This window comes from Coffea arabica, chromosome 5c, assembly GCF_036785885.1.
Source record: "Coffea arabica cultivar ET-39 chromosome 5c, Coffea Arabica ET-39 HiFi, whole genome shotgun sequence".
Classification (NCBI taxonomy): domain Eukaryota; kingdom Viridiplantae; phylum Streptophyta; class Magnoliopsida; order Gentianales; family Rubiaceae; genus Coffea; species Coffea arabica.
In genome coordinates, this window is record NC_092319.1 from 2,189,236 (window position 1) to 2,250,320 (window position 61,085).

The window sequence follows — 61,085 nt, forward strand, 5'->3', positions numbered from 1 at the left end:
AGTTCCATTGGAATTCATTAGTAATACCATCTAAAATTGGAAAATGAGAGACAAATGAAAAACAATAAAATAACTCAAACACATAATTTAAACATGAAATCACACCAAAATAACATAAATAGCCAAAACATTGGACTGCCTCCCAATAACCGCTTTTGTTTATAGTCGTTGGCTCGACTTTTTCACGTCATTTCTCAAGGAGCTTTAGTTAACGAATAATCTACCATTTTTGGACGTGGTGGATCATTAAAAGGTGACTCAATCACATGAGTCACGTGTTCTAATGATATAAGAAGTGGAAGTAACTTATCTAACTCAAGTGAATCATAGATATTACCTTGCACATACACCACTTGAATACTCACCAAAGGAACATCTACATAGCTTTCTTGGGCTATAATACCATTAGAACCTATACAATTAACATGTTCCTCAAGAGGGGTGAAAAATGAGTCGTTAAGGCTCGCCTCTTGCGGTTCAATGTTAGCTCCAAATGTACTATCCTGTGAAATGGACATTTCCTCATTGAAACACGAGTTAGATTCATCATTTTGATCAAAATTTAATCCATTGTCACATACAACATTCCCACCATTCATAATAGGACCATTTTGCATATCATTAGAGAAAATAACTTCACATAATGCATACAATTGGTCTTGTATTCTACCAAAGTGAGAAATTAATTCATCTAACATTTCATCAACCCTATCAAAACGGTTGGAGGTTGCATTTGTTAGCTTTTCTATGGCTAAATCAAATTGATTAGAAGAATTTTCTACAGCTAGCTCCCAAGATGCATTAGAATCATTAGCTAATGGTTCACTTTCTAATTCCCAAGGTAGAGGTGCATTAGTTAACTTCTCTATTGCCAACTCCCAAGATGGTTTTGATTCATATTGGACACTTTCACGTTGGTAATCATAAAAATTTGGAGAATCACTATATCCACATTGATTATCCCAACCATACGTAGGAGAATTGTTCCAATTAGCACTGTATTGATCAAAACAAGAATTGTAATGCTCTAATTCATCATAATAATCCATATTTTGTACTTGTCTACATGTATTAGTAGCATGATAACCTCCACACAAGTCACAAATCACATGATAATAATTAAAAGTATTAACATTCTTCCCTTGCTCAATTTCATGCATAATTGTGTCCATTTGAACTTGTAGCATCATAACATCAAATTTAGCTTTTAAGCATCTTAAACCATCTTCAAAAGACATACATTCAGAAAACTCTTGGTTACCTCTATTGAAGGAGTTTTGTACTTGGTAACCATCCATTGCTAATCTTCCACTTCTCAAGCATTGTCCTCCAAATTGACCTACCCTTCTCATCACCTAAAATTGCTTTTAAACTACCTCAAAAGCAAAATTAATAAGAAAAATAGGTAATGAAACACATACACACATAAAACACAAAAATAACAGAAAATAATATTCACACTATAACTAATGAAATGTCTAAACTAATAAAGTTGATCTTCACACCGATATTGCCAAATCTTCCCCGGTAACGGCGCCAAAAACTTGAACATGCGCAGGGTATACATATATAATTAGCTCATTCACAATCAAGTTTTATATTTCTAAACTCCTAAATACCCCACACGCGATTTATCGCAAGTATACGAATCGTGAGTGAGATATGGTATTAAGGGTCGATCCCATCGGGAAGATTGTAATTATCGGTGTTTTTCAAACTCCTTTATTATCTAGACTACCATAAATATAAAAGTGTAATAAAAATTAACACTAGAAAGCTTCTAGAGATATGGAATTCCTTACTACTCTTGCAAATGAAGTTACCGGTTAAATGAATGTTATTATCTTAGCTAGTTATGGCGTAATTTCCTAATGTATGTGAAACCTACTCTCGTAGTAAATCAACTATACTTGTAACTAAACCATACATATTCTCGTGGTTATAAATTAACTATAAGTTTATTTCTTCTATGAAATTACATGAAACAAGTCGGTAAAACCATATAGGTGCACCTCTACTCTCGTGAGTGTACTCCCTAGGTTTATCACTTCCATGGATTAGTGTTAAATTCCAATTCTCATTGCAAATTTAACACCTTTAGATAATCACAATTAATGGCCATTTAATTATGATTAGAATATCAAAAGTGATAAATAACTTGCTCAAAATAATATCACCAAATAACCAAATAAACATCAATAACAAAATATAGAAAGTCCATCCATACTCTAGGCATTAACTTTAAAAATACATAATAAACATAAAATCCAAAACTTGTATATTAACCATACTTAAGAATCCAATACAAAAGATAACGAGTTGGAGAAGAGATAACCCATGTCACTTGAGTTTCAATTCCTCCTTTTTCATCTCCATCTTCATCCCAATCTAGAATGATGAACTAACTAGTTAAACTATCCTACACTAAGGAAATGAAAGAACTACATTTTTGTGGTAATTCTTGCACTCTCCAAGCTCCTGCAAAAATTGCTAGCTCCAGAGAATATGACCAGCCTCAATTTTTATCCTAAAATTCTGATATCCTCCATTCCCCTACCGTATTTTTCTTCTCCCCTTTGATTCTCTAAATCTGGTGTTAACCAAGTCAACAAAACAAAGTTCCAGCCTCTTGATTCTACCGTATATTTTTTACTTGATAATAAGCTATTTTTCTTCCTTTGTGCATCAGAAACATGTGTAGCCTACGTTTTCTCTCCAACTCTAGTTGGAAAGTAGTGTGAAGATGAGAAAAATGGCTGAGCAAATTGCAGAAATTTGGCTGCCATACGCATTTTCACTTTTGACCTCATTTCAACTGCAATTTTCTCTATGATAGCCATCAAACTAGCTATTATACAAAACACAAAAGTTGTAACCCTTTGAAGTAGTGTTCCAATACTTCAAAAATCATCTAATTTGGAGATCGGTGGATGGGGATATGGTCGAAATACCATAGACTGGTCAATTTTGGGCTTCAGCTTTCGACCATCCAGATAAATTTCTGTGTTTCGACTTTTTGACCAAGAAAACGACTGAATTGGGCTTTGATATCTTATACCAAATGTAAATATATCTCTTAGCTTCAAAATGGTACCAAGATCACCTTGATCCGATCATTGTAGCTCAAGATATATCTGAAATACCAAGATATGTCGAAACTATCTTTACTTGAATTCCCTCAATTAAATGTTTTGCACTTCATGCCTTCTTTAAACCACTTCAATTCATCAATTATCATCCAATTTTCTTCTCAATTCACTCCAACTGATGATTGATTCCTTAAACCTACAAAAACATGAAATTCTTTCTATTAAAATCTATATAAATATAATTTTTGGCAATTAAACCGTAACATAGATATCTTGACCAAAATCCTAGTTAATTAACTATAAAACTAGATAAAACACAACAAAATTAACTAATAAAACATACAAAAAATATGTAAAATATCCACTTATCATACACAATAATTTAATGATAAACAAATCACAAGCATGAAAGATAAACGACACACGATATTTAATGTGGTTCGACTCCATCATTGAGCCTACGCCCATGGAGAGAAAACTCGTTCTTTATTATGAGAAGAAAACCCTATACAAAAATACAAATTGAATCTAATCCCAACCCTTGTATATCATCCCTCATCTCTCAAGAACTCTCTCTCATCACCTATGCATAAGGTTACATGAAGCCTCTTGTGTGCCCTTGTGTGTTTCTTTGTAGTGTGCCTAGATTTATAATTCTAATTTCTAGACTTATATAGAATAGGAAATAACTTCTAATCCTAAACAAAATTAAAAATTCCTTGACTACTACTTCAAATAACTAGAACCAATTAGGAAACTAGTTACTTCCACACAAAACAAGAATCCTACCTAAAAGAAATTAAGTCAATTTCCTAACAAATCTCCACCTTGGCAAAAATTTCTTTTAGCAACAATTTGTCTTCAATTACCAAATAATATGATACCGAACTACACACCCAAATCAATACAGTCCTGGTAGCAAATTGATTCAATCGGCAAAATAAACATGTGTAGTTACCCGATGAACATGTGTAGTTATCTTGAATCTAACCTCCAGTTGACTCGTGAGAAGGTACCTCAATTCACCATCTCCTTTTGCAGGATTTCTTCTCACCACCACTTGCAATCCGGAATCTCCTTCTGTGAGCTCTAACCCTAACCATTGAGGCAACCAAGTGGTAAAATCACTATATTTCTTCTCATCCTCAAGACTGTCTCGCCACATGTGATTTCCAAGACTCCACCTAAAACGAAAAACTCGTATTTGTCAGAGTTTTCTAGCGCATGAAAATTAGATCTCTTTGTTCTTTGGGACACGTGCCACACCATCCAAAAACATAACCGAAATCTAAAAGCTACCAGGATAAAATATCAACCGTTGGAGTTGTGAGAAAGTCTCCACCAATTTATGTCCATAATCAACATTGGACTCCACTTTTTTCTTGACTCTTGAATCACCTGCCTAAATACACTATCAAGTATCTCCATGTTTTTCGACTTTCCATCCTTCACCATCAATGCTTCTTGCCAAGCTATTGAAACAAGGATACCACTCATTAAATTATTTAATTGGCAATAACTATCAATCTACTTGATCTCAGTAGTTAACTAGGATCCAACGTTGAACAACCAAACTCTTGATCCAACCATTCAATTTGTTGAGATCCAAGTGCTTGTAAGCAGCCGAGTTTCACAACCAAGCTCTAATACCACTTATTAGGATCTAAGCGCGGAACAAACAACTATTGAGATATCAAGTACACAACAATTTAATAATAAACAAGTCACAAGCATGAAAGATAAACAACATACAATATTTAACGTGGTTCGACTCCATCATTGAGCCTACATCCACGGAGAGAAAACACGTTCTTTATTATGATAGGAAAATCCTATACAAGAATACAATTTGAACTAAATCCCAACCCTTGTATACCATTTCTCATCTTTCAAGAACCCTCTCTTACCACCCATATATAAGGCTACAAGTCGCCTCTTGTGTGCCCTTGTGTGCCTCTTTATAGTATGTCAATCCACCTATTTATAGAGAATATTATTTGAAAAAAACCCAAATAACAATAGGAATCCAATTCTAATTTCTAGACTTATATAGAATAGGAAATAACTTCTAATTCTAAACAAAATAGAAAATTCATTGACTACTATTTCAAGTAACTAAAATCAATTAGAAAACTAGTTACTTCTACACAAAACAAGAATCCTACCTAAAAGAAATTAATCCAATTTCCTAACATATATATATACACATGACACCTTCTCCTTATACATTATGACTTTGTTTTCATAAGAGCCTCTAACTTCTAACCTTGACATTACTTCATAAGGCACAAAAGTCGTACTGGAATACAAAAGTGACGCTTCGAGTTCTATCCACAGGCGGACATTTGTATTGATAATTTGATATGGATCACAAGGAATTTTACATGCCCCAAACTCGAGATATTGCATCCTTATTTATGCATGCCACACACGTAGCAAATGAAGAGCATGGGTTTTGTGGTGGTGTTTATTTGATGCATCTCGATTTTCCACTCATGAATTTGTCATTTTGTCTGCCAAAAACAAGATTCAAGTAACATATATATACATATGCCAAATGAAGATTACAAGTATTATGGTGGTACTTTATTTGATGCATTTCAATTTTTTACTCATACCTACAACCTACCCTATTCCGGAGACCTCTAACAAAACTAGATTTTTGCAGCTCCAATTTCTGTATATGTGAATGAATAACTTAATTGCAAAATTGTTCTGTATTATAAGGATAGGCAAAGTTGTCCCCCCGTAAGAAATAAAAATTTGTTCTGGCAGTTAACATTGGCATATAAATGGCCTTCATTAGTGCTACTGATCCTCCAAATTCATAACATACTCCTCCAGGTTCATGTTTACAGCATGAAGTATTAGCATCACATTTCACTTTTTCTCCACATCCCGAATGCACTTTCCCTTGTCTTTTATACTTGAAGTCATCAAGTTGGAACTTGAAACCCTATCTAGATCATCAACAGTAAATTTTTGTCAAATCAAATGAAGGTATTAGCCAAAGGCAAGAAGATCCCCTTTATAATTTTTCATGGAATTCATGAATGTTTTTAGTCGATGTTTGTTGTTATTCATATGCAGAAATTCTGTCAATTTTCTCTAAACTGTGATTGGGCCAAAATGAGATAGATCTCAAAGCTATATGGTGCAATTTGTCCACAGCTAAAGGTCGTGATGCAAATTGGGAATTGGTAATTAAGTTATGGCATGCAAAGTGGGCTTAATCCAAAATTTAATACTAATGCAAATCCACTAGCTGATGCAAGGTTGGGGAGGCAGCTGCTCCCCCAAGACTTTTAGAAATCCTTTAATAATCCTTAGAAATAATTAAGTGTTTTCATGTATATCCTTGTAGAAATTAGAGTTTGCCCCCAAGATTTTGAAATCCTTCTATATCCCTCTATAATGTTAAAGGTTTCCACTTATATCATTGTAAATATTAGACTTTGCATCCCAAATTTTTATGAAAATGCAAGGGTGCCCCCTAGATATACATCTTCACTAATTTTGCTCTCCCCAAAATATGGACTTCTAGGTTGTCGTTGGTTGAAACTTGTATGCATTGTATTGTCCTATATCAATAAAATTCCAACCTACTTACCAGAAAAATTTTTTTTTTAAAGTGTTAAATTGAGTTTCCCTTTAAAAGGAAAAGAAGAACTGGAGTTTCAGGCTTGTAACCCAACTAATTTCCGTTGCTAATTCGGTAATGTATTTAATTTGGGAAGAAACAAACCAAATCAGTGAGATTAAAGAGATTAGGATTTTATTAGCCTTTAATATTTCTGATTACATGCATGATAAATTTGTATTTTGGAATCAATCTGACATAAAGAAGAATAAAGAAAATAAGAAATACAAGTATCGGAAATTTGGACTCTAGTTTGATTCACAATAAAGAAAAAAACTAAGAGAAGAGTCCAACAACATCAAAGACTAACTCACTCTCTCCCTTTACATCTAGCACAAAATACATACTACAAATATATGGTACTAGCATAATCTTCTGCATTAACACTTAATAGAGAATGTTTATGCACCACATTTCCCCTAGAACTTCTCGTAATTATGCTGCTGGTGCAACATATTTTATTTCCGTTAATGATCACCATTCTTGTTGACTTTTCAACCCCCGCGATGGTTGAATTTGGTGGCAAATTTTTTCCGTCCCACATCGGCAATCAAGAAGGAAAAGCCTCCCCTTGTTTACCTATAAATAGGGGGCTTGTTGAAGTTAATTACACCACTCAAGAGAGCATTATATGGGCTATTAGTTTCTAGAGTCATCTAGCCCATTTAGTCAAATATTTTAGGTTCTCTTGTTTTGACTTTTGGAATATTTCCTAAACCTTTTGTAAGTGTCATTTTGGCCTAGGAACCACTTTCCTACGGCTTTTATATTTTTTCTTCATAATAGAAATATTGCTTCTCCCTCGTCCGTAGACGTAGGTCAATTTGACCGAACCACGTAAATTTTGATGTCTTTTATTTTGCTTTGTTATTTGTCTTTATTAGGTTGCCACAACCCTTTTATATGGTCGATTTTACTACCTAATTATTATATGACTGGTGTCTACCGCCTAACCATTATATGGTCGGTTATACCGCCTATTTTGCTCTAACTTTAGTTTGTTTATTCTTGGGCCAGTCCTAACAAACTGACAGGTTCATCTCGTGGGGCCCATTCATCCTGTGGGATCCGTACATCTGGTGGGGTCCGTACAACCTGTGGGGTCCATTCATTCCGTGAGCCCAGCTCATTCCGTGGGATCCACTCATCCTGTGAGGCCCGCTCACGAGATTTGCATATTTGTTTGGCCAGTTTTTTTAGACAAACTTCAAGTTACAGATTTTGTGGCAACAATGACGACAACAAAGGCGGTTGTCGAGAAATTCAACAGGAATGTCAACTTCGGCATGTGGCAACTCAAGATGGAGGCCATTTTGGTTCAAGACGGAGTTGACTTGGCAATTCAGGGAATTGAGAAAAAGCTAGAAGATGTAAAAGATGCGGATTTCGCCAATATGGATAAGAAGGCCAGATCCGGCATAATCTTAAATCTCTCCAATGAGGTATTGCATGAGGTAGCAATGGAGACTTCGGTCAAGGTTATGTGGGATAAATTAAAAGCCTTGTATATGAAGAAGACAGTCGAGAATCGGCTATATCTGAAGCAAAGTTTGTATATGTTTCAGATGTCTGAAGGTACATTTATACTCTCCCATCTTAATAAATTTGATTCCATTATTATGGATTTAGAGAATATAGATTCAAAAATTGATGATGAAGATCAGACCCTATTACTTTTGTATTCCCTTCCCCAGTCATTTAAGTATTTCTGTGATACTATGATTTATGAAAAGAAAATAATTTCGTATCGAAAAATTAAATCTGCATTAAAATCTAAAGAGCAGATAGATAAGAATATTATTGGGAAAACTAGTGGGAGTCAAGCCGATGGCTTGTTTATTTGGGGTAGATCTGAAAAGAGAAACACAGAAAATAGAAGTAGATTCAAGTCCAAACATAAAAATGTGGTGTGCAACTATTGTAAAAAGAATGGCCATGTTATCTCTGATTGCTTTAATTGAAAAATAAAGAAAAGCAAAAAGAAAAATTTGTTGAGAAAAATACTAAATCTGTTGAAACTAGTATAGCAGCTGATGAGAATGATGGAACAATTTTCTATGCAACAGAAAATATTTTTAGGTCTAACAATGTGTGGATTTTAGATTCGAGTTGTTCATATCATATGTGTCCTAATAGGGACTGGTTTTCAGAATATGAATCAACTGAAGGTGGAGTTGTCTTAATGGGTAACAACGCCGCTTGTAAAGTTGTTGGCAAAGGCACAATCCGGATTAAAATGTACGATGGTATTGTGAGGACACTCACAGATGTTAGACATGTTCCAGATTTGAAGAAAAATCTCATCTCTTGCGCACTCTTGAATCTATTGGGTGCAGGTATTCAGGTGGAGATGGAGTTCTCAAAATCACTCAAGGAGCTCATGTTGTTATGAAGGCACACAGATCTAGTACTTTATATATTTTGCAGGGATCTACTATTACAGGTGCTGCTATTGTTTCAACATCATCTTTGTCAGATACAGACATCACCAAATTATGGCATATGCGTTTGGGGCACATTAGTGAAAAAAGCTTGGGCATACTGAGCAAAAGAGAACTTCTTTGTGAACAAAGTACCGGATCATTGAAATTCTGTGAACATTGTATTTTTGGAAAGCAGAAAAGAGTCAGTTTCAGTTCACCAGTAATTTACAAGACAAAAGGTACTGTTAATTACATTCATTCAGATCTATGGGGTCCTTCTCGTGCTCCTTCTAAAGGTAATGCCAGGTACATGTTGACTTTCATTGATGATTATTCAAGGAAAGTTTAGGTCTATTTTCTTAAGTATAAAAATGATGTTTTCTTAACTTTCAAGCAATGAAAAGTTTTGATTGAGAGACAAACAGGAAAACATATTAAGCGGTTGAGAACAGATAATGGCATGGAATTTTGTGGAGGTGAATTTGATAGATTTTGTAAAAATGAAAGAATTGTTCGGCATCACACCATCAGGATGACGTCTCAACAAAATGGTGTGGCCGAACATATTAACAGAACACTTTTGGAGAGAGCAAGATGTATGATCTCCAATGCAGGATTGACAAATGACTTTTGGGCAGAGGCAATCAATATTGCATGTTATATCGTCAACTGTTCTCGTTCTACATCTCTTAATTTCAAAACTCCTGAGGCAATTTGGTCAGATACTCCTGCTGATTACTCCAATTTAAAAGTTTTTGAGTGTCCAGCATACATGCATGTGAATAATAGAAAATTGGGGCTTAGAGCTAAAAAGTGCATTTTTCTTGGGTATGCTTTTAGGGTGAAAGGATACAGATTATGGTGTCCTGATTCCAAATTTTCAAAATTTGTAATCAGTAGAAATTTTACTTTTGATGAATTGTCTATGTTATCTTTCAAAAAGGCGTTTTCTAGTTCTTGTACTACTAATAGTACACAGAAGCAGGTGGAGCTTGATATTGGCAGTTCTAATCCTTCTCAGTCCAAATCTTCTATTCAGCAAGAGCCAGTAGATGCACCTGAATCTACTGTTGAAGATAATTCAGAAGAAGAGGAGTATTCCATAGCCAGAAATAGAACAAGGAGAGACATTCGACCACCACAAAGATATGCAAATTTAGTTGCATATGCTTTGTCTGTTGCAGAAGAAACTGATGCAGTTGGTGAGCCTTCCACCTATTCAGAAGCAGTTTCTTGTGATGATTCTGTAAAGTGGTTGATTGCGATGAATGAAAAAATTAAATCTCTTCATCAGAATGAAACTTGGGTTCTTGTAAAGTCGCTGTTAAACAAGAAAATAGTTGGTTACAAGTGAGTTTTCAAGAAAAAGAAAGGTATCCAGGGGTTGAAAATGCAAGGTATAAAATACAATTAGTTGCAAAGGACTATAGTCAAGTACAAAGTGTTGATTTTAATGAAATTTTTTCACCTGTTGTTAAACATAACTCTATTCGTGTTTTGCTTGCTTTAGTTGCCATGTATGATTTGGAGTTGAAGCAGCTTGATGTTAAGACAGTTTTCTTACATGGCGAACTTGAAAAATAAATTTATATGAAGCAACCTCAGGGTTTTGAGATTGAAGGTAAAGAAGATCATGTTTGCTTGTTGAAGAAATCTTTATATGGATTGAAACAATCTCCAAGACAATGGTATAAAAGGTTTTATTCCTTTATGTTGGGTCATGGTTATTTGAGGAGCATGTATGATAGTTGTGTTTATTTCCGGAAGTTAGATGATGATTCTTTTATCTATTTGTTGTTATATGTTGATAACATGCTCATTGCTGACAAGAATTTGTCAGAAATGCACACTTTGAAATTACAGTTAAGCAGTGAATTTGAAATGAAAGATTTAGGAGCAGCTAAGAAAATTCTTGGCATGAATATTAAGCGAGATCGAGGAGCAGGAAAGTTGTTCTTGACCCAAGAAAATTACCTAAAGAAAGTCTTGGAGTGTTTTGGCATGAAAAATGCAAAACCTGTAAGTACTCCTCTTGCTAATCATTTTCGGCTATTGGCTACTCAATCACCACAATCAGATGAAGAGGAAAATTATATGGCACGGATTCCTTATTCCAGTGCAGTCGGCAGTATTATGTATGCAATGGTTTGTACTCGTCCAGATATCTCATATGCAGTCAGTGTTGTTAGCAGATATATGTCTTACCCTGGTAAAGCACATTGGCAGGCTGTGAAATGGATTCTCAGATACTTGCGAGGTACTTCAAGTGCATGTTTGGAGTTTAGAAAAAATAATAACACTTTGGTTGGTTTTGTAGACTCAGAGTACGCTGGAGATCTTGACAGGAGAAGATCACTTTCAGGATATGCATTTTGCATTGGCGATTGTGCTGTTAGTTGGAAAGCTACTCTACAACCTGTCGTACCTTTGTCTACTACAGAAGCAGAATATATGGCTGTGACCGAGGCAATCAAAGAAGCCTTGTGGTTGAAGAGTTTATTTAGCGAGTTTAGTCTACATCAAGGTGTTACAATTATTCATTGTGATAGTCAAAGTGCCATACACTTGACTAAAGACCAGATATATCATGAGAGGACGAAACATATTAATGTGAAGTATCACTTTATTCGAAATATCATTGCTGAAGGAAAGATCCTTATTCAAAAAATCAATACCAAGAACAATCCAGCTGACATGTTTACGAAACCTCTTCCAGTTTACAAGTTCAAGCAGTGCTTGGATTTGGTTGGTGTTCGTTGTATGTGATTTGGCCCATTGGGACTTATGTGGAGAAGGTGGAACAGTTTTACTATTGTCGATGGTGAGACTAAAAATTATGCCAAGATGGAAATTTGTTAACTTTTCAACCCCCACGATGGTTGAATTGGGTGACAAAATTTTTCCGTCCCACATCGGCAATCAAGAAAGAAAAGCCTCCCCTTGTTTACCTATAAATAGGGGGCTTGGCGTTGAAGTTAATTGCACCACTCAAGAGAGCATTATATGGGCTATTAGGTTCTTGGGTCATCTAGCCCATTTAGTCAAATATTTTAGGCTCTCTTGTTTTGAGTTTAGGAATATTTTCTAATCCTTTTGTAAGTGCCATTTTGACCTAGGAACCACTTTCCTACGGCTTTTGTATTTCTTTTTCATAGTAGAAATATTGCTCCTCCCTCGTCCGTGGACGTAGGTCAATTTGACCGAAACACATAAATTTTGGTGTCTTTTATTTTGCTTTATTATTTATCTTTATTAGGTTGTCACAACCCTTTTATATGGTCGATTTTACCGCCTAATTATTATATAGCTGGTGTCTATCGCCTAACCATTATATGGTCGGTTATACCGCCTATTTTATTCTAACTTTAGTTTGTTTATTCTTGAGTCAGTCCTAACAATTCTAATTACAGAAAAATCAACTGTTCTTTTGGCTCGTGGGATTAGTCCAAAATGTACAACATTCTATGAAAATCAAGAGGAAGCAGACCAGCATAAGAAAGGAAAGGGGCAAAGATGTAGGTAGGTCAGGAAATTGGTACCACAACAGATATACATTTAACAGTACTTTCTGTAAAGCATACCGATGCCTTATAATAGTCATAGGAATTAAAGCAAGCACATGATATCAATTCTGTGAATTTTTTCCCCTCTTTAACTTAATGATGGTAAGACACACCCGGAAACATTTTTTTTATCCATTCATAGCATGAGAAACACTCGATCCATTGTTGTCATCCCCTCCATTTACTGTATACATTTCAATTTTGGAATTTAACATAAACAGCTCACCAAAGTGCTAAGTTCAGCCTACCTCAGAGGGGGAAAAAACCCTAAGTTTCAGGTTTGTATTCCACAAAGTTCCTTACCTAACTAGTTTTTTTTAATAAAAAAAATGATAATTTTATTCTAATATTTGCACTAATAGCAGCAAATACATTAAACGTGACTCAAGTAAAGTTTAATGTAGCTAATTTGACTGGAAACGTTTTTGGTACACAGAAGAAACAAATCAAATTAGTGAGCTAGGTTAAAGAGATTATGATTTTGATAGTCTTTTCTTCTGATAACATGCCAGATAAATCTGGATCATCATACAATCAATCTGTGCACATAAGTCCGTAATCTAGGCAAAAATATTGCACGAGTACTTTATATATGTTCTCTAGTAAAGAGTACTTTAGTAGCTTAGCCGTGGAGTCCGGATGCCATTTGAAATTTCTTGTAGGCTACTGAGCCTAATGTTGTTGAACAATGAAGAATGGAGAACTTAAAATTATGTTAATAAAATTTTAATATCTCAAAAGAAAGATCAAACCACAAGCAAACACAGGAAAGTAGCTTGGTTTCAAGAAGGAAGAACTTAATGGAGTAATTAATAACATAAAACACACATCAGTAATTAAATCCAACAATATAATATTGTCTCATTACCAGTAGGAATGGCAGGATACAGCCCGTAGGACTAACTGCTACCAAATACTATATAAGCCAACAAATTACCAAGTAATTTGTCCCCTTCCAAACTAAATGAAGAGAGTTAAAGAACATAGAAACTATCTCCCTCCCTCCCTTCATTTCCATCTAGCATAAGATTGATACTACAAATATGTGGTACTAAGCATAATCTTCTCAATTAATACTCTGTAGAGAATATAAGTGCACCACATTCCACCCGAAGGTCTTGTAATTATGCTGCTGGTGCTACACCTCCGCCATCATCGTCGTCGTCGTCGTCGTCGCCATCCCCTTCGTTTGCTAAAATTGTAACATTCCAATTATCATCAAAAGCATCTTCCTTGACATCTAACTTGGTGGGAAAAACTTTCTTGCTGTTAACAATCACCATTCTAATTAGAGCAAAATCAATTTTTTTTTCACTTGTGGGAATAATTTTTGCTTTTGTGGATCTCTCAAGCTAGGGGCACCTATTTATAGCTTAAAGATCAATCGCATTACAAACTTGAATCTTAGTCCGTACTATTTTTGCACTAGCTGTAGGTCTTAAATGTCTTCTTTTCCAGTATGAGTTTGTTCCCTTGTAGAGATATTATTGTAGAATCCAATATGGTGTCCTAAATGGCACGAGAGGTCCCCATGCATGGGGGGAACTCATGCAAACTGGCTGCTTAACACATCCCACACGTGGTTGCACGAGTTTAGGCACGCTCTTAGGTTGCATTTTCACGTGCAAGATAATGTGGCACTCACTGGCCAAAAAGGCAGGTTAAAGAGTTGAAGAATTTGACAATGTTGGATCTTTTTACTGACGATACACTTTGAAAACAAAGGTAGGTGGAGGCTTAAGGATTTGATTAGTCAAAAGGTGTAGTTCCTTCGTCAAGCTCATCTGACATGGAAGATTTTCACTTCATATATGTAAATTCATTTGAAAGTGGTGTGATTGAACACCTCTTTTAAGTTGCAGTCTTAGGAATGGAATGAATTAGAATGAATTTCAACAATTTTCTGAGATATAATGTGGGTTGAGAGTCTTCAGAATTTCATAATTTAGAGAAATAAGGTTCTCGACTGAGCTGATGGCTGCAAAATAAAATTGCAACCACAACTGAAAATGATTCCTAGGCTTGCTGCTAGATGGCAGATTTGTACCTTGAACACGCCATTATGTTGGACCTGTTATGTCACCTTTGTTTTGATGTCTTTAAGTCAAAGTCTAAAAAGCACGCGAAAGAAGCAAGAATACCAAACACAGCCAAAGACCAATACTCGAGCATCTTCAATCTTTTCTTGATGTGTTTGACACGGAAGCGCAGTCCAAAAAAAGTGTTAAATGAACACTCTTGAGCATAGTTATTAAATTTGACCTCGAGCTCAACTCGGAGAGGTGATCGAGTCACCAGATCACTAATTTAATCACGAGTTGCACAATAGTTATATTATATAATATAATAATGTATTTTAAATTATAAAAATAATAAAATTGTTGAGTTGATGGTTCAATCGGCGATTTTTTTCCAATTCACCTGTTGAATTTCTGGGTCGTTAATTGGTCAACGGATTTGTTACTTAATTAGTTTAATTAACAACCCACCCCGATCCTGTGGTCGGTTCACTGGATTGATCGTTTCGATCATTGGGCCAAGCCGGGTTTTTCAACTATGCTCTTGAGAAAAACAATCAAGATTCACGAACCCTTGATTTTCTCGTGAACAATCGAAAAACTTTCAAACAAAAATATGTTTTATAAGTGAATTGTCTAATAAGAATAGTCAATCTGTTTAATAAAATTGAAATTTGAAATCTAAAGTTTTGAATTCATTAAATTACTAAATTATTAAATACTAAATCTGATACATTCCACTATATATCATATTAACTTATAAGTAAACAACCCAGTTTACACAGTCTTAACAAAATGTAAAATGAACTGAAAGTTACGAAACCATCCGCCATTAGACCCAGGCATGGATCCAGTACTCAAGAGAACCTGATCTTGGGCCCGATTCAGTTGCGTCATTTACCTGTCAAACGGCGCTGGATCCACCTCAAGCATGCTTGGAATTGGATCCCAAAAGCCCAACAAAAAAAAAAAGAAAATAAAAACAGAGATCTCTGACATTACAATCACTTTTTCCCGTTTATCTATTTTATTTCATTTTTGGCTCATGCCTCGTAAAGTTGATTTGCAAAACTAGAATGCATTGTCGAGGTGCAGATTGCATACCAAACGTCATATTTGAGCTTAATCTGATTTCAATAGTATATCAAAAGTACTATTTTTCTTTCTCACCTTAATCTGATTTCTTCCCATATATGAGCTTCTTCATCAGGCTGTTGTCCAGGCGCAGATTGTATACCAAACTTTCGCCTCAGGTTCTTGATGGTGTTCAGCTACGTACTAAGATTCTAAACAAGAGACTACTATTACAAGTTGGATTTTTTCCAAGATTGAAGCCATTCCTTCCTAGGCAGCCTTTGTCAGTTGATTATACATACTGCTTGCACCTTAACATTTTAATTAGTTAATTGAGAATTCTAATGTCTAGCAAGCCTGACTTCTTCCCATGTATGAGCTTCTTCATCAGGCTGTTGTCTAGACAGAGATCAAACTTTTGTCTCAGGTTCTTGATGGTGCAAGCTACCTACCTAGGTCTTTCTTTGTGTTTTTCTCATCCATCAGCATCCCCAAGTTTTAGTTTGCTAATTGGCTTCTTCAAAGCACTAACCTGATCAGCTTGTTGTCCAGATTGTATGGAAAGACCTCACTGGATGCAACTCAGCTGGCAGTTCGAGCACAAGTAGTTCCTGTTTCCCACCTTTGTAGTTCAAGCGCAATTAGTTCCTGTTTCCCACGACAAACTTCATCACTTCCTAAAGAGAAATGAAAACAACCTCCGAAAGAATAGAGGGCACAATACTTGCCTAGTCTTTGGGTCAGCCTCATCTTGCCTCAGGCTCCATCATGAAGCAGGTTCATGAGGCCACTTTGTCCTTGAAGACCTAGATAGACCTGCATGACACAGTGAATTGAATATTCTACTCATGTAGAAAGGAACTACGAGCAAAGAATTAGATACATTTACTTTGCTACAGCAAAAGGAACGAAAATGGAATTGTAGAAAACACAAATAAGGAATGCCTATTCACATAAAACTGTAAAACTTTGTTTGAGGAGTTTGTCCCCTCTATTATATGGTTAGGCAAACCTTATGACCAGTACAATGGCAACAGCTCACATCTTCTTGTTTTTTTTCCCTCCCTGGGAATTCTAAAACAAGTAGGTAAAGAACGAACTATGACCTAAATCTTCGAAATGCTACTCCAAACTCTCCTGTTACATAAAATGTCTGACCTCATTGTCAGGGTCATTTAAAATTATAGTTTGGAAATTACACAATTCCCACATCCAAATGCCCCCAAGACCTAAGTGTTTGGTCAACAAAATGACATTTCTATGACAGCATTCCATTATTATATCTTATGTCTCTTAGAAAAAAGTACAGAAGTCATATACCAAAGGGTTAAGCAACATAAATACATGGCAGTATTTCAACAAATTCACACCTTCGGTTGTAAAAGAAATAGAGATACCTCTTGACACGTGTAACAAGAATACCAGCTACCAGAAGCGAAGTCTATTTTTCTACCACGTTCTTCCACGCAAGCTTCATGATCTGTCAAGTCAAAGAATCATGTTTCAAATTTTATTACTGATAAATTAAGGATCTACAAGCAACAAAATGGAATCAAAGATAGTATAATCACGTAGTTTACTCCATAGCTCCCAAACAACAACAAAATGGAATCAAAGATAATATAATCACGTAGTTTACTCTATAGCTCCCAAACAACAAGAGCAACATAAATGAAAATTTTCACATGATTGAATAAAAAATAAAATCTTTCAGGTTTGTGATTTACAAAATATATGCAACTGTAGGATCACCTCAACATTTATACATAAGCAACAAAAATGAAAATCATGCTTATTTCGTTCATTCTGATAGGAGTTGATGCAAGAATTAAGCCTGTTTACCATTTCAACCAAGTTGGAATAGCACATACATATCCAAATCCAAATTAGGTCACACCTGCTTAGGTTTCTAGACCCATTTTTTATGGGTTTTTAACACAGTTATAACTGCTTACCATACTTACAAGAAATTTGTATTAACAAATTAGACTTTTAATTCAGAATATAAACTTATATAATATGTTTAACATTCATGATTAGGCTATTTATGGTATGTATATGGTCCAAATCAATGGACAAATACAAGAGTATGATTAGATATGGATCCAAATTAATCTGCACAAGAAGATCGATTTACGACTTAACCAAGCCAGAACATCCTGGGTCTTTTCTAGACCAAGACAAAGGAAGTAGCTACAAGTTCCATCTGAGTTTGACAACTATTTCATCTTGTATTCTAGCCCTACACACAATAAACTTTCTCACTCTCCACCCCGTTTTTAGGCCATTAAAGGTATCCTTACATCTAAAGCATCTGTAAATGTTTAGTGGAGAACTTTACACTGGCTGTAGATTTGGGAGCACTTCAATGTGCCAAGAGGTGGTAATGCTTCTTTTTTGTCCACTCTGTAGCCGTAGATCTGGCAAATGCACTGTCGGCAATACCAATTTCCATAAGGTAATACCGGAAAAGACAAAGAAATGAATTAAAATTAGTAACTAAGGCTGACAGTTCTCCGAAAAAGCAATAATCTCCTAAAAGAAATGAAGCAAAGAGCAAACAAAGAGGTTGAACAGGAAAAAAGTTTATCAAACCCTGACGGACAAACGGGCAATGAATCTGGTAGATCATTAATTCGATGATGGATTGAAATTAACTTCTTTATTTTTGATGAGCAACACATAGTTATATCCTTCCTTTTCTTCTTCTTCATCTTTCTTCTTCTTTCTTTTGTACTGTCCGCAAGAAGCATTTTCGCCTCCCTGTGACCAAGAGAACAATCACCCTCTGCTTACGGAAAAGATTGATCTATATATAAAGGCAAACCCTACAGCAAACTCCAGGAGATTACCACCAAAAACTGGCTTATTTACAAAATTGACACATTTATGTATTTGGATTCTGTCTTGGCGCATATGCTTACCAGCACTAAATGCATTCACACTTGCCTACCGCTCCAACATTTGGACATAAACTCACTCTATTTTCACTAATTTCAGAGGGAATTGGACGGTTGTCGGGTAAAACTGTCCCAACCAATATACGCTAAGGATTTTGCCAACAGGGAAAATTTTGAAATGCACAGATCATAGCACGCCACTTAACTCTGACATAACTGACATTTACAGGTCCACAACAACACTAAATGAGTATAAAGTGTACAGGTAGGTTTTAAAGCGTTAAAACTTGTTCAAGAAGCATTACATCGTTCAGGAATGGATGCACTATCATGGTTGTATTGGCAACTGTTACTGCCCCTTCTCCCACCAAATTCCTCAATATTCTGCAATTGCATTCTTCTAAAATCACTTTACTAAGACAATTTTAGAAAATTTGGTTTCCTAGGGGTAGTGGGCTGATGGTACCCTGTAGACCAGAGATCTTCATATTCCAGCAGCACCTGTAAAATCCCAATTTACATTTGCCTCCTCTCAATTGGTTCCAACACCAAAAGTGAGGACTCATTAAACATGAAGATTCTAGCTCCCACCTTTCATCTAAATGACCAACTAAATTCTGAAATAAGGCAAGTATAAAACTCCTTGACAATTCATTTAAAAGGTCAAATAACATTTTTGCATTGAGTATTTCCATATTGTCAGCAACTACTCTGATAGACCAAGGATGTAACTTCTCCAATCCTGTGAACCAACATTTGGAAATTCAAGAAACCAAATTCCTAAGTGGAGATGTAATGCAGAAAGATATCTCACATTCAACAATAGAAAGCAACCTCAAATCTGTTCTCTAGTATGACACTGCTCAGAATACTAATTATATATTACAAAACGATCCAAAGGAAAAAATATTGGAAAATCTGATTCAGAATATGAATAGTGGCATCTAATACTTCCTTTCACTCAGGAAATGTATCTGGTAATTACAGGATAGGGAAATATTTTTTTGGAAAGGAGCTTCAATGATGACATCTACTGTCATGATCAAAATCCATCTGGTTGTAGGTCGACAAAAATATACAACTGATATTGTATTATCATGGCTTTCATGTGATTAATCTACAATTAGAAAGAAATATCAACAACAAACACATACAAATAAAGCAAGCTGATCCAAAAGTGAATGCTGATATTTCTTTGCATTATTTGTATGTCTTTAAAGGAAAGAAATAGAATATAGTAGTCAAAAGTGAATGCTGCACAAACTCAAAGACCTGTGGAAAACACATTTTCAATACGGATATAATGTGTAGAATTCAAAATTGATTCTACCTAGTCTGCTAGTTTTTTCAGAATATCTATTCTATGTTGAAGAACTTTTTTTAGTTTGCATAAAGTTCAGAAGCCTCCTGTAAGAAAGTAATAACTTATGCAGAAAATAGTTGAAGGCGGACAAACTCAGTCCAATTGCATATGCAACACTGGCTGAAATGCCCAATTAACTTAACCACTTCCGAAGGACTAGCTGCATTTAAGATTTTTCATGGAGTCAGGACCATCTACTGACAACCTTTATGTTTTTTTTTTTTTTTTAAATAAAAATTTTTTATATTTCAAATTGACCAAGAGTACAACGCCACTGACAACCTTTATGTATTCCCATTCATATCAGGATAATTCCCCATTGAAAAAGTGAAATCTTCAAAACCACATCCTTTCTGAGTAAAATCCTGCTTTGCTACCAAGACCCTCTTGAGTCATTACTGCTAAAACCCAGCTGTTTGGATAAGAGTTGTAATGGCAAGTGAATTGTTGGAATCACTCTTTTTCCTCTCCCATACAAAATAGGTTAAAAAGGCTAAATTCTATCTAACATGAATAAATTATAACCCTGATGGATCAGTTTCTGACCATTAAAAGAGAAGCTTCATGTACCACAATCCAACTTTGAACAGCATGCAGTAATTGTCCAGCAATAAGAATGCACAACTATAAGACGCTGTAAACAGTAGCATAGCTGTGCAAAATTGCAAACTTTCATTAGCTTTATTATTCTCCTGATTACACAAATTTTTCAACAAAACTGTCTAGTTATCCTGTTTCCATTGCACATGTAATTTTCAGTATAAAGAGAGGAAAAAATAGAAAAGGGAATGTAGACAATTTCCAGTATATTTTGAAGATAGCAGTAGAAGCACTCCAATGTAGAAAGAAACCAAATCATTCCACTAGAGAAGGAACAAAAAGAGGTTCCCAAGGTCTGATTATCCAAAATGTAGACAGTACAAATACAATGGATTTTTAGACAGTGTATGTATTAAGCAACACGCAAACATTTTTATCTTCATGTGTCTCCCTTAACATCTGAGAGTGCATACATGCATGAAAGTGTGTGAGTGCCTGCATGAGAGAGAGAGAGAGAGAGAGCTCAATCCTTAGAAGGAAAGAGAACCAAAGTACCAGAAATTAACCTACTCAACTAGAGTACAAAGAACAAAATGCAGCTGATTAAATTCAATTTGATGATCCAGATGTACAAATCTAGAGATATAGTTGACAGATTAGACTTATGCACATATATACACTGCCAGAGAGAAAAGGAATCTACAAAATGCATTTCTATGCAATCTAAGAAAAAAATCCCCCAACTCTCACAAATCTGTAACACAAACATCCAACTACATTCCAAGCATATAAATTGAAGATCCACAACTCTAAATTTTCATCGAAGCAAAAAAATAAGGTAATCCCGCCTTAAACTATCAGAATAACTGATGAGTGACTAGTTTATTGAGATTCATAGAAACATTTCAGAATTACGGATGGCATCTAACAGCCTTTTTCATTCACAAGTTGAAAGACAATAACAAAAAGTAACTTAACTACTTGGACTGACTCCAATAGCAAACTTCAGCTGTCATTTCCAAATGACCATAGGTACAACATCACAATAAATCACTACTCAGTTCCACTATTTGATCAAACAACCTTGAATTCTATTAGTACATAATAACTCAGCTACCCAACGTAAAACTTTTTACTCATATATCATACCCCCCCCCCCCCAACAAAAAAAAATTGCAATTCAAATTATCTCAATGGCTTAATTATGTCCTCCATCACAATAAATCTCGAGTATGTGACAGGACGAGGAAGAACAACCCCTTTGCTTCCAAAAAAGAAACTATTCAAAAATTTCAAAAAAAAATCCACCCAATACAACTAAGAGCCTACATATGAAAGAAGGCTACAATAAGCAAGTAGTATACACCTCAACTATCATCGAATAATCATTTGCACCAACATTCCACACATTGACATTAGTTTGTGTGTGCCATAGAGAGAAAAAACAGAAGAAAATTATTGATACAAGAAAATCAACAAATTATACCACTGATTATCTTACTGAACAGAGGGAAACCAAGCCTGGCCAGGCAGGGCGCCAATTGGGCGGATCCAAACCCGGTTGAAATCCCCTAAAGCCCATAACTTTACTCCTTTATTGCGCTCCAGCCGAATTCCCATCAGCCCCATTGTTAGCTTCCTAGTAGTGCTACTGCTTGTACTGAAACTGGTTGTTCCATCCAAGGCAACAAAATACTGAACTGGGCTTAAGACAACCACATTGATATCCAAAACCCTTCTTGCAAATTGCAATAAAACCCAGAAAAGAAGAGATCTTCAGGGCCGCTGATGAAGGCTGAACAGCAGAGAATTTCGGAAACCAAGCCATAGCCAAAAAGTTGGTATTTTTACGGGAAGAAATGAACTTTCTCCGTATATAACATGACATGAATTGTGATCAAAGCTGAGATTTCAAGCTGGATTCTTGGTGGGATTTCTCTTAAGGTTTTGCAAAGCCTGGAAATTTGTTTTCTTGCAGCAAGTACAATAGATACAAGTATGAGAGGGAAAGACCTGTCTGTCACTGCGTGTGTTTCTTGGTGTGTTTGTGCGTGAGTTGGTGTGTGATGATTAGCAAAGGGTTAATTAAGGATGTTTTCGGATTGGTTGTTAATGTTAGTTGAACCCGCCTAATCCATACCCGGATCCGAAAAAATTGGTCATGGTTTTAATTTTCTGAAAAATGGTTATGTGAAGCCTAATGATTATTATTTAAACGTACACTCCTTGAATACTTCTTAGAGCATAAACCTTATATCATTTACACGTTAAAATGTCAAAAATTAAACATATTACGTTCTAATATCTTTTGCCATTTCGCCTTGTTTCTTAAATTCCACCCCTCTCTATTAAAAAAAATTAAAAACAAATAAATTACCATTGCTAGTTGAGTTTTATAAATGTAAAATTTGGAAAATGAAAGACGGTAATGCATTTGCTTTTCAAAGATACACCAATCAAGGGGATGCCTAATTTCATCAACTAGACAGGCCTATCACATTTAATCTATGGCCATTACGACCTTATCTTATCAAAAAAACAGATAAAAAACTATACCAAAATCTGTCACACTATAAAACATTCCTATTCCATTATTTGTGTATTTACTGTCAATTCCAAATTCAGCCAAACATCAGAATGTCTAGTTACAAGATGATTGACTTCAATGAAGCACTTCAGTACCATTTTTGAGGGTGAATTCAAGCAAAGCAACTAATGCAAGGTACAGATGCTACATTCTCTACAAAGATACAACATTGAGTTCAAGTTGGCAATCAATTGTGTACATAAGTTGCTGCATCTGCCTGTCTGCTGAATAGATGTAATCTATTCATGCTTCTTCCCTTTGAAACTTGCCCTCGAAATTCTGCTAAGGAAGCCAGTGTCCATCTTTCGATAACGGCCTTGTAGCTGTTCGAGGGCATTATGTACGAAGCCATCAATCTCATCTTCATACTTCTCATACACAACTGGTAGCGTGTGGGCACCAACAAAGCCTTCAAGACATGGTTTTACATCAGATGGTAAATCAAGAGTAAGAATCTATCTGCAGGAGCAGCCAACTGAAGAAATAGATCAAATTTTTCTAAGCGATAAAGAAAACTTTTACCACGTAAAACTCATACCCCACATAACAAATGCATGAATAGCTTTCATCAATTCACATCCTACCCCAACCCCTGCTATCCCTTCTCCACTTGTTCGATCCAGGGATTCAATGCTATAAAGCAGGGCATCTTTTACACAGTAATCTTAAATTACTTAGAATAACAAGATAATATCTCTCAACTTCAGCATAATCTGATTAGCAAAACAAACATATTAATTCCTTCATGTATCGTGTTTCTAAAGAAGAAAATTGTAGCTTTGCCCGTTTCTTTCACTGTAATAAAGAAGTAACTAATAATACGCCACAGATTTCTATTCCCAGTAGCCAAGATATTTAAGTTGACCGAATTTGAACTTGGGATGCAAAATGAAGGATTGCTGATTTCTTATCAACAAATAAATAAAGATGGCCAGTGCATGAAGAGACACCAACATGCCATGTATGTAGCAACCAACAAGGTGTCAGCTAAGTCAACACCAAATAAACTGATAAAGTCATAAGTTCAAAAAATAGAGATCCCTTACCTATAAACAGAATAGTCACGAAGTTGCACCAGCTTGAAATCACGGCAACAGCAAATAAGCTCAGTATAACCTAAAATGAAGGAAAACTACTGACTTTTAGTTGCCTAGAAGAAGTATCAGTTAAAAACAGGGCTACTATGACCTAAACTCATAAAGAAAGAGACATAAAGATTTCTTACAGCAGTGCATCTGATATAGTGCTACAAGACCAAGTTACAAAAACCTTAAATCCCAGAGAAAATAAACTGCAGATCAGTATTATAGAGATTAACAAATGATGTAGAAGAACTCTTCAAATGATGCTAGAATTGGAAAACCAACAGAAGAATATAGGAAGCAGAAAAGACCAGTCAACCAGCAAATTTTTCAAGATCATAGCAGCCGGGATAACATTATAATGGTTTATTGAAAAGGAAGTAAAACATCCTGACTCGGCTCCTGTCTGCTGCGCATGTCCCAGTGTGAAGCCTGTGTAGCTTTTTATTTCACACAAATAAACAATGGAGTTATATCATACACTGCCTTTAGATTTTATATTTATCTGATACAAAACTCATCATTCACATAAATTATATCTATCTTTAGGAGTTCCAGGAAGTGCAAAGCAGCAAATTTCACGCTTAACTAGAAGGTGAGTGACATACAGTGGTCCTACAAGGCAGGGACAGGGTAGGTTATGGACTAAAAGTCTGAGCCAACGGTAAATGAAACACTATACAGAACCTGGCCATAGGGGATTGCATCCACAGTGGATGCACTTTCAAATAGGCTCTGAGTACCAAAAGTGGACAGAGTGTCAAAATGGCAGTCACCCACAGGCCCGAACTTTTTGAGTGCAGCAATTAGAAGGTTACAAACATTCTCAAAGCTTTTTGAAATTGAAATATGTTTTCCCTATTATCTTATTACCATGCCCCTAACTAGGAAACTGAACTCCCGAATGACTAGCATTCTTCAAAATCCCTCTTAGTCATCAACCTCCTGATTCACAATAAGTAAGTTCTTACAGAAAAGAGATAAAGTGATAGGAAATGATTCTTGGCATTAAACCTACCCAACTTTGCTATAGTAGGCTCCTCAACTCTTTACTGGACAGTTTACCCACACACCAAAGACTTGCTAGACCTTATATTGTTGCTCAGCCACAATCTATTCTTTGGATCACTGGTAATGTATGAGTAGTTTTGGTTGCAAGCAGAAATTTTAAGTTTCATAACAGATCCCCATAGCCAGAGGGATGAGCTACCTGGAGTGTCGGATAATCAACCGAAGCTTGAAGAAAATTGTAATGGTATTGAAGAGAGAAGAACACATTAAACTTATTCAGTTTTTAAGAAGTCCTGACATGGAATGTCAGTGAAAGTTTATGCATGAATTGTTTATGACCTCAATAAATGGTCAATATGTTCAAGAGAGCATATATGTAGAGGAAAGATAATGACAATATGTTTCTTACCATCAGAAACTGCTTGATGTCTCCTCCACATGCAGTGTCCTGAAGGAAGCCCAGACCCTGGTTGACCTGAATACTTGTGGTCTTAGCAACATTGACAAAAAGCTCCTCAGACAGAACAAAGTGTGGGACTTCAGGTCGAGATCTATTGCCATTAAAACTCCAAGGTATTAGCATAGAGAATCAGAGTGATGAAAGAAAAAAGTTTAGAGTAGTCTAAACAGAAAGAATACTTGTTTAAAACGCCTGAAGCATTTGACCAAACAAACTGAGCAACCATGACAAAAATCAGGGCAAAGCATATCAAAGAGAGAAAATGGTAGTTGAGCCATTCAAAAAGCACCCAAACAGCTGTAGCACCAGCAAGAAAACCAGCTGAGATCTTCTTATTTCTCCACAACAGGACATCAGCAGCTATACACACAGGTTAACAAGAGATGAGATGTAAAATTGTCTCTACAGATATCATTGTAACACGGTATAAACAGAAAGAACTGTTAGATCGCACTTACATTTCCCACCCCCTAAAATATGATGAACTGGTTTCTGGCGCCCAAACAATCTGTTTAACTGAGAAGAGACTGAGCCTGATTTCTGCTCCTCAAAAAATGACACAGATTTATGTTTGGACACACCATCGGAAAGTGTTTCCATGACATTGCTCATAAGATCCTCAGCTGATATTCCCTCAGGCATCTTTAAAATGCTGCAAGAAATGAATAAAGAAACATCATGAGAAGAACATACTTCAATAAACATCACAGCAAGCAAAAAACAAGATAGCAGACAAAACAATAATGTCAGTTAATTAAGTGTAGAAATCCTAATGTAATAGGAAAATTTGTCAGCAAACAAGGTTGGTAAATTATAAGACAAAGGATGAGAGCGCAAGTTAATTGATTCAAGGGTTCTGAAGCAATATAACAGTAGTCACCAACAATTCCTAGTTCATCACCAAGGCTGAATAAGGTATAGTTTGTAAAAGGGAAAGTTATATCATAGCTTTGTGCATAGGAATGGCACAAGTCAAAAATACATTGTAGGGAACAGGGACTGCTTTAAAACCAATATTAAAAGACATGCAAGAAACTTGTAAACGAGCCACTGGAATTAACATTTTGGAGTATCATGGAAGTGGTTTGCTCACCCTTCATATGCCAAGTTTTCAACCTGCAAGCCCGCTAACCAACCCATATGATTTATTGGCAGCAAACTTACACGTGTGGAACTGGTGCATGCCAGTTCCAGAAAAGCATAGGCTCCAAAACCCAGTAAAACCAAAGGAACTGAAACTCAAAGGACTAGTAAAGGTGTTGGCTGTTCTTTTACTTCACATCTAGCTGAAAAGATAACCAACTAGACATTTTGGCATACGAGACATGCTTATTTCATCTAATTTCGATAGCAATTTTGCACTTCAAACAGTTGGTATAATCAGTAAGGCAATACCAAAACATGCTTCCATGTCAAACTTAGCCATTAACAGTGAAAGAAATGCAATTATCCAGCTTTCATAAAAGCTGCTGATAACCTTAAAGAGTTTACTACTTTTAACTTAGAAGTAGTAGTCCACCGTGCTTCTAAACCAAACTGCACCAGTACTTGGATTAAATGCGAGACAGAACATGGTATACACGTGTGCAACCTATTTACGAGCCATACAATGAGAAAAAATTGAATGTATTCAACACAACCGATTTAGGAGACATAAAACATGAAAAAACTGAATATGGAGAGAGACCTATTTACTTAAGGGAACCTCTTGGAATTGCAAGGGCAATTTATGTACACCGTTCACATTTTAATTCGGTTTTCTATGGATAGTAGCAATTCAGACTAATTATATGCCCAAACTTCAATGCACAAGAAAAACAAAAATGCAGTCCTTGAGCATTTTAAAGGTTCAAAATGAAGTATCCCTAAACTTTTAATCCTATATATTTCAAAGGTCACTCCCCTAGTTCAACTAACACTTCCCAGCACCGACAATTACTTAAGCACATACCACGCACTCATATTGGTATCTTCCTAGCTCAAAAACAAGCACTTAGAAGAGGAAACTCCATAAAGAAGCCCACTAATTCCACAAAGAACTATTCCTTTTGTTCTTATCCTGAATACATTAAAACCTATTAATTAAAAGGCAATAAACCTAGAAAAGGGGGCTAATAGAAAGATATCAACTTTCTGAACAAAGTTTTCACGATTACTTGAAAAGTGGCTTTTTGGGACAATTAAATTGCAGAAATACTTTATCCAAAGTATAAAACCGCAATGAAAACTCAAAACAGGACAAAAGAAGTCCCAGATAAGACCACTCTCAAATCATCACATTTACACCAAAAGAATGAGAACAAAAAATTGCAAAATTTACCAAAAACACAAAACAAAAAAAGGCCATCCCACATCATAAAAATCCAGTCTCCATTAAAGAATCACTACTAGTATGAACCAATATAAAGACAACCCAGAAACCAAATATTAATCATACCAATTAAATTAACAAGTTGAGTCCAGAACAACCAAGAAATTGGAGGTCAAGAAAATTAACCTGCAAGAAGATTACAAGACAAATGGACTGTAGACCACCCAAAGCCACAAGGGTAGAAGTTGTTGCAGTCTGTTTGAGTGTGTGTAGTGCGTGAAAGAGAGAGAGAGGAGAGAGAGGGAATGGGGCCTAAATAGCGTGACAGCAATCAATATTTGGAAAATAGTTTGAAGTGTCGACAGTTGACTGAGTTGAGACGACGACGACGACGACGATGATCAATGAACGACGGAATCAAAAAAATATCAACTGATTGACCCGAGTGGTAGAGGTAGGGGCAAAACGGTAATTTCACAGAAGCGCTCTTCAACCACCAGTCCAAAATGATTCCATGTGGACAACGTGGGTCAGCGTCAGAGATAATGTCAGAGATAGATGGCTGCTATGACTATAATTAATTGCTGTAATTAATTTTTTGATTAGTGCTAATCAGCCTTGACAAGGGTTTAAAATTCCAAGTTTTGGCGCCTGCGCTTTGGGAAATGGAGTACCACTACTAACTTCTCAAAAACAAGCCACGTTGGGTTCATCGCTGAAATACGTTCACGCAGCCAACAAAGTTCATTTTTTTTTATGACCTGCAAATAATTAACCTGCATAGTTAATAATGACAGTTAGAGCAAAACACGAAAAGTTAAAAAATATATGAAAAGTCTAAACTCCAAGCATGGACATTACTTGGTCAGCACTAGTGGAATCAATAGTTTTTCTATAAAACTTAAACGATAATATCTACTCATCTTTGGTGCAATTACCATTAGTCATCTTTGGAAATATTTGTTTGGAAAACAATTTTTCTTACATTTTCCGTAAACACATTTTTTAATTATCTTTTTATCTTACATATATCAAATCACTACAGTATTTTTTCTACAAAAAAAAATCCAGAAAAATACAATCCAAACAACCAAACATAAACAAGATAAATCCCCTTGTCATATAATTCGCATAAGCTCGGTTATCATGTGGAATTTTCATGATAATGAAATGCTCATGTAGATTATCAAACCTTGATTTAACCATCACTATCCATCTCTGGCACATATCCAAATATTTTCATTAGATAGTCGTAGTCATCAGAAATTGCAGCGTCATAGGAAATATTCTTACAATCCACAGTCAAGCTTGTTATCGCTATGAAATCTAATATAATTATTGTCATCTTGTCAAAGGTAAAATGAAATATATTTGTAGAGCCCTACCTCCTCTTTGCTAGTATATAAAATAGTTTAGGTTCCACTTTAATCAATGGAATTTGTATTGACAAATGTTTTGAATCTTGCTGACTTTACTAACTCTACAACAGCAAACAACCGTCGCCGCTACCAAGTCACTACGTCAAGAAGTTCTTTTTGAGCGTGGATTGCATATATTCACTTTACAAAGGAGCACAAATTCAAGTAGATAACTGAGTAGAAAGACTAATTTAAAAAATTATCTCATATTTTATTTTAACAAAATTTTTATTTGAAAACAAAAGAGCCAATAAGATGTTGCTCATATCACCTAGACAAGTGCACAACCAAAAACTGTATTTCTACATGCTTTTCTTTTGCTAGGTGGTATGCACCGCCCTGTGCGCAGTGGTATATATGCTCAGTTAATGTTTAGTTAGTAATGTTGGTGAAAATGAAAATTAGTAAAATACTAAGCAGAGTAAATTAATTTAACAGTCATGCAAAAGAAGTTTCAATTATACAGGCATTGTAAATATGAAAATCAAACAAGTTTAATTTTAATCCTTAATGTTTAGGTTGTGGATGTTGAGTTGATGAACGCCTAGAAGATCATCCAGAAAGAATGAAGAGCCTGTTTGGAATCGAGTTTTTTAGGAGTTTGTTTAAAACTTTACTGTAGTGCACTGTAGAAGTTTTTAAAAAAATTTTTTAGAAGTTTTTATAAGGTGAAAAACTTTTTTGTAGGGGGAAAAACTTTTTTTTCCTTTCCTTTTCTCTTTCTCTTTCTTTTTCTTTTTCTTTCTTGCTTTTTTCTTTTCTTTCCTCTCTTCCTCTTCTTCCTTCCCCCTCCCCCTTCCCCGTCACCTCCAGCACCTCCAGCACTTCCGCCTGGTCCACCCCCTACTCCGCCACTGGCCCCACCTCCAGCACCTCCGCCAAGGCCTCCTCCAGCCCCTCATCCCACGCCTCCACCTGCTCCACCTACGGCACCACCAACAGCCCCTCCTCCTACTCTCTCCCCTGCTGGAGATTTACTGTTTCGATCAATGGCGTCGACGGTGCCGGCGAAATCTCAGCCGCTTCACAATTTCTCATTGTCGCACCTGAAATGGAAAGGCAATCACCAACGTCCTCGCTAGGCTTTATCTTCCGGCGCCAGGCTATCTGCCTCCGGCTCGCCTCACCGATCGCCGCCTTTCAATCATGATTCTCCACCGCAGAGGCAGTCGCTTGACTCTCCCTTGCGCGGCGCAGCCAACTCGGTTGCTGCATCATCTCCGTCTTGTCATGTAGCGATGCGCGGTGGCGAAGACTCAGCGGCGTCTCCGATGCAACATGGAGATGGCGCAGATGAATTAACTACGCCGCTACTGAATCAGTCTCCGGTCCGTGGCAATGGAACCGGAAAGCTAGAATCTTGTGTGAAATCCCCCTCCCCGGTGCGATCTAGCCTCACTACCAGATCGGCCAGAGGGGAAGGGGCAGGGTGATGGGGGAGGAGTGGGGGAAAGGAATTTTTTTTAAAAAAAAGGGGTCATACAAACTGGGTAAAATGAGAGGATGGCAGGGGAAGATGGCGGGGAGAGGGAAAAAGGCAAAAAAAAAAGGAAACGGTGGCAGAGGTAGTGGTCGGTTGGGATGGGGGGAGGAAGAAGAAAAAAAGGGAATGGAATTTTTTTTTGTGTGTTTTGGGTATTTTGAAATGTGTAAATAAAAAAATTTTGAGATGTTTTTTGGGTTCCTGTAGCAAAAGTTGTTAAAAAACTAGTAGCATACAAACTTGTAAAAAACTTGACCTTCCAAACAGGCCTAAAGTTATAATGTTGAATGCAGCAAATAAGCGTTCTTCCGTGCAACTTTGGTGCAACAAGGCTAACAATATCAAGATTCTGTTTGACAGTGAAAGAAGAATGAATAACGTTATTCCTTAGAATGAAAAAGAAGAGGTAAAAATTTTTGTGTAAATAAAGGGAATAAATAATTACTTGTTGGCTTGCATGATAAAGTTCACTTGTTGAATATCCAACCAATTTTTCAGCTTCAATATCCATGGCGGTTGCATATATCGAACCAGTTCAATCAGAAAGTGAAATCAAAATACATGCTCTGCAAAGGGAAAAGTGATAATATTTAGAGAAAGATGAAATTGCTTGCAAAATGAATTGTATGATTTATGAATAATGCAAGAGGTCGCAAAGAACCTGGGCAATAGTTAAACATGTTGACAGAATGCTGGCATTATATATGTAGAGTAATGAGGCTCTTCACAATTAGGATATATCATACGGTACATTGTATTGTCTCTATAGTTTATCTCAGTAGCACCTCTAATCCATGCTGTGCCAACTTCCTATCAAGCAAATATAGGAATGGCGAAAAATATAACTATTCTTAAAATAAATCCAGAGATAATAGCATGAATAAAAGAGGAGCATGGAGTCTTACAATTTGTCTTGCAATAGCAATAACCATGATTTGATTATCATTGGGAGGCGGAAGAAGGACATTGGGATTAGCATAACTTGTGTTGGTTAGCAGCTGTGTTAATTGGTTAGAATTAGCACAAAACCTGATTCATATATAGAAAAATTAGCTAGGAATTTGAATAATAAAAGTAGATGATAGAAAATTGAAATCTATACCAATTATGCAGGTCTACTGCTTCTTGAACATCTGGATTTATGAGGATCACAAATGATGGTTGAGTTGAGAAGCTAAGATCTAGTGTTATGCAAAAAAATTGCTGTGTGAAATGAAAAGCCATAAAAATATTTGCGAGAAAGAGAAATGTGCATGCTTACACTTTTTTGTTGTGACTTTGATTCTAATAGCAATAAGAACTAGAAAGGGTTCATGCTGGGAAGCAATAATAAGTCCATGGGCCTCTTCAATTTGATCGGAGAGAGTGAGAAGTAATGGCTGCATACTGTAGAAGCATCAAGAAAGAGAATGATATTTGTTACTCTATAGTATTGTTCAAAGGTATTACAAAGTGTCAATACTAAGAATTGGATCATAACCTTTGATCAACAATTACATAATCTCTACTGATCGTTCGTTTTCCTCGAAAACTTTTTTCTTTTATAGGTAGAACATGCAGCACTCTTCCCATGATATCTAAAGCAATTATATATAAGAAACGATTAGATATATTTGGTAAAAAAAAATTTTTGTGCGGTAAAAAAGCAAATAAACAAAAGGGCACTGGTCTATATACTTATTAAATGATATGTATCAGTAATTGTGTCCAACATGGCAAAGGGGTGCAACACGAAAAAAAGTGGAAGAGAAGGTCATTGCAGCTCTTGTATCTGCTGAATGTGTGTTTTATTTGTGGCAACCCAATAGTAGGGATATTCTCCGACAGGGATATCGGGAAGGAAGACACGCACAATTGCATTAGATCTGTAGTATGTTTTAAAAGGTAAAAGCAAGTTGGCAAATTGTTGAAGGTAGTCTGCAGGTACATGCATATTGACCCTAAGTCCCTCTATTTTAGTTTTGTTAGTTGCTGTTAAAAGATAAATGAAGGACAAAAGAATAATTAAAAAAGCAAAATTGTGAAATCTGTTTATCAGCAAGTGCATATTGTTGATAACTTGTTTGAGGTTCACCGATATGTATGACATGCTTTATTTCAATAACCTGGACAATTGCTGTCCAATTTAGTAGATTTGGATCAATTGTTGATAATGGAACGATAGTATTTTCCATAAGGGCAAAAGCTGCAGTAAAATGATGGCATTAATAGACTAATGTTTAAACTGTGTAAAATGGTAATAGCAGATTAATTATAGGAAGAGTTAGATATAAGCAACTGGTAAATTTTGAATTATCTGAAGTTATAAGTAATTAGCATTATGTTATAAGTAGTTAGTGTATAGGAAAGTGAAACAGTATAGAATATATTAATGGAATAGAATATATTAATTAAAAGTAATATATTAATTAACTATATAGGAAAGCAAAATAAGCACATATATGATTAAATATAGCTGATAGGAGAAAATGTAAAGGAAAAAGACGTATAGGAACTTGCAAAATTATTTGAGGTAATGTTTAAATAGGAGTCCATCAAAGGGGAAGAGCTTATATCTTATAGGCAATGTAATAATTAAGGAGAATACAGGCTGCAAAACCATGTAAAACCTACAATTGGCAAGGATAGTCTCAACACAAGCTAGGATACTACGGAATAATAAGAATTTTTTGTGATTATATCTGTAATAGACCTTATTTGGGAAGCAACAATATGCATTGGTAAGTAGAAGACAAAAATGAAAATCCTATCCCTTATAATGTTTGGTAGTGAACAAAACTGAAATATGATTATCAACTATCACTAAGAAGCTCTATTTTGGTGGCTTTGAGCAGCTCAAAACTACCACAAAGAAGATTAAGATCTACTTCATGCACAATGGATTAGTAGTCAAAGGTATTTCAAAGCATGTGAGAAAAAAAACGATTTTAGTGAAGAAGGCTTGGGCTGGCATAAAAAAAGGGCACAAATAAGCAGCAATGATTAGTTTTTCATCGAGTAATTTGTGCAACTACAAACTGAAATAACTCTTGCAATACCCCTTCCAACTTCGTCATATTCTGTAGCAACCAATTTAACAAATACCATACATTTTTTATTTAACCCCAAAAGTGTTTGTACTTTGTAAACCCCTATATGTACACACAAAAGTTTATTTCTACCTTTTCCGCTTAAAAGAAAACATTTAGACAAAAAATTCTAAAACATACGAGACAAAAAAATTGGGCAGATGAAGAAAAAAAGTGTAAAAGTAGGTGCATTTCAGTCCAGTAGATAGAAAAATGAAAAAGAAGAAGGAAGAGAAGAAGGAAGATTACCTTAAGACCAAGTGCAGTGTGGTGGGAGGACGAAAGTTGGGCCGAGAATTGTTGTCTGTGAAATGAGTCTCTTAAACAGTTGGAAAGAGAAGAAATTTATGAATTGGGTTGCAAAGTGATTGACAGAGGTGCAGCGTGGTATAGGAGACGGCTAAGATTGTGACGACCCCACTTCTCCCTAAGGCGAACCAGAGGGTTGGCGGGTCGCCTGCCCAACTCTCGCCAGGACTCACACAAGCAAACCGACCAATTATCCACGTATAACTTAAACCAAAACACAATTCGCCATCCGAACATGCCAACCTTTAAGCGACTTGAATACTAAAACACATTAACTTCAGAGATAACCTTACCATTGAACATCCACCCGTTCACTCCTAAATACATCTCTGACCAGATCACCACATAATCTCAATATATACAATACAAACCACACAGTAGATAAAATTCATACAAGCCAAATCTTAGGGTTTGCACTTTTCCAGCTTCAAGTGGCAACCCAAAACGAAGATACAAGTATGATTCGAAATAACATTTACAAAACGATAAGATAGACTTCAAGTCTCTCGATTTCCGGAACCTGTTAAGGAAAACAAATATCGTGTGGTGAGCTAAAGCTCAGTGAGGTTCCGAACACATAGGCAACAAGAAAATCAATGCATTCATTACATATAACCAATAATTCAAGAGACAAATACAAATAAAGTAATAAACACGTTCATGAAAAGGATACGGGCTCACAGGGAGCCATATGTTCGTTCGTTCGTTCGTTCGTTCTCCTGACATTTCCCCTTATTCCTCCAGTCATTTGCAAAATGCATTTTGTATAAGTAAAACCCCTCGTTCATTCATTCGTTCATTCCTTTCATTCACCCCGTCCCTGGCTTTTGGCCAGGCTCCACCAACCTACAGGGTAATACTCGAGTATACCGAAACGTTCACCTAGGTCCCCAATCGCTCGACCGAGTCCGACTGGCTCGAGACGACCGGTAACAAGGGGCAATGGCCAGTTCAGCCCAAAAGGGCTTACATTCATGCACAAGTAACATTTCAATCGTTCAATCATTAAATTTTCACAATCATTTAGGCTAAGTGCGATAAAGTACACACTCGCCTTGAAAACTCGTTTTGACAATCATTGAAAGCATTTAACACATTATCAAGCAATAAGATCAAGCCAATAAGCCAAAGAAATATAACAAATAAGGAACACTCATCAAGAGTGAAGTTCAAAGGTCAAGCCGGGAATCGTAGTCCAAGTCCTCGCTAAATCCTAGAAATCCAAGTTTCAAAAACTATAAGTTTTACTAAACAAACTCTTGTTTTATATATAAAAGGTTATCTTATAAAACTAATTTAATTTCTCGAAACAAGTTATTAAATTTCTAAAAATCGAAGCTAGTAAAGAAATAAAATGTTTCGTGTGATTTCTTTTAAAGATATTTCCCTCTAGAGGCAAACTATAACCAAATTGCTTCAAACGGGTTTTCTTGCCAAATAAGTTTTCTATGCCATTTATTTGAAATTATTCAAATCTAGTATTTTTTTCCAAATTTCCTTTAAAACAACTAGTCAAGAATAGTTTTATGAAAACTTAAAGTTTAAAGGTTAAATACAATTACTCCCTAAAGGTAATAAAACTAGTTTAAGCAAAATAAAAGAATTAACTAGTCGGCAAGGGTGTAAAAGTCCCGATATCTAAATTTTAATATTAATGTACCATACTATATATATATATATATATACAGCTTGCTATTAAGACAAAATATACCTACAAGGCTTGATTTAAAGGTATTTGAATTCAAGAGATTAAAATGGACTTTACGATTCCAATTCATATGCACATTGTATTCCAAGTTGCCAATATAGCTAAAACGCAACTCAAATATAAATCTCGCTAGGGCTTCATCAATCATTAGCCCTAGGTCTCAACAGATTTTATTCCAAACAAAATTCAGCAAAGGAAGTCCAAGGTATCACAACAAATTCCAAATCACAAACCATAGACCTTCCAAGCACATTTCAGCCTACCACTTGAACAAATTCACCAAAATTTAATATTCTTGGACAAATTACTCAAGTGGCCAAGAGCTTCTTCAATTATTAGCTCTTGACATCAAACAATTTCTTTCAATCACAATTCAACCAGAATTTCAATCTAAAACAGGAGGAAAACCACAACCAATCATGACTCCCAAATAATTCTAAGATTCAGATTTTCTTTTCTTGTTTCGATAGTCAAGAGAATTCCAGCAAATTTCAATCCAAGATGTCCATTAGATCTCCAACTTTTACTTGCTAGAAACACTAAACGTATAGCTTATAATCTGTCCAAACCAAGCTAAAATAAATAATACACAAATCCAACAAATAAACTCACTAAAAGTCCCAACCAATTCAGCCATGCTGGAAAATATTTTCCTTCAAAATTTGCTTTAGTTCATGTTCCAATACACCAGCTTTTCAAGTGTTACAATCAAAATTAGGCTAATTAAACAAATCAGTCCTTACTCATGCTCGGCAGAAGATTGACATCAAACCAGAATTTCTTAGGTTCTTTAATTCATCAATTAACTTCATAGAATTAACATGCAGCGTCTTAGACATCATGAACATTGAGTTTCACTCGGCTACTTACACTTGAGAGCTCAAGTGATCACAAGCAAACAGAATTTCAGTTGCATTACCATACCATTCTTCTCGGCAGAATCATGCACAACCAAAACAGAATTTTCTAATCTCATTAGTTCCTTATCTGACAATATCTTCAGTTGAGGCCTTTTTTTATTTTGCCCTTAAAACACACATGCACAATTTCTGGGTTAATTAGTTAACAAGTCAGTCCAGAAATCAGCTCGGCAGCAATCAATTTCCTCAAAACAGAATTTTTCCTAAGCTTCTCAATGCGACATCCGAACACTTAGATTAACATGCATGACCTTGAACATCATGTTTAGTGTTAAGTAACCGCATACATGAGCTCAGATTACCTCAGGGAAAAATTTTAAAGCTGCAATTCTAGTTCGGCTACTCGGCAGTCTGCATAATCAAAATTCCAGCAGCCTTGATCTTAGTTTTTCCGGATTTTTCCTTGGATTATACGTGGATTTAGATGCTCAAGATTAACATGCAATAGCTTAGCCTCTGATTAACATTTTTAGTTTAGAAATCGATTTCAATAACAACATCTTTCAGCCAAGATTTCCAGAACTTAGTCGATCATCCACGGTAGCTTAAATGTGACCAGATGTTAAGTCCATTAAAATTTTTCTAGCTAATCCCTGCTCATTCGACAACTGCAAAGCTTAATCAACCTCTTAACCAGTTTCATTGGAGTTCAGAAATCACCTCACAGCAAGCTAAGTTGTCGGACAGAAAGTTAGAAAAGTTTCCTTCCTCTCGGCTCTCACACACGAAGCAGAATCTGGTTGCAGCTGGTGGTTGTTGGTTTAACAAAGATGGTGATGGTCAGCAGCTCCTACGCCCTCCACTAGCTCTCCCCTTTCTTTCCTCTGACTCACGAACAGAAATGGTAGATGTGTAGCTCGCCCTCTCGCTTCCTCTCGGTCGATGATAACAAGGAAATGGTGGGATGTTATCTGTTGTAGGGAGTGTGCAGAGGTTATGAGGTGAGATTGTGGAATGGTGCTGCGGTTTTGAGGGTGGTTGAGTGTCGGCAGGGATGGTGTATTGCAGTGGTGAAGGTGCCGGTTGGTCAGGCTTGGGCGGTGGTGTGTGGAAGTGGTGAAAGTTGTGGTTGGCCGGCTGGGTGGTGTTGTGATCATGGTGTCCGGGGAGCTGTTTGGCTTTGCAGAAAATGGTCATGGCCGTGGGTGATGTTGTGAAGCTGTGAGGGTAATTTAGACTTTTCACTACTTCTCCAATTAGCCACTTAAGTCCTTGGTCCTAGCTTAGTTCCAAAAATTGTCCCCAAAAGTGATTTGAACGCCTAATTGAATCGCTAATCTTGCAAGACTTTGGTTATCGAAATTTTAGGTCCTAAATATAGTTAGAGTACTTGTATTATTTCTATCTAAAATTTATTGATTACGAATTAGTATTAAGCTTCCTTTAATGCTTAACATTCTTGTTTGATTAATTAAACTATTAAAATCAAGTTTGACCAATATATATAAATCTAACATTTTATGTTAATACGAAAAATTTAATCTAGCTCTAAAAATCTTAACTTAGTTTAGCGGAACCAAGGAATTCATAACTTAGAAAAATTATATAAGTTTTCACATAAACGTGTTTTTACGTACTTAATTGCAAACAAGTAAAAGTAGTACTAGGACTTATTAAAGAATAAAAGGAATGCAATTGACATACGAAATGTTATTTATATAAGCATTTTCAGGGTTTTCACAAAGATAATCTGGACAATGAGTTTTTCGTGCAAGGATTTTACTATGAGTCACGAGTGCGTTGTAGCCATATAGATGAAAGGTGCTGTGCCTAGAAATGTTTTATACAAATAAAATGGGTACTGTCAAGTTTTACAGTAAGAGAGTCGTACATTGGGAATGGCTAAATAATAGACCACTAGTATTGTGTTTTGCATAGGGTTTGCACAGGTGATTTCTTTAAATAGCCAGTTTTTGTGTCAAATTTTTATGTATATATTCTTTTGCTAATCATATATTTTATGGGAGCGTGAACTGTTATTAATATAATGCATCCTGGATGAAGAGAATAATTGCATAATACATTGGATTTGTTGTACAGTAGCTGTTTCGGATTAAACGAGTACATCGAAAAAGATTTTCAAGAGGAAATAGGAACAATAGAATGCTACATGGACAAACAGTTGATTATGTGTTTAGGAAACTAAACATCGAAAATTAAACAGCTTTTTCTGACTTTAAGCAAAAATATTGCCTGTTAGTCGTGTCTTACATAGAGGAAAAAGTTGTACATTTAACTTATGACATTGGGCACTCCTACAGCCAAATGAGTTTGGAGTTCTTTAGACAAAACAAATATAGAACATATATAGGCGGATACAAAAGAAGGATAAAAGAGTTTTTGCAAGTGGACTCATCAAACTGGTAGTGTTGTCTCAAATTCATATGATTGAAGCACCATTCTTGTGTCTTCTGCAGTGTATTTTTTGTTGCCATTTTCAGCATATATGATGACTTGATAGTTGAGCATTGCTGTTGGAAGAAAGAATAAGAGTTCATTTCATTTTGCATGAATTTGGTCCAAAAATTCCATCCAGCCTTTCGTAAGACAGTTGTTAGTGCATTGTAGCTGAGCATGGATTTTTTGCCGATGTAGATGAATGACTAAAGTGTGATTCTTTTGTTGATCTAGCGTGCTGATTTTAAAGGGCAGCTTCTGTGAAAATATGCTAAAGGTTAGGCTCTTTGGATAATAATTTATGATAGCATCAATATAAAGATAAAAGATACCAGCTGAAGAGCATCTTCAAGAGTGACACGGTGGAAAAATGCTAGAAAAGTTAAATCCTATGCGAAGCTATCTGATAAGCCGGTGATAATATGTTGATAAATACAGGTAGCCTTATTAAAGTGCATTTGTGCGAATGGATCTAACTGTGGCTTGTGTGTTAGCTGTGTAGTCCAGGGAAACGTTTGCTATTGACAGTTTTTTGTAAAGATGGCTGTATTGAATTCCATGTTTCCTAAATGTTTAAACAGAACAATATCACCTGTACTAAGCTTATGGTCTGTTGCAAAGTCATTCCAGCCTTGACTAAATTGAAAATTTGTTAACGTGATCAACCAATATGCATCTCTTGCTTTGACGGTCAGGAATAGCTGTCTGCACTGTCATATCACTGGAATAAGGCCATTTGGAACACGTTGTCGAATTAACAATATCTTTAGCTATGGTTGTTAGAATTTTTTGTATAGAAAAAAAGCGATTAGCATGCATCAGAGAAGTACCAATTTTTTATTTTTTGTAAAACGAATTGTAAAACAGCATGGTTGTGGCCCATAGACATTATGATTAACCTCAGCAAGAGCAGCATCTGGAATAAGAGTGATTGAAATAGCAGCTAATCAGAAAACATCATTTTTGTAATACAAGGATAAAATGATGTGAATTTACAATTACCTGTTGGATATGGAGAAACAAACATTAGGACACGTTCTAACCACTTAGGAATGGAAATAGTATTCTTAAGTTCAAGAATTCCAACATCTTCAATCAAGGCCGAACGTTGTTGAATGAAAGCATCATCGTATTTATAGGTATGGTGTTTGGGATCTTGCTGTAAAGCTGTAGCAGGACAATGCTGGTCAAGAATATGAACCTGTAAGGTGTAAACTGCTGGATTCATTTTTATCAGTCGAAATCTATATATGGGCCACAAACCTTCTGGAGGTGAAACCCAACGTCCTTGTTGAAGCAATTAATTTCATCAATGTTATCAATAGATTTTTGATCAAGATTAAAACTAATAAGATCATGACCTTTAAAAATATATTTATAAAGGTACTTAACAAGTTTAACAGTGGAACAGATTTCAACATTCATGTGGCAATCAAATAAAGCTAATAAGTACGGGCTGTAAGGTATCACCCATCTGTTGTCTAGCTCATGCTTGTCCACCTTTATTTTTTCTACCATCATTTCTTCTTTTATAACATGGATAGCTATCCTCACGATGAACTGTATAAAGTACAAAATTCTTAGAACAATGATTTCTGCATGACAGCCTCTCATGTAGGGGCTTTGCTTATCCTTGTCACTGCACGATCCATGAATTATATGCTTAATGACAAGGGAATATAAATGCCTATTCTTGTCAGGGTTAGGTATTTTGGCAGACACAATTCTGTCGTATGATTCTAGATTCAATAATTGGAACCCTGATTTAAGAATAACTAGTAAATGAGCATGTGGAAAACCTCGCTTTTGGAATTCAATAACATAGACACAGGCTGCAACCTCTCTAAAAATTTGTTTCTTAAGAAGCTCGACCTTTGACATTTCAAACTTAGCTCTAAATACTCTAGCCAGCAAATCAAGTCTATCCTATGATTTTTCATGATATTGAAGATTATCTTGAATTTCCTTCCACATCGGATTGCAAGTCATAGTAAGAAATATGTCAGGTTTTCCATACTTTTGAACTAAGGTCATTACATCAAGATATTTTCTCCTCATGTCCCTTGGGCCGCCGACAAATGAAGCTGATAATACTATTCGGTGACGGACTCTAAAGCCCTGAGTTTGGCCTATTGCAACACTGTCCATAACTCCCTGAAGGATCTCTGTTCTAATTTCAGTTTGCAACTTCCTATGAAAATCAAGTTTAGATGTCTCAATTTTTATATTTGTGCCAACAACAAACTGCTGTAATAATCTCAGACTATGAAGCAACATAGAATTATCTTTATCTCTTATTTGCAACCGATAACAATAGTACTCCTTAGCAGACACAGTATAATCCTAATCTTTTTTCTGTTAAGCGGCTAAAAAAAAAAAGAAAGACATATTATAAGTGAATATATAAAACACAACAATAGTATTAATGTATAAATATAAGAAATACACATGCCTATATCTTCCATGGTGAATAAGTCAGAAGGATTCTGGGCAGAAGAAAAATCAATATGAAAATCAACATTAGAAACATTTGTGCTTTTCCTTTTTGAACATACTCTCATGATCCCATGATGCCAACCAGATTCACCTCTATGGAACAAAAGAGGAAACTGAAACGGATCGTAACACGCATAATATGATTGGACTCTGTAACTTGTGTTTGAATGGCTATAAACCTAAATGTGAGTTTTTTTCAACTGACTCATCATTTATCTCGGTCCATATAGCGGCCATTTGAGAGGTAGTAGGAAGATTAAAAACACATTGATCTACCCCAAAATAACACTTAAGGACTATGATATGGCTCTCAAGGGCTGGAACATCCTTAATATCTTTAAAAAATCTGGTATAAGGATTTTCTTGGAGGATCGTCATTAGTAGCTTGAGAGTGGTCGGTCAAAGCCTATCAGAAATTTGAACTCTCTTTACAAGCTCTTCATCAGTGTCAAAAAAAATATAACTGAACTCCAGATGATTTATCAGACGGAGAGATTAGACCATCCAAAAAGTGATAGACCTGACCTTGGACTTGAAATGTATAAACCCCTTTTGTATTCTTTGTCAATTCGCGATTATATTTTAGCACCATAAGTGTGAATGCCACATTATTATTCTATGTACGAGCATTTTTTCTAAAATGCTCACATTCTTCATCATTACCAATGAATAGGTGTTTAAGAGCATAAGATATAACAGGAGCAACAACAGAGATTTCACCTCCAGAGCAACAAAAAGAAGGATGTTCTGAATGGAATCTTTTAGCACCACAATGATCACAATTTGGAGCAGTAGGAAGAGTAATAGATTGACTTGGAATACTTTCTAGGTGAGCTAATTTGGAAGGCGGATGCTAAAGATTGGTTCCTGGAAAGATCTTAACATTACGACAGAAGCATACAGATATGTTTAATGATTATGATTATAAACAGGAGCACCTAGCTGGTTTTTAAAACACCGAGCAACTAGCCATTTTTTAAAAACACTGACAAACCTAAAGGATTTTATGTGACACGGACTAAAACATGGCGAACAATCATACAAGTACTAATTTCAGTCTTTGACAACTCAGAATAAAAAAGGCTTCTCTTAAGAATGAATAACAGATAAATGATCAGCGGATAAAAAGAAAATAGACAAAATGGCCATCACTTAGAAACCTAAAGGAAATATCTGGTATAGAGTACAAATGCACATGAAGAAAAGATATTCACATCAAACACAAAGTCAAATATGCCAAAACAGGAGTTAAAAGGAACGAGTTCTCGATAGGCTGTTAACATAGGAGAAATATGAATAGATGAGATAGGAGGAGTAAGAAAAATGCTGTTGTCATAAGAAAGTGAGATGCAGGCATTCGAAAAATAACAAATTAGACTTATACCTCCAGAACGAAACGACAGAGCGCAGGTTGATGTAACAGAAGAACACGAGTGATTTTTCAATTCTAAATTACCGCTAACACTATCTAATATCTAAGGACTGGTTTCGCATAGGAGGTTCCTTGAGAAGGAAAAGATGACGAGGACAAAACACCAGAATCTAAAGTAACATATTCAGACTGACTATTCAGCAAACTATTTCTACTGTCATTTAAAGAGGCAGAAGCTGGCATGCAACGATCTACATCATCAATAAAAAAAATACCAGTTTGAACATAACCTAATGGAGTCTTAGAAAAATAGTCTCGGCTATTTTCTCTAGGCCTCTGAAACTGAATTGTTTCAGTAGAAGAAGACACAGTGGCATTTCTCGTTTTTGGAGCGTCATGCTCTCGCCGACGATAAAGGAGATCAGCTTTCTGATCATGTGGCATATCCGCACACCTTTTATGTCTTTTAGCATTCTTATCCATCCTTAGATAATGTCTATCGGAAAGATATCAAAACAAAAAGTAGGAAGAGGTGTGTCTTCAAGAACACATGCAAAAGACAATAGAAAAGTGCACAGCAGGAATTCTAAGAATACATGCTTCCAATTAAGTGTATAAAACAGGAAGAAAACAGAATATATAATCCAATGGTAGCACTGAATCATCAAGGAGGGAAAAAGGCGGAACAGCTAGGGATAACAACCAGAATAGAAAAACAGATAGCACCTTTTTGTGAAAGAAAGCACAAGAGTAAATACTTGAAGTAATAAACTCTGCAAAAGAAAACAACAAGTGATGAGAACCAGCTAAAATAAACCTACATAAGGAAAACAAACAGAAAGTTAAAAATTTGACCAAAGAAAAACTTACCATAGAATAACAAACAACTCTACAAAGTCACAGACAACAATAAATAAATTATAGAAAAAGAAAGCAAAAAGATTACAAAGGAATAGAAGTAGTAGGGTAACAACAGCATATAGAAGGTAATTAAAAAAAAAGAGAAACAAAAGCGAAATACAGACATATTCAGCAACAACTGAAGGCATCAAAAGAGCAGTGAATCAAGGCCTGTTCATACAGAAGACAAAATAGAGCAGAGTAAGTAATGCCTCCAGACGAAAGGAAAAACTACAACAAAAGCAAAGCAAGTAAACGTAAAAACTATGACAAAGCGAAGGCAGTCAGCTATAGTAATGCACATGTAGTAAGCCTGTCGAAAAAGAATTGCCGAGGAGAGCGGCTAAGGCAATGAAAAGGAAATTAAGCAGTAAAGAAGTAGCACAAGGTCAAGTTAAACAGTAGCACATTATGTAGCAAAATATCCACAAGGCAATGTAAGTTATGGAAATGATAAAAACCAGAGGTTGGTGGAGAGGAGAAAAGGGGGAAATCTGCAAGAAAGAGTAAAATAAGTCGATAAAAGAGCATGAGAGCTCACCAAATACCGTGGAATCGGCAAGGATGAGGAGCAGCAACAACAACGAAACAGGAACGAACACACCAATTATTTGATTGTGTGGAGAAATAACGAGTACAAGCAACATGCTTCATTATTACAGCCACCTAATCCTCGGGAAGGAAAGAACAGAGAGAAGATGGGGAAGGTGTCCAAGGATTGTGAAGACACAGTAAATTTTGAGTAGGAATAGCCTTAGGGTCTGGCTGAAAAGGAAAAAAGAAGCGGGCAGAAAGCAGCACAGTAGCAAAAACAAGCTGAAGGAAAGACGAACAAAGGAGGGAGGAGAGGCAAAATCAGTGCAACCGAGGCAAATTTTGAAGTAGAAATAACACCAATCTGTGGCCGAAAAGAAGCAGGTTGGAGTGGATAGAAAGGAAACTGATGAGTGGGTAGAGAGGAAGCTGATGAAGCAGAAGGAAGAAAAGACGGCACAGAACTAGAAGGAAGGAAAGAGAGGATGAAGGAAGGGGAGGGAAAAATCTGGTGCAACCAAGCTTAGCTAACAACCAATCATCTCGCGCCACGTCACCAAAAAGCCAATCCCCTCTCGCCACGGGGAGGACGACGACGCCGACGTGGATCCCCGGCTTTCACACTTAGTTTATGTGGTTGATAAGTTACATGTGATAACTTTATCAATTTACATATCTATTACCTCTCAGTTAACAAGTATCGCTTCAACTGCCGACACAAAATGAGTTTTTTGACTATATATATACACGCACACACACGAAAATTTATGCTGACGGGAGTGAATTTTACTTTGTCTAAACCTACGTACAGAACATAAAAATAATTGTAAATCCTAAGGGGTCAAAAGTTTAAATTTTTAAAGAGCATTTTTAACAATTTTCAATTTTCTTTGGGAGCAAAATCGAATTCTGTAAGACTGTTGTTTGACTTTTTTTTTTTAGTCGATATGATAGTTTCCTATACTATAGGGAGGGGGAGGGACTGAAGAGATCCTGAGATAATTCGGAGAGAATTGAACCACCATCAAACCAGACGAGTGCACTACGCACCCGCCTGAATTTTTTAAATAATGCCACATTTAATCAACATAACATATAATGCACCAAGAGGTTTCAAACTTTTCGTCGTTGTCACGTGACTAGCACCTGTCTCCTTAAGCAGTCGGATCATATGGGTGCTCCATCATTATTACTTTATACGGGTAAATGGACAGCTCGATTGCCCCGTCTTCAGTGCGCATGTGATTTCCTTTCCTCTTTCAGCTCTTTCTGCTGCTATGCCTGAATCTATGAGAAACATCTTCCTAAAATGATGATTGGTGCAATTTTGTTCACTTCTATCGATGCGATGTAAATTCTTGGAGATGCCATCTCAATCATGCGTCAAGTTTTCCCCTTTTTGAGCTTTTCCCTTTCACTACCTTCTCTGTCCGAGTTGCTTCTTTAGCTTCTTCATTTTTTTCCTCCCATTTCACTGAGTGCTCGGCCTTTTTAAGAATCCTTTACTTGCGAGCTCTGATTGCGGTTCCTCTAAGCATTGGCTTTGATTAATCTTGCTGGGTTATGGCTCTTTCTTTGCTTGGTGTTGTTCTGGGTCTTTGCTTTTAATTTTCTTGAGCCTGGTTGAATCTTCCTAAGAATTGTTTCTAGTACTGGTGTGCTTATGAAACTATTGCTAGATATAGGTTGTGACTATGTCTTTGCTTGGTGCTGTTGTCGGTCTCTCTTGTTATGCGTTTGTTGATGTGTTAAGCTTTTGGACTTTTTTCCTAGGCAGACAAAATTTTAATTGCTTGGACTTGAGCTTGGTTGAGCTTTTGTAAGAATTGTAGCTTCTCTTACAATTTTTCCTTTTCATTGAGTTTACATTTCAACTTGTCAGATGATGGAGCTTTGTATAGTAAAAAATGTATATGTGTTGCCTTTTCTTCTCGTTATGGTTTTTTGCCTTGAAAGACTGAGTTTTTTTATTTGATTTTTTTTTTTGCTGATTACAAGAGATTTCCCTGGTTGGTGTTTTGTCTCATCCTTTTTACATGCCCTCTAGGAAAATTGATAAGTCACCATTGCCGTGTGTCTCTATCTGTGTGAACAAGTTTGTATGTGTACTAATCCAAGTTTATGGTTTTACTTATAGAATGAACAATTGCCACTTGTCCAGCTAAAATCAGGAAATACTCGAGATGGTAGTGGAAATAACAGTTACACGGTTGCTTATTACTTTGAAGAAAGCGTGGCAACATCTTCTGGCAACAAAGATTTCTGCATCAGCGCCAACAATGAACTTGTCCAAGCTGAAGAACAGAATGCTCAAACAGAATGGCAATGTCATTTTTGTACATTAATCATTTCTGTCCCCCTTGAATCTTCACTTATCCAATTTATTAACATGGCACGCTTTTTAATTTCAGAGGGAGAACAATCTTCTTCACGAATACAAGTTCACCTCAGAGCAAGGTTTAGAGATGCTGGAAAGATAGAAAAGGAATCTACAGAAGCTGATAACTCTGGCAGTGCCAAAAAAAGACTTGTCTGATCTTTCTTTATCCATGGTACTCCTTGAAGCTGCATTGATGTAGTAGGAAATATTTTGGATTATGTCGAGATTAGACAAACTCGGACAAATGTAAAACTTATGCATTCATGGGCTTATGTGTATGCCTGGAGTTGCATTTTGATGTTTTTGTTTCAAACCCATGCTTCTGTTAACACAGCTGAGATATTCTGCATTGATAGCACTAATGGGTTTTGTATCATGTGGCTTTTGGATATTTATTACCATTTGATATATTTCCTTATTACCTTCTCCATTTGCCTAATAGTGCACCTAACTTTCAGATTTGAGTAATATTTTTCTATAAGAAGTAAGAAAATCATTTGCTGTACTGATCTTCGGGGCCTATGGAATAGAGATTATGTACCCCTAGCATACACATTCATAATTCAAGTATTATGTTACTAAAGTCTAAATTATCGATGCAATTGTTCTCGCCCGATGCAATGTACCGATCACTGGTTTCGTATTTCTAAATAGTTTCACTTGATTTAACCTTCTGTTGAGCTTCACCTTTTACTTCTTTGTTCGCTCTATCATGAATTTGGATTTTACACTCAGCTACATTTTTTTATTACCTTTTATATTTTTTTTCTTTTGATATCAATTTTTAGTTCAATTACGTTTTTACCTTATCCTCCTAATCTATATTATCTATGTAATAAGTTCTGTCTTACAATTGTGCTTTTGGATTGAAAGCTATTTTTAAATTTCTTCTAAATTTTCTTAAATATATTAATGATTAAATTACAAGGTATGTAAATCTCAATAAATAAAACACATGCAAGGGAACCACAAGATATTTTATTCCAATAACATTATCATTATCCATGTAATGCCTACTTAGTGACTCCTAAATAGGCAATAATGCTGACTATTCCATTGCACAACGCCGCAGTTATAACTCCTAGTTACGACAAAGTGGTAGGAGGCAAGGATTGCCTCAGACCCTTTCCTCCTACCCCATCAAGCCTTAATGGATTGGTGGTGGTGGTTCTGTTGTTTAACTGTTGCCGCCTATATATGTGGTTGTTCTTGACTTCTGGTCTTTACTCCTGTGTCGGTCTCCAAAACCGAAAATGGAGTCAGCAGTGAAAGATTGGATAAAAGCCGATGAAACAGCTAAAGAAATGCTCACTCGGCTCTTCACGGAGCGACCCTTTTTGCCACTGCCTCCGCCGCTTCACAAGCTTCCTCTCCGCCCCGGAAACGTCGTCGAGGTTGCCGGCCCTCCTTCTTCCGGTAAAACCCACATCTTAATGCAGGTAATTTATTAGAATTAGTTAATTAATGATCAATTAATACTAGTTCTGCATTTCTCTTTTTGGGTTAAATCGTTAATATGTGAAAAACCATTTTCTTGAAATTTTTTTGTGAATTGTTTTGCAGGCTGCGATTAGTTGTATTTTGCCTAAGCAATGGAAAGGCGTCCAGTTTGGAGGCATGGAGCGGTTAGCTGTTTTTGTTGACTTGGATTGTCGGTTCGATGTTTTACGCTTTTCCCGATTGTTAAAGCACAAATTAATTCAAGCCAATAGCAACGGTAAGAAGTCATACGTTTCCATGTATTATTTCAGTTCATCTTTGCATAATGATTTTAGATGTTATATAAGTTTTGTTCTTTTCCAGTTGTTTGGTGGGGTTGTAATTATATGGCAATATAATGGGGATAAACAGAGCACTCCATTCCATTCTCATAATTTGGTGTTGAAATCCGAAATGTTTTAAGAGAATAATGAGGAATTAAATTACAATAGGAACACATTTAATGTAATGTTTTACTAGAAAAATGTTCCATTTACAAACAGGGTAAAAATTTATTTCTTTTATTTTACTCCCAATGGGCCTGGATGCTAAACTCTATTCGTATTTGAAATTCCCGTACGTGCAACATGCATTTAGGCCTGCTAGTGTGAAAAATCCTTTACATGTTAGTGTAGGAAAGGTTAATTGTGTTTCATTCCCAAAAAGAGACAGAAATGTGAAGATAGACAGGATATATGATTTGATGGATTTAATAACATCTACTACTTTGTTGTCTTCCTATAGCATGTTGGGGCTGGATGAATTTGAAACTAATTCAATCTTTGGTGTTTTTTTTTTTCAATTACTCAGATATGAAGTCACAAACTCAATATGATAAAGAATTATTTGCTGAGTGCATGAGACGCTTCTTATACATCCGTTGTTACAATAGTTTAGAATTTCTTGCCACTCTTAAGGTGAGTTAGCAAATGGGAGTTCAACATTTTTGAGCTCCAAATAATACTCTCCTTGCTTGTTTTTTTCTAGTGGACTGAAATTCTTCATTTTTCTTGAGCAAGGAAGTTTTAATACACAAAAAGCATGAGTTATTGCATCTTCCTGTTGCGATATTATCCTTGTGCTTTTTGAAATTTTGGAATCTTTTATGCTCACTTATGGTGGAACTGATACTTGAAGGACGAGAGAATGTTGACTTAAAGTTTGCCATCATTCTTTGCATCTTTATGATGCTCAGGATGAAAAGGAACAAAAAAAAAAAAAAAAAAGACACTTCTGCACACGGAATTATACAATTTGGCCTAACTATGCAGAAAGTTACTTTTGCATACATCTGCACTTGGAATCATGCACTTCTTTATAGTTGTCTGTTGTGGCATAATTTGTTTGCATGTGTTTATACATTTTGAACTAAACTAGATTTTTAAAAGATACTCATGCAAACTACTTAGTTACCAATAACATGCATTACAGAAAATAAATGACAGTAAACATTCATTTCTTTCTTGACTGACGCCACTTATGTTTTGATCATTATTTTTTCCTTGGAGTCTTGTTACATTTCTTGTAAGCTAAATGAATGTGTACTAACTCTTCTGAAGGTCCTTTGCATGTTTAACTTCCTTTTCCATCAAGAAGTAGATTACAAGCATAGATTTTGTTTTCAAAATTTGAGGATCAAAGATGTCTGTTTTGGTTACTTGTTCATGCACCTTTTCTATTTTATGGTGTTATAATGTCAAAGATATACAGTTTCAGTAATATTCTTTTGTTTTCTGCCCAGCAGACTATGAATAAACAACTTCAAAAGCAAAAGGATATACAAGGTGTTGGTGTTCATTTGCTTGTGTTGGACAGGTTTGGCCAAGAATCCTAATAGCAAGTATATGCTTCTTTGCTCCCAGGCCCTCATCTTGGTATAACATCCTTAGTTTAATTCTTTGAAGAGTGTCTCACAATGATTCACTGGTTTAATGAAGGCCACAACTCAAAACAAAGTAAAACAGCAAAACCAAGTTTGCATGACTGGCATAATGTTTTAGACCAATTTTTGTTAGCAATTATTGCAGAAAATTTAACATACTTGTCTGTGCAAGTAGAACTATCTACAGGCTTTGGGCATATATGTGACTGCATTGGGTTTGGGATGCTCATAGGGACCTGTCATCTAGCTTGTGAAATTACATTAAGCTCTTCAAAAAACGTTGATCTTTTTCTTTATGCCCCCTTAAATTGCTTAATATCATAATATTTAGATAATAAGTTCTTTAAAATGTTAGGCATGTAACTAGTAAATGGAATGTGATAACTTAATCATCCACTCCCATACTGCATGGAGAAATTTTTTATCTTTATTGGAGCAAGTTGGTCTGTGATACTCTAGAAAATCTCCAACATTTCTTTCAAGTGTACTTTGTAAAAGAAGGGATTCAAGAAAATAATCACTTAATTAGAACGCATGTCCCCCAAATACTTCCTGTAATCACTTAATCAGAGATGGACAAAAGAAGACAAAAAATGAAGGCGCTAGAGCCAACTGTGTGCTGTGAAGACTTCCTTTCCTTTTTAAGAATTATGTGCATGCACACATCCATAACTATGTGCATGTCAAAGTATCTGCGTCCAGAATATATCCGTGTACATAGATGATTGAACCACTATGTAGCATTTATGCATATTATAATTATGTGCATATAGAGTTTTTTTTTTAGTGTAATATCTATATATTGGCACTATATATTACAGGGTGTTTACTGTGGTAGGTTACCTGTTAGGAAGTATCAGGTAGTCATTGTGTGGGAAACCAATTAAAATTTTCTTCATGTAAAATTTGGTAGTTTGATCCTTAGGGAATGCTGAAGTTTTTGTTGATTACTATTGTCTGTATGAATAAGTACCATCTTAGCATCTGACCACGATAACAGCAAAAGCATTTTTTTTTTGGCAGAATTTAAGTCTTAATTTCAAGTGGAGATATTTTATTTTTATTTTTATTTTTTTGGTATGAATGACCATGTGGTTTCAGCTTACCCAAAAGGTATTCTGTTTCTCAATATCTGTAATTTTCTTTATTATCACCAGCATTGGAGCTTTCTACTGGATGGATCGTGCTTTGCCATCACTACTTGTAGGAGGCAGCAACAGGTAAAAGACACAAGGATGATTTTTAATTGACCTGATGGATTAATATCTTCCCCTCTATATGCTTTGGGCTACTTTGGGCTATGCTGACACTTTTTCTTGGCTGAGCAGATATAAAAAGACAAAAGTGAAATAAAAAGTGAAGCTATGATAAAAAGTAAAAGCAGGAAGCTCAGCTGATGCCTGTTCATTGTCTATATTGTGAATTTAGTTGTAGAGATGTAGTTCCAATAGCTTAAGTCCCCATTCTGTTGGTTTTAGTAGAAACAAAGGCGTGGCTTAGCATTTCCTGTTCAATTTACTGTTATCATATTCATTTGCCTGTTGACATTGTTATATTCGATCAGCACTAAAATCCAGACTGGAGATTTTTGTTCTCCTTGCTTTTGAATGGAAGATAGAAGAAAACTATAAATTGAGGTTCGCCAATCAAGCATTAGCCATTCTCTCACCATTTTAAGTGTTGGTCTAATGTATACAACATTAACTTGAACATGTTTCGGCTAGGAAAATTTAGTGCCAAAAGATTTTTTTAAAGTTTTTATCAATAAGACTCACGGCTTAGTCTTTGGACATTGTTAATTTGCAAAAAATTATACCTAAGCTAAGCTTATACTTAGAATGGACTATGGGACTTCTGGAGAAGAAGCACTTGAATCTAAAATAAACTGATGGCCTTGTAGCTTTCTTCTTTCTACTAGCAATTCCCTACCTCATTTATAAATTTGTACAATTCCCAGTTGTGGATTGCTTTAGACTTAGGGATGGATGTGTATTTGATTTTATTTTTTCATTGAACCATTCTTGCTATCCATTCATTCTACCAGCAATACATGCAAGTTCCTACTCTTCATTTTCATCACCCATTTCCCCTCACTGTCATTGTCTATGGTTGAGTCACTCAGTCATTGTTTCACTTTTGCACTCAATGAGAATTGATTATTTCAACTGTGGACTCAATGTTACTGAAGGTATTCCAGAAGCCTGGAAGCGTATGCATGTGGAAGTTTGCATTTAAGATACTCGTGAACATTTGTGCTGCTATTTCAGAATGTTTTGCAGACCCAGAAAATGATGATAGCTGTGAATGGCAATAGACCTTTAAACTAAATGGTTTTATATTGTACATTGGTAGGAAATATTTCCTTATTTTTTTTTTTAAAATTTTTTATTAAGTTCTCAAAACTAATAAGGTTGCCTTTCCAATTCTGTGGTTGTGTACTTCTCTGCTGTTACCATTGTCCATTGCATTTTGGGTTAGATTGCATTACCTTTTCACGTCCATCTTTATATCAATGAACATTTTAAGCTAGCACATCTCCTCTAAATGTTTTCTGTCATTTATATTTCAAACAACAGTCACTCTTAAGCTTTAAAAACATTTGCTTCTGTCCTTTTCACGTTATTGGTTAACATGTGCCTTATTGTTTTCTTACTGAAACACGCTCTGTTTGTTTCTTTTCTACCTGGTTTTCTAGTTCTATTGCTTCAAGGCCTTAACTTGTTTGGCATTGTGCAACATCTCCGTATCTTAGGAAAAGCCTTTCTCTTCAAATTGTGATGGAAAATGTGGTTCAGGATCTTCAGAAGCTTCTCTTGGTGCATCCGTTGCTTGTTTTAGCTACGAAGAACTCAATTTCTGGGGACAAATCTACAGCAGATGAACTTATGAGGTTGTTGCTTGGATCTCAGATGAGTCCTTTTTTATGTCACATTTGACAGCACTGATCTTGCATATAGACAGCAGAATAACATAGTTGCTTTGATCCAATCAAAATTTTAGCAACACTACTTATCTCACTTGAAGAAGAGGTGGAGAAACTTGAGCTTGAAATTTGTTGTATGATGACAATGGATAACCAAAGGACAATCTATTAAAATGTGTTTTTGAAGGACGTTTACTCTAATTAATTCTATGTTGCTATATTTTACCACAAAATAGAGAAATTTCATCAAAACCATAAAATATGTGAAATGTCTTTATTCCTTTCATCGTCATTTTAATCCCACTTGGAGTGGCTAAAAGTATATGGTTTCTTGTCTTTTTGTTAGAGTTGCTCTGGAATAGCTTTGTTTAGGGCAATTATCTCAATTAGTTATGGCAAGTTCTTAGGGACGTAGGCTTAGAGGATAAGTAGAAGTTTAGGCTTGAAGATCTGGGATTAGCAGTCCGAACATTTGAGGCACACCTTATATAAAGAGTTGACTCTCTCTGGCTTTAAGATTTGGGATTATTTTGAAGTGTACCTCATATAAGAAGTCTCTCTCTCTCTCTCTCTCTCTCTCTGTCTATATATATATATATTTGAGGCACAACATAGATAAGAATTTGACTCTCTCTCTCTCTGATTCTCTCTGACCATGAGATTGCCTGGCACAACAGGGGTGGTTTGAATGGTGGCAAGATTGGTTGACTTTTGATAATCATAGCGCACGAGAATTCTTAAGGAATTACTTTTGTAAGTTCTTGGTGTTAATTTAAATACAAGATGGAAGGAACAAAAAGCAAAATTGCACGGCATTGTGCTCAGATCTCAATTATCATGCAACTCTTTAGTAAGTTTAAGAGCTATTAGGTACCTGCAATGGTAATGAAATATAACATAGCTTCTAATAGGCTTAAAGGGCCGAACCTTATGTCTGTTAACTCTTCTTCAGAGGGTAAAATCTAGTACTTGAATCATTGATCTGAGGTTTGTTCAATGTTCTGGGAATGAAATCTGTTTTCCGGAACTCGAACCTAAATCAGGTAACAGGCATAAGAAAAGATGTTTGTTACCATAAAGGAGAAGGCACTTGGAATGTGCCAGTTGCAATTGTGTTTCTGTACTACTACTTGTTGAAGTAAATTTTTTTATTTATGATTTTTTACTTGAGCTCCTTAGATTTTTTTTTTCCCAACCTGGGTTGTCTGAGTCTATTTTATTTCCTTGGTTTTTCCATCTCACAGGAATACAAGTAGTGGTCCTCGGCCCAAACATCGTGAATATATGCCTTCAGTCTGGCAGGTACTATTTGTATTGATATTTTTAATTCAAGTTTTTCAGTTAATGTACTAAATTAAAAAAAAAACTAATCATGTTCATACAATTGGTAAATGTATATCTTATATCCACTGAATTTATCTTGAATTTGTAATGCTATTGGACCGTGATGATTTAAGTTGATACAGGATGATTTGCTTGTTTTTTGTATTTGAACCACATTGTCACTTAAACTCTTACAATTTGATTTCCTGATCCAGCAAAAGTACTCAGTAACCAACTTTTTCTCGACGGAAAGGCTTCTGAAAGTTGCTTCTTTTGAATGTAATCTGGTTTTTGAAAATGATGTTAAAAAGTAATATATATAATTAGTTCAGCCCAGGAGTCGCTATTATGTAACTTTTGTTTCTTTTAAATGTTTTCGTGTATATAAGGGTGTGTACATTTCTATTACTGAATACTTCTCAAAATTCTCATCATGATGTTTGCAAGTGCATTATTTCTGCACATTCCCAGCAATATTAGTTTTGCACTGGTCAGCTACAAGCTCTCTTATCAATAGTTAAAAGTTCTCTTATCAATACTATTAGCTTAACACATTTTTGGTTGCTGCAGTCCTTTGTTACTCACAGGATACATGTTGCAGCATCAGGTCTGAATGAAAGAATGTAGCTAGTTCATGATTTTTGCTGCAACCATTTGAAAAAAAAAAAAATTCTTTAATTTTCCTAGTTTTCTCAGTTATGGATTTGAATGTTTTTATTCGTTGTAGAGCACAACGGCAACCATCAAAGACAACACACTTACTTGACAGAATGGATTTTGCCTTCGGTAAACTTTTCAGATAGATTCGTTATAAATGAAGTACGTGCAAGTTATAAGACATCCTTTTAGAATTTAATCTCAAACTTTCGTAGTGTTTGGCCATTAATTGCAATTCAAATAACTGCAGGATGGCGTTTTTCTCATATCATGAAGGCATTCCAGTGCAATTGCTTCAGTGCTCTTGTGATGTGATGTTGATAGTTGAATGTGTCAAAGCATCATGGTAGAGCATACCCATGATCTTATCGCAGATTCTTTCAGGACTCCTTCATTCTGGATCTTCTAGCTACTTGGCGGCCTGAGTTCAATTCGGATGTGTTTTCAAGAAGAAAAGAGATATATCTTCTATATGTAGTCCTTTGGAGATAATCCTGATTTTAACAAGAAGAAGACGTGCCATCAGCATTCGATGTGATTTGGAGGAACGGTATTATGATCATCATACAAAAAGATTGGCATTATGGGAAATGGAAGAGGTTTGGGATGCATGGCTATCATCGACTGGAAAATCCTCTGTTTGAACATGCTAGCGTTGGATGCTCAACAAGGTTCAACAAGTACGAAGACATTGTTTGTTGTTGCATCGACTTCGCCGTCCCCTTCCTGGGCTACATTCATTTTGAACTAATTTGATGTCTGATACATGTGCCTGGTTCTGTTCTAGGGGGCTTGTGTTTTGTAGAATGTGTACACATAAGTTTTAGTTTACAGTGATGAGCAGGACTATAGTCAGTTACACTTTTGACATAGTAATGGCGATAGAGCGATGTGATGTTAATCTTGTTCTTTCCAGCCTCCCTTAGACCTATATCATCTTGTGTCTTGTTCAGCTTCAACATAACTGTTTATTTTGTAATTACTGCTAATCTTGGGCTAAATATCAAGTGTTGGCAGAAATGCATTTCCCACTTTAAGAGAAGCATATATACATGTCCAAAAGGAAGAGATTAGGAGGGTTTCTATGGTGCAATCCCATTGACAAAGTTTCTGGTTAAACAAGGCATACCAAAACTAACGGCAAATTTATATGGTAGACAACCGGATTTGCATTTTTTTTGGGGATAATATCAGAAACATTCCCTCATGTTTCTCTAGATATCACCTAGCAACCTTAAGGTTTTAAAAATATCACTAATCTCCCTTACTTTTATATTTTATGTAACAAAATTTTGAACAGCTCTAAACTAGACTTTTGCTCACTAAATAAACATACTCCTAAACTACTTTGTTTACTCCAAAAAAGCTATCACCTAAAAAACAATTTCTAATAGTATTGCCACGTCACAATGTTATAGTCCATAAAAATATAAATTTGAAAAATAAAAAAGATATTTACAAAGAAATACAGTAGTAGCAATTTAACTCTATATGCTCCCAACTTCTTAATCCGTGTCTAAACCTTCAAATTGTATTAATTATTATGAAAATCAACTCAAAATAAATAAAGAGATCATATCCCACTTTATCACAATCACAAAAAGTAAAAGATAAAGAAAATTTAATTTACTATAATTTACAAATAAAAAATTGCATAGTCATCCAAGAAAAGTGAGTAAGAGAGAATATTGAAAAAAGGACAAAGAGAAGAAAGTGACTTTTATTTCTTTTTCTTAATTTTTTGGGCTCCATTATAGTTATTTTACCCTTATAATTGGGTAGTAATTGACACCTCTAGTGAGAAGTGCCCATGCCATATTAGTTTTGCCTATTATTAACCATTTAAAATTGAAAAAAAAAAATTTACTTACAATTTTAATGAATTTGTTGACCAGCCAAATCTAAAGCTTAACACCTGCATCATACTTGGTCGAATTGAAGGGTATTTTATCTCTATAAAGGTGTCATCACATTAGATTTATTCTAGTAATCCCAATGGTATTGGACAAATTAAGATTTGAAACAAGGAGGACAAAAACAGGTATGCTGATATAGTTGATCTCCATGTTTCAATTGTTAAGTAGGATACTAGCCAGAGATACTGCAAAGGATAGCAAGACTCCCCTTGCCGAGTTTGGCAGATGCAGCAGAAACCTGTACCTCGAAAAACAATGAAGCCATAAAAACACTTCGTAAAAAGCCACAAAGTAGAAGTCCATCCATGAATAGGCAACACTAAATAAATTAAGAAAGAACAAAAAATATAGATAATAGCATAGAATACGCTATACCAACAACCCTATTGAGTATAGGAATGATGTGAAAAATCAATATCCAGTTCTCTCCTCAGAGAAATTAAATTTAATCCCAACATAATAAGCATATATAATAGGATTCTTCTAACAAATGTCCATTTTTCAAATTAACTACACTCTTCCAAAATAAAAAAAAAAAGCATTGATCATAATAGTTAAACTATCTCGTCCGGTTCATGAGCAGGCGTTGTTGGAGGTAGCCGATGGGTCCTATAGATACCCCAGAGACATAGCAGCGAACCTACGACGAAAGGAAGACTTAAGCCAACCGCCAGGATAAGCACGACAAGATTTTTTCTACCTCCAACAAAATAAAGGATCGTGAAATATACGAAGCCCACAAAGGATGCCGCTGCCGTTGACAGTGACAGTGACAGTGGCACTGGCCCTGACGAGTCGTAGGCCATCTTTGCTGCTGCAGAGGTTTTAAGTTTGGAGCGAGGATGAGGAAATACTGGTTAATTTGCCAGCACCCCTTCTACAGTTCTACTTACATTTATACTTTGGTGCATGCAATATGGTGAGTGATTAAAAAGGAAAAACATAAATGACAAAGGAAATATATGTTAAACGAAACATATGGTTGTGCAAAAAAGGAAGCATATATTAAAAAGGGAAGATGCCGATTGCCAATCATATGTAACTTGTAGACAAGATACTAAAACTATTGCGGACATGCTTATTACAAACGATTTCTTGCATATTTCTCAAACTTCTCCAACTTTTAGCTTATTAATGTTAGAAAACTAAGAAGAGATTGAGAATTTGGAAATTTTCTGTATATTCAAGAAAAATGGTCCTACAAGACATGTACAATCAAATGAAATCAAATCAGTCTAATTAAAATTGAATCTAATCTAATCAAATAAATGTATATCTTAATCTAATCAAATCTATGGATTTTAATTTAATCAAATCCAATCTAATGAAATCAAATATTTATAATTATGATAAGATTAGATGTGACGAGATACGTTAAGAATTAAGAATAAAAAACGGTCCTTCTTTTTAAGTGTTAGGCACTTTTAACCTTCTTTTTGTAGGGAAGTTCTTTTGCTGCTCCCCGCACTTTATGTTACAATCATCAGATAACATATTGGTAATTGATATTTTTTCACTACTTAGACTTCCTTTAGGATTTTGTCCGTAAAACGACATTGAGTAAATTTAATTTTTTTTCAAAACAGAAATTGTGAAAATTAGTCTAACCTTTTGACATTTAACTATGTGCAGGTTTAAACAAGTGTAATATCTAGTTATACTTCTTATCATGAATCAAGTCAAAGCAAACGCTATCTAATATGTCAGCCTTATAAAAGCGAAGTGGGGAGGGGTAATGTATAAGCCTTATAAAAACAAAAGGGAGAGGTATAATGTATAAGCCTAACGAAGCAAAACAGAGAGGTGGATTTGAAATAAAACCTCTAATTTATAGAGTTTCAACATTAATTACTATACCAAAACCTCCTTAGTAATTTATATATCCAGATGATGATTACATAGTGTAGCTATTACACTTTGTTCAATGTGGGAATGTTTGATTACTCCATTAAATACATAAATAGATAACTTGAGCATTTTTTAAGTTTGTTTGATAACAAAACTTACCTTATACCCTACGAACTACTTAATTTTCTATACAAATTCATAACTGGAAGTGCTAGGAGAATGAATATATCAAGTCGTTGAGTCGAGGAATGAAGCAAGAAGCTTTGAAACAAGAAAATGGACACAGCACTGAGCAAAGGAACCGGGTGTCTAACCAGTTAAGTACAAGCTGGTTCCTCTGCCGGTTATGCGAGGAACCGGTCATGCAACCAAGGAAGGCAGAACCGGTTCCATCAGCCGAAATTCTTGATACAAGTTGCATAACTTGTGCAGTTTGATTCCCATTTAAAGCTACTCTTTCTTGCTCTTGTTAGGAATTTTGACAAGATATTTTGATGGCTAGAAAAAGGGTTCAAACAACTTCAAGAAACACTTATTGTCACTCAATCTTTTGAGATTCTATTGGAGCTACCAAATTTGACTTTGGAAAACACTTTTTGTCTTATGTTCACGTAGAAAAGAAGACCATCTTTTGTCTTGTAAAAATAGAAAGGAAAGGGTATAAATAGGAGTGGCACTTAGGGTAGAAGGTTAGCTAGTCAGTGTCTTTAGGAGTAGTAGTAGGGAGAATGTTGAGGAATCTTAATAGAAGAAAAACCACTCTTGTGCTAGAGTTTGAGGAACAAAGTCGTAAAAGTGTTCGTCCAATTGAATAAGATTTCTCCAACTTTTACTTTTTACTTTCTTGATTTATTCATGCTTTACTACAAGTGGATTGTGTTGGTCTATGACACCCATATTGCCTTGCATCAGTTACAGACTAGCAGTCCTTTGGTTAGAATAACCTATACCTGCTAATATTTGCTAGATCATTTTTCTTTGAAGTTTGGTTTGAATGATAAACTGGAGTTTTAAGTAAGGAACGACACTGTTCCAAATTAAAGTTGAATGAAAAATGTTGGAGGAGCCTAAAAAGCGGGAAAATCCTCTTCAAAATTACCTTTACCCGTTGAAAAATTCGTTTAAGGAGAAAATTAAAATGCTCTCATTTCATCCTCTTGGAAATCAATCTAAAAGATGTTGGGAAATGAAGGTGTAAACCACTTGTCCAAACTAGTGCAGTGTAGTTTGTGAGTTATCCAGATCTTGTACCTGTTCATTCAAGAGAAAACGCAATAAAATAAATTTGGGAATTCATAACCCGTTATTATATTCGGGAATTCATGACCCATTATTATAGGCCTTCTGGCGAACATCCAGTATTACATTTCAACTCTCAGTAGATAACGGAAGGAACTTATTCGCTGACATAGGTTTTAATTATTATGGACTTGGTTTCATAGGTCAGAGTTTTATTGTTAACATAGGGCCTGATTGCCGGACAAGAATGTCATATGCTTCATAACATGCTAATGAGAAATTAATTTGTACTCCAAAAAAATTAATAAAAACGAAAGCCCTTCGATTGTTAATTTGTTATCCCTTTGTTGTAGGCCATGAGAAGGCAACGGATACCGAATACACTGAAACCATTAGACCAAATCTAAGAAGAGGGGAGGTAATCGTTGTCTTTCAGATTTGATGGGAGGTTAGTGAAATTGTCATAACTCTCAAAGTGACTTGCACTGACCCGAAGAGATTGCGAGGCAGACAAATTGTTCACCTTTTAATACCATCCAAGGATAAAAAAAAGAAGAAGCAAAAATTCTAGTTGTATGTGATTTTAGAGGTTATGCATGGGATTGAAATCTTGTTCCATGTTTCAGTAGTACACAAAATTTGGTCTTCGCCCAAAGCTTATCTGATACTGGAACATCCACGTGTAAACTTCTCTGTAGGCTACAAAATTGTATATGAAATTTGATGAGCATGCATCCAAGAGTTTATTTGCATATCATCTGAGGTTGTTAGG

General features: G+C 35.7%; 2 protein-coding genes and 1 long non-coding RNA gene across 11 annotated transcripts; 1 reads left to right on the top strand and 2 right to left on the bottom strand.

Annotated features, from left to right (window-relative positions):
* Positions 1–15,400: 15,400 nt before the first annotated feature.
* Positions 15,401–22,762, bottom strand: LOC113689762 (uncharacterized). Of its 5 annotated transcripts, none has more exons than XR_011814911.1 (6): positions 22,097–22,753; positions 18,149–18,570; positions 17,205–17,287; positions 16,536–16,623; positions 15,904–16,455; positions 15,401–15,667 (listed from the first exon to the last, which is right to left on the bottom strand). It is a non-coding gene; the product is annotated as an uncharacterized lncRNA (long non-coding RNA). The 5 variants fall into 5 exon arrangements; XR_003448225.2 differs by having other exon boundaries at positions 15,401–16,455; positions 18,149–18,239; positions 18,403–18,570; positions 22,097–22,739; XR_003448226.2 differs by having other exon boundaries at positions 15,401–16,455; positions 22,112–22,762.
* A 411-nt stretch (positions 22,763–23,173) lies between these two features.
* On the bottom strand, positions 23,174–28,456 carry LOC113690732 (reticulon-like protein B8). The gene is made up of 6 exons (XM_027208747.2): positions 28,248–28,456; positions 26,209–26,402; positions 25,930–26,110; positions 25,700–25,841; positions 24,244–24,313; positions 23,174–23,606 (listed from the first exon to the last, which is right to left on the bottom strand). The coding sequence occupies exons 2-6, from the start codon at positions 26,390–26,392 to the stop codon at positions 23,437–23,439; spliced, it is 747 nt and encodes a 248-aa protein (XP_027064548.1). The 5' UTR covers positions 26,393–26,402; positions 28,248–28,456; the 3' UTR covers positions 23,174–23,436.
* Positions 28,457–48,081: 19,625 nt separating this feature from the next.
* Positions 48,082–56,219, top strand: LOC113690878 (DNA repair protein XRCC2 homolog). Of its 5 annotated transcripts, none has more exons than XM_072050413.1 (10): positions 48,082–48,485; positions 48,610–48,763; positions 49,336–49,442; positions 50,270–50,340; positions 51,565–51,627; positions 53,160–53,297; positions 54,575–54,632; positions 55,224–55,260; positions 55,381–55,439; positions 55,561–56,219. In XM_072050413.1, exons 1-10 carry the CDS (start codon positions 48,300–48,302, stop codon positions 55,582–55,584), a joined length of 897 nt encoding a protein of 298 aa, XP_071906514.1. In that variant the 5' UTR covers positions 48,082–48,299; the 3' UTR covers positions 55,585–56,219. The 5 variants fall into 5 exon arrangements, 4 of the variants coding, with proteins under 4 accessions (XP_071906514.1, XP_071906515.1, XP_071906516.1 ...); XM_027208986.2 differs by having other exon boundaries at positions 48,083–48,485; positions 55,381–55,472; XR_003448502.2 differs by lacking the exon at positions 55,224–55,260 and having other exon boundaries at positions 55,381–55,472.
* Positions 56,220–61,085: the final 4,866 nt, after the last annotated feature.

What these genes read in the sequence shown, in the direction of transcription:
- LOC113690732 (XM_027208747.2), bottom strand. Translation starts at nt 26,392, where the DNA reads ATGCCTGAGGGAATATCAGCTGAGGATCTTATGAGCAATGTCATGGAA. An exon ending in TATTTTAGGGGGTGGGAAAT is followed by an intron (nt 26,111 to 26,208) that starts GTAAGTGCGATC and finishes CTGTGTGTATAG; the next exon opens with CTGCTGATGTCCTGTTGTGG. An exon ending in CGTGACTATTCTGTTTATAG is followed by an intron (nt 23,607 to 24,243) that starts GTAAGGGATCTC and finishes CATGTCTTGAAG; the next exon opens with GCTTTGTTGGTGCCCACACG.
- LOC113690878 (XM_027208986.2), top strand. Translation starts at nt 48,300, where the DNA reads ATGGAGTCAGCAGTGAAAGATTGGATAAAAGCCGATGAAACAGCTAAA. An exon ending in CATTTGCTTGTGTTGGACAG is followed by an intron (nt 50,341 to 51,564) that starts GTTTGGCCAAGA and finishes TATTATCACCAG; the next exon opens with CATTGGAGCTTTCTACTGGA. An exon ending in GATACATGTTGCAGCATCAG is followed by an intron (nt 55,261 to 55,380) that starts GTCTGAATGAAA and finishes TATTCGTTGTAG; the next exon opens with AGCACAACGGCAACCATCAA.